Source organism: Pseudophryne corroboree, chromosome 5, assembly GCF_028390025.1.
Source record: "Pseudophryne corroboree isolate aPseCor3 chromosome 5, aPseCor3.hap2, whole genome shotgun sequence".
Lineage (NCBI taxonomy): Eukaryota > Metazoa > Chordata > Amphibia > Anura > Myobatrachidae > Pseudophryne > Pseudophryne corroboree.
The window spans coordinates 730657099-730729187 of NC_086448.1; the positions used below are offsets into that span (position 1 = coordinate 730657099).

General features: G+C 44.1%; 1 protein-coding gene and 1 pseudogene across 1 annotated transcript; one reads left to right on the forward strand and one right to left on the reverse strand.

The window, feature by feature from the left end:
- Positions 1-5438: 5438 nt before the first annotated feature.
- LOC134928376 (carbonic anhydrase 13-like) lies at positions 5439-58894 on the reverse strand. Its single transcript, XM_063924052.1, has 7 exons — positions 58547-58894; positions 44381-44578; positions 25309-25427; positions 21335-21430; positions 12218-12280; positions 8873-9028; positions 5439-5864 (listed from the first exon to the last, which is right to left on the reverse strand). Exons 1-7 carry the CDS (start codon positions 58575-58577, stop codon positions 5739-5741), a joined length of 789 nt encoding a protein of 262 aa, XP_063780122.1. The 5' UTR covers positions 58578-58894; the 3' UTR covers positions 5439-5738.
- Positions 40094-40212, forward strand: LOC134930392 (5S ribosomal RNA; annotated as a pseudogene).
- Positions 58895-72089: the final 13195 nt, after the last annotated feature.

Genomic DNA, 72089 nt, shown 5'->3' on the forward strand with positions numbered 1-72089 from the left:
CATAATACATCATTTGTTTCACAAAAAACAAAAACATCAAACATTGGACTACATAAAACTACATAAAAACAAACTCCCTTGGAAAATAATTTATTTATATAATATGTTAAAATATATATCCTTTATAAAAAATGAAATAAGTGTCCTTTACCCTAGGGACGCTGGTGATACCTAAGCTTGTATATCCTATTATTTTGTTTTATTTTGTCTTTCTTTATATAGCTATCATACTCATATAGATTTATATAACAGTCTGTAGAGGATATTAACACCACTTATGCAGGGAACTGCATATGAATTTTATTTGGGGTAATATATATTTATTTATTTATATAACCAATCCCCCATATTTATTGTTTATTTATTTCAAAAAGGGGAGGATCTCCAGATCTATGTTCAGACCTTTTGGGGTAAGCGTGCCCAGGTCATATATCATTTTTGTTTCTTCTCTGGCAAGAATATTTTCCAAATTCCCTCCTCTCCATGGTCGTATAACTTGTTTTAGTCCTATAAACTGCAGAAGACTAGGATCTGAATTGTGCATTTCTTTAAAATGTAATGGTATGCTGTGGTCATCTCGTCCGTTCTTAATATTACAGAGATGTTCCTGTATTCGAATATGTAGCTTCCTCTTTGTCTTTCCCACATATTGTAGGCCGCGGCGCATGGGCACCTGAGCATATATATTACTCCTGTTGTGTAACAACTGATTCTTCCCTTCACTCTGATTACTTTTTTATTTGAGAAGGAGGTCACTTCCTTTATGGACTTCACTGAATTTTGTCTCGTTTTCTTGCAAGCTGTACTGGAAGAAGCCTTCATTCTTCTGACGTTGTGGTTCTACTGGTTTCGTAAAGAAATGACTTTTTATGAGATGTTTTGATGGTGGGTGCCCTTCTGTAGACAATACGGGGATATGGTGATAATGTGTCCCGAAGTTCCTCATCTGCTTTGAGTACATGCCAATGCGCTTTGATGCTTTTCTCAAGTAACTTACTTTGTGTGGAGTAGTCTGATATAAAGAGGACATTCTTTTGTTCTTCTTCTTTCTTAATTTTGTCTCCCCGCAGAAGAAACAAGCAGCACTGGATACACTCCACTGCATCACTAACGGGCATTTCACTGCAGAAGCAGCGACTCTGAGGTAGGCGGGGATAATACCCCAGATCAGCATTTGTGGCTATATAGGAAAGTACTGCTGACAAAGGACAATTAATCAGCAGTCTTTCCAATAAATATTGGGACTATTGACCACACTAACCATATTAACCCTGACTCTCAGTGGCACACAGAGACTGTTTACTAATAGCCTGTACTAAGAATGCTCATTTTGACCATCAATTAAGGACAACAGCAAATCCTTGTCTTTTTTGGATAGAGACTGATAATAAAACACATACCAGTGGGGTAAAACGCTAAAAACAGTGTGCCCACGGGTAATCCAAATACATGTTTGTCTGTATGTTGTTTGTCAGTCATGTGTACCGGTACTAGGGGGTAAAAGAGTTTATTAGTAGTATAAGCTACATATAGTAACATTTACCTTTTTGATCTATAAGGCTTTTAGAATCCTATTATATATCTCTATTTATCTTTATTTATTTTCATTAATTTTTATCAAATATAAATAAATTGACATTTTATAATTCTGTCTCACTGTGGATATTCTTTGTAAACACAAGGTTGAATTCACACATTTATGCTAGGTGTGCGCTAAGACACTTATCTACTTTATCAATATCATATGCAGTGCTGTGCTGTGTAATGAGGGACAGAACGAGATGTTGTCCCGCTGGTCATTACTTCGTGCAGTGTGTACAGGCAATATGGCATGGTCCGGGGCGAAGGGAAATCATCCCAATTGTCTGTCATTCTAGTGTGTAACAGGCCTAAAAAAGACTAAAACTAATAAAAACTAATAAAAAATATTTTGAATTAAACATATATTACTGATGTTAGATTTAGAATTTTACTCACTGTAATGAGACGTCATATTGGTGCAAACAGTGGCTGACTACAGGTGAAAGTCCCTGGTCTATATTCTCCACAGGTACTGCGGATCAGATAATGGCTATATGGTCTCTATCCTTCTCATATTATGGTCGTGTTCCCTACTCTCAAATAATAGTGGGGAATCCAATTAGGAGGTAGCCTGTAAAAGCAAGTTTGTTTCATGAATTGTGCAGACTTTGCACAATGCACATACCCGAGAAAAACAAGATTCAATTAGAAATGGCTATTCGCAGTACTAGCAATGAGTGTGTGAATTCTCTACAATAAGCAATCTGGGAGAAGTGCATGAAAAACGGGGGAGATCATCCTGGACCCCAATTCAGTGACAACTTCGTTAGCAGAATCATTATTATTGTTATTACTACTACATGTGTTATATACAAGGGCGTAGCTACCATAGGCGCAGACCCAGACAGAGGGGCCCCGGGGTACAGTATCCCCTGCGCCCCACCTTAATCTTACTATGTTTCCAAATGCTTTACCGTTTGACTGGAGAGTTGCCAATCTTTCATGATGGGTTCATTTTCCTACAAGGTCCAGGGACACTGAGCATGGCTCCGCCCCCTGACTCCCATGAAGCCCCATGTTCTGATTGGCCCACAGGCCATTCATTGAAAGAACAGGGATGGCCATTGATGGTTAAACTATTGATGGTCATCCATTGCACAGTTTGCAATCATTGATGGTCACTTGCCATTTCGCCATAGATGATAACCATTGATGGTAAACACGCCAATGGTCACCCTAAGTGAAAGTACTACGTGTTTGGCGCCCCTACCCCCCCGCAAGTTATTTGCACCCTTCTCTAAAAAAAGAAAACAGGCCCCATCTTCTTGCTGAAAAGGAACCTCATTAAGAGGAAAAGGGAATCTTTATTCCCCCCTTTGCCACGGCTAGGTGGGGTGGTGAGGACCCTAAGGGAGAAGTGTGCCATATAGCAAGTTTATGCAGCTATATAGCACATGGCGGATGTTAAAATAAAACAAAGTTAAACACTAAGGGTAGTTTATATCATACACTATTAGTATATGATACTTTTTTTAATAATACAAAATATGTGATTACATTCTTATATGTCACATGCGGGATGTAGTTATGTGGCCGTCCATCACAATACCGGCACCTACATCCCTGACTCTCACTATCCCGGCATGCCGACCAACAGGGACTATTCCCACTCTTGAGTGTCCACGACACCAATAGAGTGGGAATAGAACCTGTGGCGAGTGCAACATGCCACCGAGCCCGCAAGGGACTTTTTTCACTTGCCCCCACCCGCTGGTCATCTTATCCTGGGATCCCGCCGTCGGTATTGTGACTGGCGGTCTCCCAACCGCCGGTCACACATACCCAGCCCAACCCACAAAAGGGGGCATGTGTACACTATCGACGGGGGCTTGCCACCATTTCCATGAAGATGGACTGGGGTCCGAAAACGGCCTTGGCATGTGCGCCCCTGCACCCGCTTCGCAAAAGGGGGCATGTGTGCACTACCGACGGGGGGGGGGGGGGGGGTGCCACGAGTCAGGGGGACGTGAACTCGCAGTCTGGGGCAGGGGAGCGGCTAGACCAGAGAACCCGAGGCTGCACTGCACGCGACCTTCCCGCTCTCTGTGTGACAAGACTGTGCCACCAGCCCATCGGCCCTTATGGTATTTACCAGAAGTGCCAGATGGGCAGTCCGGCCCTGTTGCGCAGTGTACGGAGCACTCCAGTTATCGCCATGTCGCTTCTCCACTCCTCCATATCAGCAGGCCTCCTGTACCAATCACTACTAAGACCATGCCTTCTAAGTGATTGCTCCTTTAAAAAAACATCCGGCATCTTGCACCTCAAGCAATCTCGGGCGTCATTATATCCGGCCCCAAATAGTGATTTGATTTAGATATCTCTTCTGTTCATTCACTTTGACTGGAAAATAATGTTATTGAGGTTAGTACAGGTTGAGTATCCAATTTCCAAATATTCCAAAGTATGGAATATTCCGAAATACAAAAATGTTTGCGTGAAAGTGAGATAGTGAAACCTTTGTTTTCTGTTGGCTCAATGTACACAAACTTTGTTTAATGCACAAATTTAAAATATTGTATAAAATGACCTTCAGGCTGTGTGTATAAGGTGTATATCTATGGGGTAACAGTATTGGAAAAAGATTTGGGGGTACTGATTGATAATAGGCTAAACAACCGTACACAATGTCAAAGTGCAGCAAAGAAGGCTAGTGTGCATAAAACGGGGAATTGAGACAAGGGGCGAGAGTGTAATCCTGCAGCTGTAAAAATCATTGGTACATCCGCACCTAGAATATTGTGTTCAATTTTGGGCACCACATTATAAAAAAGATATCTGTGAACTCGAAAGGATTCAAAGGCGAGCTACTAAATTGATTAAAGAGCTAGAGGGACTGGAGTATGAGGAAAGGCTCGCTAGGTTGAAACTGTATACACTAGAAAAGAGGCGTCTAAGAGGAGACATTATCAATATCTTCAAATATGTAAAGGGAAATTACAAAGAGTTATCAGAGGAATTGTTTATTAAACGAACTCTGAATAAGACTCGAGGTCACTCGCTGAGGCTTGAGGAGAGAAAATTCCATATGCTACGTAGGAAAGAGTTCTTCACTGTTAGGGCAATAAGGATCTGGAATTCCCTGCCAGTGAAGGTGGTAATGGCGGACACTATATATGCATTTAAAAATGGATTGGATAAATTCCTGACTGAAAAAGATATCCAAGGTTATAACATTTAAAATATTGACATTTTTAATCTGGGAGGAACATGATTTTCAGTTGTTAACTAAACATAAATCCTTATTTCAATAGGGACATTATAATGAACTCATCTTAAAACAGATTACAGGTTGAACCCGATGGGCATTTTGCCTCTTTTCAACATCATTAACTATGTAACTATGTAACTATATGAAGCATAAATGTATTCTGTGCTTAGACTTAGGTCCCATCATCATGATATCTCATTATGGTATGCAATTATTACAAAATACAGAAAAATACGATAATCAAAAAAATTCAAGCATTTTGGATAAGGGATACTCAACCTGTAATACTGTAGAAACAAAAATAGACCAAATTCTGTGATTTTTAGCTGTTTTTTTATACATTTAAAAAAAAAATACAGATCCAAAACCAAAACACGAAGTTAATACAGATCCAAAACCAAAACAAAGGGTTGGTGCACATCTCTAAAGATAGATTGTTAGATAGATAGATAGATAGATAGATAGATAGATAGATAGATAGATAGATAGATATAGACACTGCAAACTGTATTCTCTATACTTTATAAACAGGGAATATGTATACTGTATATACTGTATATATATATATATATATATTTTTTTTTTTATATATATATATATATATATATATATATATATAATGTAATAATAATAATAATAATAATAATAATAATAATTTTATTTATATAGCGCTCTTTCTCCAAGAGGACTCAAGGAGTTTTTGTATAAAAAAAATCACAACCCAACAATCTTTGAAATTTCACTTGATGCAAATTACAAGACATTCAGGGGAATGACAAATACATACTACGTGAACACATTCATACTGTAGCAAAAATATTATTTGAAACATTAGTACATGTCTGTATAATACAAAAATATTCTGTACATGACGTTGCCATGCTGACAGATGCACTATTGAAGAATGTTCCTGCATGTCTCCCCGCACTAAGGGCATGAGGGTTATCTACTGGAAAGATGCTCTGACTTTCCTCCCTTTGAGTGGCTGGACAGGACGGTGGTTGCTTTCCATGCAGCAGGATGCATCGCCATCTGTTTCCCTGGTGCTCAACAGGCTGCGGAATTTGGATAGCTGAAAAACAATGTTATTTCATTACTGCTAGATACAAAGGCGTGCGAGCGTTCCTAAGGTATTGCATACATGTACTGTATATTACATCAGTCCAAGGGGTCTATTCTTAGAGTTCCCTTGGGGAAAAGATTTTATATTGCTGCTCGTTGCAGTTTATTAAATTACAGTCACCAGGGCAGTGGCCGGTGCTTAGCCCACCAGCAACATTGACCAGCGGCAGTAAGAGTGGTTCTCCTGCTTTCCAGGCCAGTTAGGTGTCACGGAGCGCATGTGTGAACTGTCTCATTAGATCCCGCTATCAGACTGGAAGCACAGGCCTGATCTTCCAGTTTCAGATTCCATTAAAAAAGAGCTTTAAAAAAATTACTTTTGTTAAAACAAAAGTTAAAAGTAGAAAACTGGGACAAATGCTATGTTTTAATAATAAAGTTTTTTTCTATTTGCTGTGGGCGCACACACCATATTGATATGGTGTTTTCGGAGGACAGCCCTGGTACTTGATAGTCTTTTCATTGGTAGATATCGCAGATTGACCCTGGTGAGAGCATTCTCCAAGACGGAGGCTCTGATAAATAGTGGAGGGGGAAACAGCTTTCGGAGGGTTTAGGGCTTTATGTCTTTGACAAATCGACCCCTAAATACTGATGTCATAAAACATTTTAAACTGAAGTATTAGCATATACTAAGTAGAGCTGTCACTCACTTGGGTGCAAAGGGGGCATGGCTTCTTGGAATGGGTGTGGCTAATTGTCCCGACCCCCGTTTTCGTCACTCTGGGGTCCGGAAGATGCGGGCTGCCCCCGAAGGCTGGTGTGCCCACAGTGCTGGTTTCTACAGGGCGACAGGAGCCGGTTTGCTGCACGTAATGTTACAGCGCAGCACCCGGCTCCTGTCACTGAGCCGGAGCAGGCACCTTGGTGTCTCCACTAGGCGGGTGACACCCGGGTGCGGAACGCACCACCCGCACCCCCCTTGTGACGCCACTACTAAGTACTCTTTCCTTTAGGTACATTTGCAATGGCTGATGAGGCCACAACTGCAATACCCCACTGCTTGAATTGCATTTCTATGCATTTTGTAGTAGGAAAATGACAGGTTCCTACTGTACATGAAGGAGGGTATCCGGATGATAGGTCGACGGTCAATAGGTCGACAACTAATGGCCGACATGTGTTAGGTCAACATGGACAAAAGGTCAACATGGGCATTAGGTCGACATGTAAAAGGTTGACAGTGCTTATGGTCATCAGGTACAAAAGGTTGACAGGTACAAATTGTCGACACATATATGGTGGACACAGCTTTTTGTGGGGGGGGGGTTCCCATTTTTTTCATACTTTACCATCCTTGTGGACTACAATTTGGAAAAGTAACCTTGCTCAAAGCTCATGAGCCGTGCGAGGGAACACGCGGTACACTAATGTGCTCAGACGGTGATAACGACATCAATAAAATAAAAATGATGTGTCGACATTTTTGTTGTTGACAATTTGTCATGTCGACCTTTTCCAAAGTCGACCCTTTGTCCCTGTTGACCTTTTCGTGTTAACCTTTTGACCAGGTCGACATTTTCAGTGTGTCGACATTTGCTATGTCGACCAATAATGGTCGACCTAATGACTGTCGACCTAATTAGGGTCAACCTTGTGATCCACACCTATGAAGGAGAACGCTACTGACAATTGATTTGACTAGTTTACTGTGTAGATAATTATGCTGGACATGGTTAAATGGCAGCAACAGTGTGTTTCTGGGTTTGCAATTCCCACACTGTACATTTCAGGCAGAAGTTCAAATACCAGGAGTTTCTCAAGTGAGTCGTCATACAGTACCCATTATGATTTTAATGAAAGAGCTATGGACTATTACTGTGCTATGTAAATAAATGCTGCTATTATTATTATTATTATTATTATTATTATTATTCATAATAATACTATAATAATAATAAAAATAATAATAATAATAATAATAATAATACGGCAATATCTTTTAAACTAAGTTATTATAGCTTCCAACAGGGGTGTCAGAATGGGATGGGGGCAAGGGTGCAGCTCGCTCCCCCCAAACATGAGAGAGGCACCGATACTGGAGGAGCAGAGGAGCAGCGGCCGGTCAGTTGAAATGCCGCTGCTGCACTTTACACTTCCTCCTCCGCAGTAGGGATGGCCATCGACCACTGATAATTCAAAATCATTGATGGTCTATGACCGATGTTGAATATTTTTACCATCGATGGGGGAGTGCAAGATGGTTTCCTGTCATCAATGATTCAGTGCTCACAATTTTTTTTCTCTCAAAGTGTCAGGGCACTGAGCTTAGCCTCTCCCCCTGACACATGCAAAGCCACACCTCCAGGCTCTGAGTGGCCCTCATTTTATTGTACAGTAATGAGGGGGTGACCATCGATGGGTAAAACCATCGATGGATCCCTTCCAGATGGTTTTACACTATCATGTTTATCCATCAATGGTACCATTAAGCAAAGCAGCACCACAAGCTAGGGATGGCCATCGGTGTATTCGCCATCGATGGTTGCCATCGAAGTTCAAACTGTGAGTGGTCATTGATAGTCATCAAGTATGCTATGTGAGATCATCGATGGTTTCACCCACCGATGGTCATCCTTGTTATTTCAGTGAATGACACGCGGACGGGACTTCACGGGTGACGAGGGCGGAGCTATGCTCCGTGTCCCAGCACCTTGCAAACAAACCAAAAATATTTGTTAATGCTGTGCCATCGATGGAGGGAAAGCATCTGGTTCTCTCCCATGGATGGCAAAAGCATTCTACATCTGCCGTAAACCATTGATGACTAGGAATTATCGATGGTCGATTGCCATCCCTACAACAAGCTCATGGCCACCGTCTAAAGATTCTAGTTTGCCCTTTCCCCCCTACCAAGAAACGTTCCGATGCCCCTGGCTTCCAATATCTGTAGATTTCTCATGCAGAACAATACAGAAGTAAGTACCATAGCTATACACACATCATATATATGTTTACCTGTCTGGAGCTGACTGTTATTGGTTCCTTTAGAAAAATCCAAGTGACAGTCTCTAGTAGGGGAGGAACAGTAAGTGACCCAGGGTAGGTCCAGAAATCCAGGCGGTCAGGAAGCAGACTGGATGGAGTAAAGTTGGTGAAGGATGACTGCTTGTCCTGAAAATGGAATCATCTGATTAGATGTTTACACAGTTTTAGCCGATGGCAATCAGACAGTGATCCCCTCACAGACATAAGCTGTAACTTAGAAAATAAATGTTGACAAACACACTATTAAGGTACAAGGATCACTTATGGAGAGCTTGTTGTCTGGAGCATTACCCATGAGCAGCAGTCCCGTTTGTGTATATAATGTATCAGGTAAATCAGAAACAATACCCTAGTTTAAATCTCACTGGGGTTCTTAGAGCCTGATTCAGTCACCCCGATTCAGTCATTTTCAGGACTGCAACATGCGGCAGAGCCACAGTTTGCTTATGTCGCGATGGTGCTGTGGTCACAGTACATCTTGATTGCAGTAGCCTGATTTGGGTGCAGCACCGTACCAGGGCCCTCATTCCGAGTTGTTCGCGCGCTGCTACTTTTAGCAGAATTGCTAATAGGCTAAAATCCGGCAGTTCTGCGCATGCGTATGCACAGCAGGGCGCACGCGCTAAGTATTTTTACACAAAACTATGCTATTTTACTCACGGGCGAACAAAGCTTTTCAATCGCTCTGCGGATCGTAGTGTGATTGATAGAAAGTGGGTGTTTCTGGGTGGAAACTGATCGTTTTCAGGGAGTGCACTAAAAAACGCAGGCGTGCCAGGTAAAAACACAGGAGTGGCTGGAGAAACGGAGGAGTGGCTGGCCGGACGCTAGGTGTGTTTGTGACGTCAAACCAGGAACTAAACAGACTGAGCTGATCGCAATCTGTGAGTAGGTCTGGAGCTACTCAGAAACTGTAAGGAAATACTTAATAGCAGAATAGCTAATCTTTCGTTAGCAATTCTGCTATGCTAAGATACACTCCCAGAGGGCGGCGGCTTTGCGTTTGCATTTCTGCTAAAAGTAGCTAGCGAGCGAACAACTCGGAATGAGGGCCCAGGTGTTGGAGCTCAGCGACAGGGAGCATTGAAGAAAAGCAAGACATGTTATCTCCATTTTCAGGGCATGCCGAAGGCAGCGACTGCGTCTTTAGATGCAGCACGATTGAACACACCAGTGTAGCTGTGTCGGCCACTCTGAGCAAACCGGCGACCAATGGTAGCGATGTTGATCCGATGTTCGGTCACATTTAGACACACTGAGGCAAATGTATGAAAGTGTACCCTAATGTTACTTATGTGCACCTGGCACTTCACCACATTCTTGCGGTGTTGTGAACTTACTCTTCTCCCTAATGTACGAACACAGCTCCCGCCCCTTTAAGAAATTGTTATGTGTAGGGGTGGCGATGCAGTCACACCCGTCTCTTCCCCATTCGTTGTGTCCCTGCACATGCGCTTTTGTAACTGTTGCCCAGCGTCCTCCATGCGCCTGTGTTATGTGCACATGTGCACTGGATGGAGACGGACACCGGGCGCCCCAGGCAGCAGGGACACGGGTGTGGCAGGAACTGAGGCGGGTGCTTTATGCAAGCTGGCCCGCCGCTCTAGTATCCTGAGCCAGCTGCCGCTCGATGCGCCCGCCACATACAATTGTTTAAATGTAGAATGCTGCCTCCCCTACAAACGGATATAGAAAATCTGTTTACAATAAAACAGACACACATTTCATAAACTAAAAGCTAAAGATGAGACAACTGTCTATGACAGCCTCTCACCTCGTTCCTTGTCAATAGAAAACTTTATTGATATGGACATTGAAAAAAAAATAAACCATAGCGTACCAGCAGCAGAACGGCACCGACAGCCCCGACCTGCCGAAATGACAGAGGGGGCTTAACGAGCGGTGAGTCACTGCCCCAGCCTTAATACATCGGGAAGCCTTCACCTTCAGATAGGCACAGCGCCGCAGACGAAACTGCAGCGTGCGCTACCTGCGGGGCAGATGTATTAACCTGGAGAAGGCATAAGGAAGTGATAAACCAGTGATATGTGCAAGGTGATAAACATACCAGCCAATCAGCTCCCATATGTAAATTAACAGTTAGGAGCTGATTGGCTGGTACATTATCACCTTACACTTAACACTGCTTTATCACTGGTTTATCACTTCCTTATGCCTTCTACAGGTTAATACATCTACCCCTGCATTCCTTAAGGAGCCGCATCATATATCGTGGTGATGCGGTAACAGCGGCAGTTAGCGTGCGCTATGTGGAAAAAGCACATAGCGCACGTTCTTATATCTGCCCCACTGAGCATTGTTTTACATAAGATGCCTCCTGCGGCACTTGCATGTTTTTACACAGCCGTGATATTTGCGCCCACCTCTGTATCAGACCCTTAGGGGTCTATTCACGTACAAAACGAAATCAGAATTGCTACTTATCACTATACATCGCATCGCTTCGATGCGATGTATAGCCGTGATAAGTAGCAATTCATGTATACTTACCTTTCCGACGATGCGCTGCGGTGTCTGGGGCTCCCACGGTGACGTCTTCTCCGGCGGTCCCTCTCTGCGATGCGCGGGGTCCAGCGACGGGTCCCTTTGCGCATGCGCAGCTCGATGACCTCCCGGCAGGCCGCAGTGGTTGCTGGGAGGTCGGGGGGCGGAGCCAGCGCGAGGTGCAGAGCAGCGATCAGGGAAGCATTGAGCTTCCCTGACGTCTCCGCACCGCAGTTCAGGTTACGCCATCCAGAGATGGCGAACCTGAACTCCATGGAGAAGCGGAAAGCAGAGCTTTCCGCACCTTCATGAATCGCACTCACCATACAAAGGTATGGTGATGCGATTCAGGCACAGAGCGGGGGTACCACTGGAGAAGTCAGAGACTTCTCCACGGTAACCAGCTCTGTGAATTGCGGTAAGCAGAGAAAAGCCCTGTTTACCGCAAAACAGGGCTTTTCTCTGCTTCATGAATAGACCCCTTAGAGAGACCAGTTTATCTCCCTGTGACCTAGACCCCAAAAACTAGACTGGTGTCTCAGTTGCATGTGCTTAGTGGTGTATAAAGTGTACACACTACACAATAATACCTATGCAGTACAGAAATTGTAACCGAAACATTCATTCTTACATTGGGTCATTATTATTATTTTATTTTATTTTGGAATAGTGATAAATACACTATAAATGAATTCTGATTTATGGTTTAAAATAAAATAAAGAGGTTGAATCTGTTGGTGAGATTTATTTACTTTCCTATAGATCATGATTATCCTACAAATAAGTCATATTGAATTTCAATGCTTGTACCTTAGCGTTGATAGCATCAAGCACATCTGTTATTCTCTCTATGCTTTTGTTGTGGTCTCCAATCTGAAATTAAAATAAACATGGATTTCATAAATGTGGAATCCTGATAAATACACATTAAAAAGATCACATCAATGACATTTATATTCTTCTTTTATCTATATTCACAATGGTATTCTTAGTTACTTGTGTACTGAGTGCCTGGAGTAAACCTGTGCCAACACGGAGAGAACATACAAACTCCACACACATGTGACCTTGGTCAGATGATCTCAAGGACTATAAAGCATTAATGCTAACCACGATGCCAACCAGCATATCCCCCTGGTATACAGTAAATATCAGAAGTTGTCAAAGGGTCCACTCCATATGGAATTATTTTGGTTTTCATTGTACTTAGGTTACACATACTGTGATCACTAATTACTAATTAGGAGTCTGGGATTACTGTAGAATGTGTAACATATATGTATCTATTGCTGTGATGATCATTCAGTAGATTAGCTTTGATGTTAAAGTCAGATGTACGGCAGGAAGTAATGGCGTCCGAGATCGCCGGAGGTGCGGGATGCTGGACAATCTTTGACTTTTTTTTTTAAGGGTCAATCAATTACATGGCATGGTCCCTTTAAAAAAAGTGAGCTTTGTGGATTTGAAAGCTAGTTATTGGACAATGTATAATTTTTCTTATACTGTAAGTCAAATAGCTATATGCTTCCAGGCACCAACCAGAATATCATCTTTTGCATACAATAGCTACAGTATATTGCTTTGAAGACAATTCAATTGCTAAGCTCGCTATTTTTCGCTCATCGACTAAAAAGCAAGAATGTCAAAAGGTGATTAGTCTTAAACCGTTACTTTAAGGGCAAAGAACCATCACAATATTTCTCTAACGTCCTAGTGGATGCTGGGGACTCCGTCAGGACCATGGGGAATAGCGGCTCCGCAGGAGACAGGGCACAAAAGCAAGCTTTTAGGATCACATGGTGTGTACTGGCTCCTCCCCCTATGACCCTCCTCCAAGCCTCAGTTAGGTTTTTGTGCCCGGCCGAGAAGGGTGCAATCTAGGTGGCTCTCTTAAAGAGTTGCTTAGAAAAAGTTTTTAGGTTCTTTATTTTCAGTGAGTCCTGCTGGCAACAGGCTCACTGCATCGAGGGACTTAGGGGAGAGATTTTCAACTCACCTGCGTGCAGGATGGATTGGATTCTTAGGCTACTGGACATAGCTCCAGAGGGAGTCGGAACACAGGGCTCGCCCTGGGGTTCGTCCCGGAGCCGCGCCGCCGACCCCCCTTGCAGATGCTGAAGATGAAGAGGTCCGGAACCAGGCGGCAGAAGACTCTCAGTCTTCATCAGGTAGCGCACAGCACTGCAGCTGTGCGCCATTGTTGTCAGCACACTTCACACAGCGGTCACGGAGGGTGCAGGGCGCTGGGGGGGGGCGCCCTGGGCAGCAATGTATAATACCTGTATGGCGAAAAATACATCACATATAGCCCTTGAGGCTATATGGATGTATTTAACCCCTGCCAGATATCTAAAACTCCGGAGAAGAAGCCCGCCGAAAAGGGGGCGGGGCCTATTCTCCTCAGCACACAGCGCCATTTTCCCTCACAGAAAGGCTGGTGGGAAGGCTCCCATGATCTCCCCTGCACTGCACTACAGAAACAGGGTTAAAACAGAGAGGGGGGGCACTGATTTGGCGATATGTATATATATTAAAATGCTATAAAAGGAACACTTATATAAAGGTTGTCCCTGGATAATTATAGCGTTTTGGTGTGTGCTGGCAAACTCTCCCTCTGTCTCCCCAAAGGGCTAGTGGGTCCTGTCCTCTATCAGAGCATTCCCTATGTGTGTGCTGTATGTCGGTACGTGTGTGTCGACATGTATGAGGAAAATATTGGTGAGGAGGCGGAGCAAATTGCCTGTAATGGTGATGTCACTCTCTAGGGAGTCGACACCGGAATGGATGGCTTATTTATGGAAATTACGTGACAATGTCAACACGCTGCAAGCCGGTTGACGACATGAGAGGGCCGGCGAACAAATTAGTATCTGTCCAGGCGTCTCAAACACCGTCAGGGGCTGTAAAATGCCCATTTACCTCAGTCGGTCGACACAGACACGGACACTGATTTCAGTGTCGACGGTGAAGAAACAAACGTATTTTCTTTTAGGGCCACACGTTAAGGGCAATGAAGGAGGTGTTACATATTTCTGATACTCCAAGTACCACAAAAAAGGGTATTATGTGTGAGGTGGAAAAAACTACCTGTAGTTTTTCCTGAATCAGATAAATTAAATGAAGTGTGTGATGATGCGTGGGTTTCCCCCGATAGAAAATTATTGGCGGTATACCCTTTCCCGCCAGAAGTTAAGGCGCGGTGGGAAACACCCCTCAGGGTGGATAAGGCGCTCACACGCTTATCAGAACAAGTGGCGGTACCATCTACGGATAGGGCCGTACTTAAGGAGCCAGCTGATAGGAGGCTGAAAAATATCCTAAAAAGTATACACACACATGCTGGTGTTATACTGCGACCAGCGATCGCCTCAGCCTGGATGTGCAGAGCTGAGGTGGCTTGGTCGGATTCCCTGACTAAAAATATTGATACCTTTGACAGGGACAGTATTTTATTGACTATAGAGCATTTAAAGGATGCATTTCTATATATGCGAGATGCGCAGAGGGATATTTGCACTCTGGCATCAAGAGTAAATGCGATGTCCATATCTGCAAGAAGATGTTTATGGACACGACAGTGGTCAGGTGATGCAGATTCCAAACGGCACAAAGATGTATTGCCGTATAAAGGGGAGGAGTTATTTGGGGTCGGTCCATGGGACCTGGTGGCCAGGGCAACTGCTGGAAAATCCACCGTTTTTTACCCTAAGTCACATCTCTGCAGAAAAAGACACCGTCTTTTCAGCCTCAGTCCTTTCGTCCCTATAAGAGTCATATCTGCCCAGGGATAGAGGAAAGGGAAGAAGACTGTAGCAGGCAGCCCATTCCCAGGAACAGAAGCCCTCCACCGCTTCTACCAAGTTCTCAGCATGACGCTGGGACCGTACAGGACCCCTGGATCCTACAAGTAGTATCCAAGGGGTACAGATTGGAATGTCGAGAGGTTTCCCCCCTCGCAGGTTCCTGTAGTCTGCTGTACCAATGTCTCCCTCCGACAGGGAGGCAGTATTGAAAACAACTCACAAGCTGTATTCCCTGCAGGTGATAATAAAATTACCCCTCCGACAACAAGGAAAGGGGTATTACTCCACACTATATGGTGGTACTGAAGGCTAGGTGAGACCTATTCTAAATCTGAAAAATTTGAACACTTGCAAGGGTTCAAATCCAGATGGAGTCACTCAGAGCAGTGATAGCAAAGAACAAGGGGACTATATGGTGTCCCGGGACATCAGGGATGCTTACCTCCATGTCCCAAAATTTGCCTTTTCTCACCAAGGGTACCTCAGGTTCGTGGTACAGAACTGTCACTATCAGTTTCAAGACGATGCCGTTGGATTGTCCAAGGCACCCCGGGTCCTTACCAAGGTAATGACCGAAAGGAGGATTCGTCTTCAAAGAAAATGGACGACCTCCTGATAAGAACAAGGTCCAGAGAACAGTTGGAGGTCGGAGTAGCACTATCTCAAGTAGTTCTACGACAGCACGGGTGGATTCTAAATATTCCAAAACCGCAGTTGTTCCGACGACACGTCTGCTGGTCCTAGGGATGATTCTGGACACAGTCCAGGAAAAGGTGTTTCTCCCAGAGGAGAAAGCCAGGGAGTTATCCGAGCTAATCGGGATCCTCCTAAAACCAGGAAAAGTGTCAGTGCATCATTGCACAAGAGTCCTGGTAAAAATGGTGGCTTATTACGAAGCGCTTCCATTCGGCAGATTTCACGCAAGAACTCTTCAGTGGGATCTGCTGGACAAATGGTCCGGATCGCATCTTCAGATGCATCAGCGGATAACCCTATATCCAAGGACAAGGGTGTCTCTCCTGTGGTGATTACAGAGTGCTCATCTTCTAGAGGGCCGCAGATTCGGCATTCAGGATTGGATGCTGGTGACCACGGAGGCCAGCCTGAGAGGCTGGGGAGCAGTCACACAAGGAGTGTGATCAAGTCTGGAGAATTCTCTCCACATAAATATACTGGAGCTAAGAGCAAATTTATAATGCTCTAAGCTTAGCAAGACCTCTGCTTCAAGGTCAGCCGGTATTGATCCAGTGGGATAACATCACGGCAGTCGCCCACGTAAACAGAAAGGGCGGCACAAGAAGCAGGAGGGCAGTGGCAAAACTGCAAGGATTTTTCGCTAGGCGGAAAATCATGTGATAGCACTGTCAGCAGTGTTCATTCCGGGAGTGGACGACTGGGAAGCAGACTTCCTCAGCAGGCACGACCTCCACCCGGGAGAGTGGGAACTTCATCGGGAAGTTTTCCGCATGATTGTGAACCGTTGGGAAAGACCAAAGGTGGACATGATGGCGTCCCGCCCGAACAAAAAATGGGACAGGTATTGCGCCAGGTCACGAGACCTTCAGGCGATAGCTGTGGACGTCCTGGTAACACCGTGGGTGTAACAGTCGGTGTATGTGTTCCCTCCTCTGCTTCTCATAACCAAGGTATTGAGAATTATAAGACATAGAGGAGTAAGAACTATACTCGTGGCTCCGGATTGGCCAAGAGGGACTTGGTAACCTGAACTTCAAGAGATGCTCACAGAGGACTAATGGCCTCGGGAGCTAAGAAGGGATTTGCTTTCAGCAAGTACCATGTCTGTTCCAAGAGGAACCATGGCATCGGCCTTTAAGAAAGGACCTGCTCCAGCAGGGACCTTGTCTGTTCCAAGACTTACCGCGACTGCGTTTGACGGCATGGCGGTTTGAACGCCGGATCCTAAGGGAAAAGGCATTCCGGAAGAGGTCATACCTACCCTGGTCAAAGCCAGGAAGGAGGTGACCGCACAACGTTATCACCACATGTGGTAAAAATATGTTGCGTGGGTGAGGCCAGGAAGGCCCCACGAAAAAATTTCAACTAGGTCGATTTCTGCACTTCCTGCAAACGGGAGTGTCTATGAGCCTCAAATTGGGGTCCATTAAGGTTCAAGTTTCGGCCCTATAGATTTTCTTCCAGAAAGAATTGGCTTCAGTTCCTGAAGTCCAGACGTTTGTCAAGGGAGTATTGCATATACAGCCCTTGTGTGCCTCCAGTGGCACCGTGGGATCTCAACGTAGTGTTGGGATTCCTCAAATCATATTGGTTTGAACCACTCAAATCTGTGGATTTGAAATATCTCACATGGAAAGTGACCATGCTGTTGGCCCTGGCCTCGGCCAGGCGATTGTCAAAATTGGCGGCTTTGTCTTACAAAAGCCCATATTTGATTTTCCATTCGGACAGGGCAGAACTGCGGACTCGTCCCCAGTTTCTTCCTAAGGTGGTGTCAGCGTTTCACCTGAAACAACCTATTGTGGTGCCTGCGGCTACTAGGGACTTGGAGGACTCCAAGTTGCTAGACGTTGTCAGGGCCCTGAAAATATATATATATATATATATAATTCCAGGACGGCTGGAGTCAGAAAGTCTGACTTGCTGTTTATATTGTAGGCACCCAAAAAGCTGGGTGCTCCTGCTTCTAAGCAGACTATTGCTCGTTGGATTTGTAGTACAATTCAGCTTGCACATTCTGTGGCAGGCCTGCCACAGCCAAAATCTGTAAATGCCCATTCCACAAGGAAGGTGGGCTCATCTTGGGCGGCTGCCCGAGGGGTCTCGGCTTTACAACTTTGCCGAGCAGCTACTTGGTCAGGGGCAAACACGTTTGCAAAATTCTACAAATTTGATACCCTGGCTGAGGTGGACCTGGAGTTCTCTCATTCTGTGCTGCAGAGTCATCCGCACTCTCCCGCCCGTTTGGGAGCTTTGGTATAATCCCCATGGTCCTGACGGAGTCCCCAGCATCCACTAGGACGTTAGAGAAAATAAGATTTTACTTACCGATAAATCTATTTCTCATAGTCCGTAGTGGATGCTGGGCGCCCATCCCAAGTGCGGATTGTCTGCATTACTTGTACATAATTATTGTTACAAAAAATCGGGTTATTATTGTTGTGAGCCATCTTTTTTAGAGGCTACTTCATTGTTATCATACTGTTAACTGGGTTCAAATCACAAGTTGTACGGTGTGATTGGTGTGGCTGGTATGAGTCTTACCCGGGATTCAAGATCCTTCCTTATTGTGTACGCTCGTCCGGGCACAGTACCTAACTGAGGCTTGGAGGAGGGTCATAGGGGGAGGAGCCAGTACACACCATGTGATCCTAAAAGCTTGCTTTTGTGCCCTGTCTCCTGCGGAGCCGCTATTCCCCATGGTCCTGACGGAGTCCCCAGCATCCACTACGGACTATGAGAAATAGATTTATCGGTAAGTAAAATCTTATTTTAAAACTTCCACCATTTTGCCAACCACCTTCCCATCTACTGACATCTCTTTTCTGAACATCTGCAGAACTCAGGGAACAATATACCTGCAAATAATTTGCTCCTGGCCATTCATTCATTTGTTCCACCAGTGATTTTAAGTTCCTATTGCTGAAGGACAGGCACTCTGCATTGCCTCTTTCCTTGTACTGTACATGCTGGGCACTAGGACACAGTCTGCAGGGAGGGGTAACCTCCGACCTGAAATGCTACTGCACATGTGCAGATTGCAGCCATTTTTATTGTATAAGAGTATCACAGCAGTACTTAGCTCCTGAGGTAAGACACTCAGGTACCTGCTATCACCCTGTGTTTGATACCACTGCTGTTAACCCCTGCATTACCATTGTGTTGCTGCAATATCCTGTTACTGCTGTTTACCTATAAACTCAGCATCCTGGTTAACAATTCTTTGGGGTGTATTTACTAAAAGTCGATTTTAGTCGATATTTGGTTGATTTTGATCGGTTTTGTGTTTCAGGGTCTAAATCACACATTTACTAACAATTTTTGACATCCTTTTAAAAAAAATATGTAAAAAAAACATCTGTTAGTAAATGTGGGATTTAGGGGTATGTTAACTGAAAATCGATCTGGGTCTATTTTTGATCAATTTTTTTTTTGGGGCGATGTTTAGTCGATATTTGGTCGATTTTGTATTTCAAGGTCTAAATTCCACATTTACTAACAGATGTTTTTTAACATTTATTTTGTAAACAATTAGACCCTTAAACACAAATCGATCAAAAATTGGGCAAACATCGACCAAAATCGACTTTTAGTAAATATCAGTCCCTTTCCTATCTGTGATCTGTGACCACCATCCCAATATACAGTACTACATGTATCAACATCTATATTGGTCACTATATATATATATATATATATATACTGCTCAAAAAAATAAAGGGCACACTTAAACAACACATCCTAGATCTGAATGAATGAAATATTCTTATTAAATACTTTGTTCTTTACATAGTTGAATGTGCTGACAACAAATTCACACAAAAATTATCAATGGAAATCAAATTTATTAACCCATGGAGGTCTGGATTTGGAGTCACACTCAAAATTAAAGTGGAAAAACACACTACAGGCTGATCCAATTTTGATGTAATGTCCTTAAAACAAGTCAAAATGAGGCTCAGTAGTGTGTGTGGCCTCCACGTGCCTGTATGACCTCCCTACAACGCCTGGGCATGCTCCTGATGAGGTGGCGGATGGTCTCCTGAGGGATCTCCTCCCAGACCTGGACTAAAGCATCCACCAACTCCTGGACAGTCTGTGGTGCAATATGGCGTTGGTGGATGGAGCGAGACATGATGTCCCAGATGTGCTCAATTGGATTCAGGTCTGGGGAACGGGCGGACCAGTCCATAGCATCAATGCCTTCGTCTTGCAGTAACTGCTGACACACTCCAGCCACATGAGGTCTAGCATTGTCTTGCATTAGGAGGAACCCAGGGCCAACCGCACCAGCATATGGTCTCACAAGGGGTCTGAGGATCTCATCTCGGTACCTAATGGCAGTCAGGCTACCTCTGGCGAGCACATGGAGGGCTGTGCGGCCCCCCAAAGAAATGCCACCCCACACCATTACTGACCCACTGCCAAACCGGTCATGCTGGAGGATGTTGCAGGCAGCAGAACATTCTCCTTGGCGTCTCCAGACTCTGTCACGTCTGTCACATGTGCTCAGTGAGAACCTGCTTTCATTTGTGAAGAGTACAGGGCGCCAGTGGCGAATTTGCCAATCTTGGTGTTCTCTGGCAAATGCCAAACGTCCTGCACGGTGTTGGGCTGTAAGCACAACCCCCACCTGTGGACGTCGGGCCCTCATACCACCCTCATGGAGTCTGATCGTTTGAGTAGATACATGCACATTTGTGGCTTGCTGGAGGTCATTTTGCAGGGCTCTGGCAGTGCTCCTCCTGTTCCTCCTTGCATAAAGGCGGATGTAGCGGTCCTGCTGCTGGGTTGTTGCCCTCCTATGGCCTCCTCCACATCTCCTGATGTACTGGCCTGTCTCCTGGTAGCGCCCCCATGCTCTGGACACTACGCTGACAGACATAGCAAACCTTCTTGCCACAGCTCGCATTGATGTGCCATCCTGGATGAGCTGTACTACCTGAGCCACTTGTGTGGGTTGTAGACTCCGTCTCATGCTACCACTAGTGTGAAAGCACCGCCAGCTTTCAAAAGTGACCAAAACATCAGCCAGAAAGCATAGGAGCTGAGAAGTGGTCTGCGGTTACCACCTGCAGAACAACTCCTTTATTGGGGGTGTCTTGCTAATTGCCTATAATTTCCACCTGTTGTCTATTCCATTTGCACAACAGCATGTGAAATTGATTGTCAATCAGTGTTGCTTCCTAAGTGGACAGTTTGATTTCACAGAAGTGTGATTGACTTGGAGTTACATTGTGTTGTTTAGGTGTTCCCTTTATTTTTTTGAGCAGTGTATATATATATATATATATATATATATATATATGAGAGTCCATGGATTAAATTCAGGTATCCACAATACTGTACATTTCGTCACAGGAACATTAGGGTTTACAATAAATTTAGCATTTTAAAAGGCATTTTGACAGAAAAGATATGATCTTACCTTTAAATGTACCCCCAAAACACCCAGCCCGTCCGGCTGGAAAACAGCCTCCACAAAAGTTGAATACTTTTCTGAATTCCAGTGAACAATGTGCAGCTGTAACAGATTCATAGGACAACACTGTTGGTAACTTGCAATGATCTATCCTTTAGTTGTATTTCACACAAGTCAATAACAGTATCAGGTAACAATGCAAAATATTTATACACATAAAAAATAAATCACAAAAATATGTGGGAGAGTCACAAATCTTTGGAACCAAAAAGGTTTGACCATGTTTGAGACCGGCATCATTTTGGCAGGTTGGCACTATTTGGACAGATTGGTGAGGAGGTACTAAACAGTCCTGATGTTGCCATTGGAAATGTTGGCAAGTTTGAGCATATGACAGAGGTATAATTATTAGAATCCAATCTCTAGGTCTAGAAGACTTAAGTCGACAGTGTCTAGGTCAACCACTATTGGTCAACATGGTTTCTAGGTCGACAGAGACTCTGTCAAAATGTTCTAGGTCAAAATGACAAAAGATCGACATGAGGGTTTTTTTTTATAATTTTTTGAACTTTTTCATACTTTACGATCCACATGGACTACAATTGGGAACGAAGCTAGCCATGCGAGGGGACGCGGTACACTAATTGGGGTTCGCGGTCACTGTACGGAGAAAACGACACCAAGAAAAGTGAAAAAACTCATGTCGACCTTATGTCATGTCAACCTAGTACATGTCAACCTACAGTCCCTGCTGACCTAGAACCCATGTCGACCAATAGTGGTCGACCTAGACACTGTTGACCTAACTCTTGTCGACCCTCCATACCACACCCATAATTATTACGTTGATAAAAAGGCCTTTGTTCTAGGCTTTCGCTGTAGAAGGGGCTTTTTCCAATTTTTGTCAATTTAGCAATAAGATAACACCAGAGTGAGATACAGTATCAAAGTTCTCTCCTGTGCCACGTAGTTTTGCTCTGTCCGCATAGATGTCTATGGGGATGAAGGCATACCACTAATTAGCAGGCAGCATTACCTTATTTCTGTCTATGGAGGACATACAAAGCCCGAGATCCCCGGATCCTTGCTAAAGCTCAATGTGCATACTATACGAACTCCTTGACAATTGCATTGCACTTAATTGGCTCTTTTTTTTCCTTCATTTGAACACCAAACATATATTGGAGGTTTTATTTAAATGTTTAATTATTTATTTATTTAATTAATTATATGTTTGTAAAGGTTTTTTTAAATATTTTATTGGAAAAAAATGCCTAAGGTGTGTCTCCCACCTCCTAGCTGCGTGTGCTCATAGGCCTCCATTGTAACATTAACGTCCATCCCCTGGTGTCAGTAAATCCCCCAGCCGCAATAGATGCCCAGTGACATTACCCTCCATACCCCAGTGGTGATAGATCATCAGTGGCACCCCCCCCACACACCAGTGGCCATAGGCCCATCCTTGTAGTACCCCCTCTATATGTGTCACTGTATAATATGTATAATGCCCCCACCATACCCCACCCCCAGCAGGGTCATTTCAACTTCTTGCAGGCATCACCCATCCCATCACAAGAGATTCCGTCCACCCTCCCATTGGCTCTTACCCATCCCCCATTCCCATAATTAGATCATTGGCTGGTGAGTATATTAATCCTTGGGAGGTGGGGACTAAGTTTTCCCCCTTGTACTTTTAGTGCAGGAGCATGCACCCCAGAGTGTCATTCACACGGCATTCTTGAGAGCGATTTTGACAGTGATGTCAGTGGTAACAAAAAGACAATTTGGTGAGTGCGCTGTCAACGGCAGCCTGTATAGGGGTGGTTAATCCCTAAATGGTAAATGCAAGATAAGGAAAAATACTGGCGCCGGCTGAATCTCAAAAATGAAGAACGGAAACCAATTTATCAATTAAAAAATAGATAAAACATTTATTAAATGATTAAGAATAGTTAAAGGCTAGTTTAAAAGTGGATAAGTAACTTGTGTGATGTCAGGAGGATAATTTGATGATATACTTGAGAGTCACTCAAATTAAGACCACTTGTATTTCCATTAGGGCAATAAGCACCGGTATTCTGGCTAGAACACAGTCCTCCAAGGTATCCTCATATAATTTAAGACATAAATATTACCAGGTCTCAGATGAAAGTCCCCTTGGTTCTCAATAGCAGATCGAGGTCCAAAAGCAGCAGGGGAATGGGCAGAGACTTCCAATGGAAAATGCTGATAGGGATCCTGGAGGATATGGAGTCCAAAAATTGCCAGATGATTCTAGATGGTGATTGCAGTGCCCGTGGTCAAGAAGAATTGGTGCTCAACGCGTTTCGCTGGTCTAGGTCACCGCCAGCTTCCTCAGGAGCATACCTGAGGAAGCTGGCGGTGACCTAGACCAGCGAAACGCGTTGAGCACCAATTCTTCTTGACCACGGGCACTGCAATCACCATCTAGAATCATCTGGCAATTTTTGGACTCCATATCCTCCAGGATCCCTATCAGCATTTTCCATTGGAAGTCTCTGCCCATTCCCCTGCTGCTATTGGACCTCGATCTGCTATTGAGAACCAAGGGGACTTTCATCTGAGACCTGGTAATATTTATGTCTTAAATTATATGAGGATACCTTGGAGGACTGTGTTCTAGCCAGAATACCGGTGCTTATTGCCCTAATGGAAATACAAGTGGTCTTAATTTGAGTGACTCTCAAGTATATCATCAAATTATCCTCCTGACATCACACAAGTTACTTATCCACTTTTAAACTAGCCTTTAACTATTCTTAATCATTTAATAAATGTTTTATCTATTTTTTAATTGATAAATTGGTTTCCGTTCTTCATTTTTGAGATTCAGCCGGCGCCAGTATTTTTCCTTATCTTGCATGTCAGTGGTAACAGACTGCTACATCACTGTCTGAAGGCCTGGCGAGCAGGAGGAAATCCATATGACCATGTGCCGAACGGATTTCCTCATTGACAGCCGGGATACGGATGCAAATGGCACAGTCTTACAGGATTCGGCCATGTCAGCGGAAGCCCAGCTGACTGCAGCCGCATCTCATGTGACCGTGTCAGGTACAGTAAGTGGTTAATCTGCCAGTGAGTTGGAGAAAACCTGAACATAGTAACAGGGATTTTGCCGAGCTCCGTAGCAATGGATTGTTAAATATGGGGTCAATTTAAATCTGTATTGCTGCAGAAAGCAGCGATGCAGACTTACAGTTTGCATATGGTCGTCTGTCTTTAAATAGCTTATGGTCTAATAGGTCAACAATGAAAAGGTCAACAGTGTCTAGGTTGACCCCAAGTGGTCAACATGCACAAGGTCGACACAGGTAACAGGTCAACACAAGCAAAAGATCAACATGGAAATGATCGACACATAAAAAGGATGACACAAGTTTTTCATGTTTTTTGGGTGTCAATTTGTAGGTTTCAGCACATGAAATTAGTGCACCACTTGGTTTATTTTCTAAGGCTTATATTGCTGATTTATAATTCTGCAATGATTCCACTGAATCATGTGACTAAGGGGGATATTTAACAAAGCTTGGAGAGAGATAAAGTACCAACCAATCAGCTCCTAACTACCATGTTACAGACTGTTTGAAAAATGATGGTTAGGAGCTGACTGGTTGGTGCTTTATCTCTCTCCACTTTATCTCTCTCCAAGCTTTGATAAATATCCTTCTTAATTATACTTGCTATAATAAACAGAGTATTTGGAACAACCCTCTGATATTTGTCTGCACTATAAAATCCTTTCATTCTTTCTCCCAGATCTGCTACCCTCCAGAGAGGTTTTTAAAAGGAGATACTGTAATAATTTGTTAGAGGACAGTTAAAAAAAAGAAATTACAATGAGATGCTTAAAAGGAGCTTTAAGTGCATCAAATAAAATGTCATTTGCACTTTAAGCTCTGGATAGCTAGAACTAATATACAGATTAAGGTACATAAACTAGGAATCAATTGGCCTACCTCTGCTGGGTAGTCTTTACCATCCACCTTATGCTCAGCTCCACGGTCATCACTTGGCCCCCAGTGAAAATGAAACTGACGCAATCTGTAGCTTCCATGAAGCGGTCCTCCACTTAACACTATAAACAAAAAGTCGGAAGTTTCTTAAAACACAGAAATCAAAAGCAATTGTGTAAATTGTTACTGAGCTCATGAATTAGGTAAAAACAAATGTATGTATTGTTGGTAATTATTAACTTCTAGTCATATCATTCCCATCTTTACTTTGTGTGATCTTTGCTATAAAGTATCACATAATCGTTGCAGGTCAGAGGAAATAAAATGCCTCCAATCTGCCTCTAGACTGAAACAAACAGATACGTAATAAATAAATATATCAATAAATAAATAAATAAATAAATAAATGTACCCTGGTTTTGTTCCATCCACATAATTGGAGGACAATTATAAACAAATATTTTTTTTCAAAAAAGGCGTGAAACTAACATTTTATTGTGAGGAACAAATTGTGACAGGCAGGGCTGCAGTAAGGCAGCCCCCACCGCCCAATGCCCCCAGAACATAACCTCAAAAAGATGGGGCAGCCAGGCAGCAGGGACCTGAATGCCTCTACACCCCACTAGCTGGAGAACAGTGCCACTGAGGCAGCGCCGATGCCCCCTCCTTGGCCTTGTATAGCCAAGGTGGCGGCACCATTTGCGCTCACCTCCTTTTCTCATACGTTCTAGAGGATGCTGGGAACACCATATGAACCATGGGGTATAGACTGGATCCGCAGGAGACATGGGCACTTTAAGACTTTGAAAGGGGTGTGAACTGGCTACTCCCTCTATGCCCCTCCTCCAGACTCCACTTTAGAATCTGTGCCCAGGCAGACTGGATGCACACTGAGGAGCTCTACTGAGTTTCTCAGAAAAGACTTTATGTTAGGTTTTTTATTTTCAGGGAGCACTGCTGGCAACAGTCTCCCTGCATCATGGGACTTAGGGGAGAGAAGTCATACCTACTTCCAGTGAGTTTAAAGGCTCTGCTTCTTGGCTACAGGACACCATTAGCTCCTGAGGGTTTGAAACACTAGGTACGCCTAGGGGTTCATTCCCAGAGCCTGCCGTCACCGCCCTTGCAGAGCCAGAAGTCAGAAGACAGGTGAGTAGAAGAAGATAGAAGACTTCAGTGACGGCTTCTGAGGTACCGCACAGCGATTGTGCTGCGCGCCATGCTCCCACACACAGCGGCACTACAGGGTGCAGGGCACGAGGGGGGGGGGGGCGCCCTGGGCAGCATAAAACTCCTCATTTGAGACTGGCAAAGTGTGATTAAATCCTTACCCCCGCCAGTATAATTAGGGGCTGAAGCGCGCCATGAATAGGGCGGGGCTTAGCCCTCACAGCTCTCATCAGCGCCATTTTCTCTTCACAGAGCTGCAGGGACGCTGGTCCTTCCTCACCACTGCTGTACAAGTGACAGGTGCAAAACGGGGGGGGGGGGGGGGGGCACAGTTAATTTGGTGCTAAAATAATTTATTATAAAAGCGCTGCAGAGTCTGAGGCATTATATTAAAGTTTCAGAACCGGGATATGCGCTGGGTTGTGAGCTGCCAAGCTCCCTCTGTGTTTCTCTGACAGGCTTTACTGTGGGTCTGTCCCCTATTTGCCCAGTGTGTCTGTGGGTGTCGGTACACGTGTGTTGGCATGTCTGAGGCGAAGTGCTCTTCCCAGGAGGAGACTGTGTTAGGGGCAGAAACGGCTGTGGAAGTGACCCTGTCGGCACTGCCGACTCCTGATTGGGTAAATGTGTTGAATGCTTTGAATGCTAATGTGGCTCTTATTAATAAGAGATTAGATAAATCTGAGTCTCAGAACCAGGCATGGAAGAAATCTGTGGAGGATGTGTTATCAAAGGTCCAGACCCCCTCGGGGTCACATAGATGTTCGTTTGCTCAGTTGGCAGACACAGATACCGACACGGACACTAACTCCAGTGTCGACTATAGTGATACCAGATTAGACCCAAAATTGGCACAAAACATTCAGTACATGATTGTGGCAATAAAAGACGTGTTGCATATCACTGAGGACCCTGCTGTTCCTGATAATAGGGTCTGTATGTATAAGGGAAAGAAACCTGAGGTAACGTTTACTCCCTCTCATGAACTGAATACCATTTTTGAAAAAATGTGGGAAAATCCTGACAAAAAGTTTCTGATTCCCAAAAGGATTCAGATGGCGTATCCGTTCCCCTCTGGGGATAGAGAAAAGTGTGAGTCACCTCCCATTGTGGACAAGGCTCTATCACGGTTGTCTAAAAAGGTGGCTTTACCGTCTCCTGACACGGCAGCCCTTAAGGATCCTGCGAATCATAGACAGGAAAATACGTTAAAATCCATTTACGTCACCACAGGTACACTACTCAGACCAACTATTGCATCTGCGTGGGTAAGTAGTGCTATCGAAAAGTGGGCAGATAACTTGTCATCTGATATAGATACCCTAGATAAGGATAGCATCCTTTTAACGCTGGGTTATATCAGGGACGCTGCAGCCTACCTAAAGGAAGCAGCAAGAGATATTGGCCTTTTGGGATCAAAAGCCAATGCCATGGCGGTTTCAGCTCGGAGTGCATTGTGGATTCATCAATGGAATGCTGATGCCGACTCAAAGAAAAATATGGAATCTCTCCCATATAAAGGTGGTGTCTTGTTTGGTGAAGGTCTCGCTGATTTGGTATCTACGGCTAGCGCGGGTAAGTTGTCATTTTTGTAGCAAAGTATTTGTTGAATAGAAACAACAAAAGAAATAGATTGCTTTTTGGAGCACTCTTTTAAATAAAAAATGTAATAATGTATATGAATGTGATATGATTTTTTTAACAGTTGATACTAAATAAATGAAGGTAATTGCTCTTTAGCAATAGATTAGATATCTCAGATAACCAAGAATATAGGGTTAAAACTTAGTACCCTGATAATGATTGCCAGTATATAAACACAGAAGTTTCTGCGCTAAAAATTCATGGGATGGATCAGCTGCATAACAAGCAACAAATTTTGATTCTTTAACTCATGTAATCAAAGTCAAGGATTTACACATGTGTATATAATACTCAATAATATGTAATAGTTTGGGCGTCCGGGAAAGTTAGCTCTTCTAATCGATTTATTGCAGGTGATTCCCCCTGCGTTGATACAACGTGGCTTGAATGAGATTGGTCAGTTGAACCTTAAATAATGTGACTGTCTGTACCACGTCAGGCCGACTGGTGATCAAGCCGACGTGGTGAAACGTACGTCCAGTTCGGGAATCGTAGCCGATGACTCGCGGCACCTCACTGCAGGAGGAAGCCGCGTACCATACACGGAATGTACTGTTATTGACAGCCGAGCGGTTTGCGCTCCCAATATTCGTAGCAAACATCTACAGTCTGGTAACATGTGTTGTATCTCTGATATACTTGTCCGTGACATCCATATGCAGTGAATGAAGCATTATTATCTGTGGTTACAGGACATGTGTTTCTGATATGAGCAGCTTCAATCTGGACTTATCACACATGCTGTTTAATTTATTGTGCTGCACTACATGTATTTATTGGGCAGTTCTAATTTAGGCTCTTATATGCTGTCCTATTTATTGTGTTGCATTATCCACACCAGATAATTAGCAGCTCCAATTGGGGCTTTATTTACACACGCTGCCTTATTTACTCTTCTTTCCTAGCGTTCACCTGTCTCCTGCTGGCGCATTTGGATCCTGCAATGCCGTTGGTAACAGGATCCATCTAACACCAGACACAGGCTGATCAAGTGACGCTGAATCTTTCTTTCCATCAGCCCAGCAATCACCCTTACTCTCACCCTTCATCCGCTCATTGATGATGATCGGCAGCAGATGAGGGGCAGTGCAATACGGACTGTACTATTCTTCACGGACACATTGGTGCGACACAGACTCATGAGGTTGTCATATATGCACCCTGCATACGGTCCAGACTGCACAAATTAATTAATCATCTCGTGAAATGGCAGCCTACTACACAGTGACATAATCTATTTAGTTCACTGTGAGCCGTCTGCTATCACACTAACATACCTCCCAACATGACCCTCTCCAGGAGGGGTGGAATGCTCTGTTCCTGGACTTCCCTCTTAATTTATGATTGTCATCACCTGTGCTGAAATACCTTTCTTATCAATTAACCTGTTCAACACAGGTGCCGGCAATAATAAATTAAGAGAAAAGTCCAGAAGCAGAGCATTTTGTCCCTCCTGGAGAGGGTCATGTTGGGAGGTATGCACTAATAATAGGGGTACCCCGGAATTAAGAAGTAGTGTTGGTTCGAATGTTGATAAGAGTGCTCTGGGAAAACACTATGTTAATTTGTGATTGAACTACTGCTGTGCATAATTAAAGGTCCCTATGCGCACAAGGCAGGAGACCTGCTGTCAGAGTAATACAGCTAACCATATTTAACAATGCGAGTGTGACTAATCATGGATTTCAAAAACAATGTTTATATCCATTATTTATTTATTTGAGGATATTAAGAAATGTCATCTAATGATATCAAATTCATGAGTTTGGATGGGTTGCAAGACAAATGACAACCTACTTACATGTTTTGCAGAATTAACATATTGCAGCTAATGTGTGCGCTTTTGAGCTGTACTGTGTGGATATTAGTGATGTGCACCTGAAATTTTTCGGATTTTGTGTTTTGGTTTTGGGTTCGGTTCCGCGGCCGTGTTTTGGGTTCGAACGCGTTTTGGCAAAACCTCACCGAATTTTTTTTTGTCGGATTCGGTTGTGTTTTGGATTCGGTTTTTTTTTCTTCAAAAAACCCTAAAAAACAGCTTAAATCATAGAATTTGGGGGTCATTTTGATCCCATAGTATTATTAACCTCAATAACCATAATTTCCACTCATTTCAAGTCTATTCTGAACACCTCACACCTCACAATATTATTTTTAGTCCTAAAATTTGCACCGAGGTCGCTGGATGGCTAAGCTAAGCGACCCTAGTGGCCAACACAAACACCTGGCCCATCTAGGAGTGGCACTGCAGTGTCACGCAGGATGGCCCTTCAAAAAAGTACTCCCCAAACTGCACATGATGCAAAGAAAAAAAGAGGCGCAATGAGGTAGCTGTGTGACTAAGCTAAGCGACCCAAGTGGCCGACACAAACACCTGGCCCATCTAGGAGTGGCACTGCAGTGTCAGGCAGGATGGCCCTTCAAAAAAATACTCCCCAAACAGCACATGACGCAAAGAAAAAAAGAGGCGCAATGAGGTAGCTGTGTGACTAAGCTAAGCGACCCTAGTGGCCGACACAAACACCTGGCCCATCTAGGAGTGGCACTGCAGTGTCAGGCAGGATGGCCCTTCAAAAAAATACTCCCCAAACAGCACATGACGCAAAGAAAAAAAGAGGCGCAATGAGGTAGCTGTGTGACTAAGCTAAGCGACCCAAGTGGCCGACACAAACACCTGGCCCATCTAGGAGTGGCACTGCAGTGTCAGGCAGGATGGCCCTTCAAAAAAATACTCCCCAAACAGCACATGACGCAAAGAAAAAAAGAGGCGCAATGAGGTAGCTGTGTGACTAAGCTAAGCGACCCAAGTGGCCGACACAAACACCTGGCCCATCTAGGAGTGGCACTGCAGTGTCACGCAGGATGGCCCTTCAAAAAAATACTCCCCAAACAGCACATGACGCAAAGAAAAAAAGAGGCGCACTTGCAGGGGGCGTGCAAATGGTGGAAGGCGCAAGCTCTTCCCGTCCAGTGTTGGGAAGGTCAGGCATCGCAACCGACACAATTGGACTCTCCTTGGGGATTTGTGATTTCGAAGAACGCACAGTTCTTTGCTGTGCTTTTGCCAGCTTAAGTATTTTCTTTTTTCTAGCGAGAGGATGAGTGCTTCCATCCTCATGTGAAGCTGAACCACTAGCCATGAACATAGGCCAGGGCCTCAGCCGTTCCTTGCCACTCCGTGTCATAAATGGCATATTGGCAAGTTTACGCTTCTCCTCAGACGCTTTTAATTTTGATTTTTGGGTCATTTTACAGATCTTTTGTGTTTTGGATTTTACATGCTCTGTACTATGACATTGGGCATCGGCCTTGGCAGACGACGTTGATGGCATTTCATCGTCTCGGCCATGACTAGTGGCAGCAGCTTCAGCACGAGGTGGAAGTGGATCTTGATCTTTCCCTATTTTTTTAACCTCCACATTTTTGTTCTCCATATTTTAATGCGCACAACTAAAAGCCACCACAGGTATACAATGTAGATGGATGGATAGTATAGTATTATATTACTTATGGACGACGAGTACACTGACGACACAGAGGTAGGTACAGCCGTGGCCTACCGTACTGCTTATATATATAATATACTGTATAACGGACCTGGTGGACACTGTCAGCAGACTGCTAAACTAGTATGAAGGAAAAAAAAGCCACCACAGGTATACAATGTAGATGGATGGATAGTATAGTATTATATTACTTATGGACGACGAGTGCACTGACGACACAGAGGTAGGTACAGCCGTGGCCTACCGTACTGCTTATATATATATAATATACTGTATAATATAATAACGGACCTGGTGGACACTGTCAGCAGACTGCTAAACTAGTATGAAGAAAAAAAAAGCCACCACAGGTATACAATGTAGATGGATGGATAGTATAGTATTATATTACTTATGGACGACGAGTGCACTGACGACACAGAGGTAGGTACAGCCGTGGCCTACCGTACTACTAGATATATATAAAATAAATATAATATACTGTATAATAAATAATAACGGACCTGGTGGACACTGTCAGCAGACTGCTAAACTAGTATGAAGAAAAAAAAAGCCACCACAGACAGGAGTGTTTTTCAGGCAGACAAACGTATACTGGACTGGTGGTCACTGTCAGCAAAACTGTGCACTGTACTCCTGCTATAACTGCTCCCCAGTCCCCACAATTAGGCAGTGTGAGCAGTGCACTCTGCACAGATATATCATGCAGCAGTGCAGCACACTGAGTGAGCACAGATATGGTGGAGCGTTTTTTTCAGGCAGAGAAACAAACAAAGGATTAAACTCACTGGTGGTATAATCAAAACCCTGCACTGTACTCCCTAACAGCTGCTCCCCGTCCCCAATCCTCCCCACAATTATAAGTAAGTCACTCAGTCTTTATACTCAGTCTTTTTCTACTATAACGGAGAGGACGCCAGCTACGTCCTCTCCCTATCAATCTCAATGCACGTGTGAAAATGGCGGCGACGTGCGGCTCCTTATATAGAATCCGAATCTCGCGAGAATCCGACATCGGGATGATGACGTTCGGGCGCGCTCGGGTTAACCGAGCAAGGCGGGAGGATCCGAGTCGCTCAGACCCGTGAAAAAAAAGGTGAAGTTCGGGTGGGTTCGGATCCCGAGGATCCGAACTCGCTCATCACTAGTGGATATACAGCGTATTTAGCTAATAACAAGTTGTTGATATGTTCTAATCAATAATTAGACTGCTGCCAAGGTGTTAAGAGGTATAATGTCTGTGCAAGTCATCGCTTAAGGCAGTATGGTTGTGTCCTCTGTACAATGTCTTGCAGATATAGCGCTTACTAAAAATATCAAGAAGCAATCAGACTGCAGCCAAAGTGTCTAGTTATTTATTTTTATTTAATCTCTTGCGGAAGGCAAATGACTAAATACGACAGAGAATGTGAATTTTGGCATATATCGTGGGCACAAGTAGAGACTTTTAAATATCAGCCAATATAAAAGCTCACAAGAAAGTATCTATCAGTGATAATTGCCTGATTGGAATAGTGTGTTTTCATAAGTATTGTCCTATGTGGACACAGGGCAGTAAGATGAAACAAAATTGATACATGTGATTAGACATTAGAGCAGAGGTTCTCAAACTCGGTCCTCGGGGACACACACAGTACATGTTTTGCAGGTCTCCTCACAGAATCGCAAGTGAAATAATTAGCTCCACCTGTGGACCTTTTAAAATGTGTCAGTGAGTAATTAATACACCTGTGCACCTGCTGGGTTACCTGCAAAACATGCACTGTGTGTGCCCCCGAGGACCGAGTTTGAGAACCTCTGGATTAGCCTGCTGAGATTTAACACAAGAGAATCTTTTCATGTGGATACTAGTCAAAATATTGACACATTTTTTGATGCAGGCTTTGTCACAAATGTATTTAGTAGTAAGCTCAGCTCGAGTCTAATATGATGACTTAAGGCACATACTGAAGCGCTGATTCAAAATGCTTTATTAATTACTGTACTAATTACTCATCACCGGCTACGATTCATTAATACTAAAATTGATTAATATTTATATATATATATATATATATATATATTTACATCACTTTAATTAAGTTTACTAATATTTTAACCACCTACAATTTATTGTTCTATTTAAATGTATTGATATCTATAATTCATAGGGGGTGCAATAGAATATATGCACTTATTGAGTGGCATACACATATAGGTCTTGCCACTTAAATTCCCCCATTTATTTTAGGGATGAATATTAAAGGTTACGCTTTAAATTACCATAATCATACAATCACATTCATATACATTATTATATTTTTTGTTTAAAAGAGTGCTCCAAAAAGCAATCTATTTCTTTTGTTGTTTCTATTCAACAAATTCTTTGCTACATGGTTTGGTTTTTGATTGCAGGAGCACCTCCAGCTTCTTAAATTTAAAATCCAAGTGGATATATATAGCAATTAGCTGGTTCTATATCTGATGTGCCAATATTTCAATACAATATTACTGTATGTCCGGTGCGGGATATTAACACAGTACTGTAAGTAGTCATTTTTGCCTTATGTCCCTCCACAACAAAAGAAAGCACACCACTTGCAGATGCAGTCCTTTCGGCCAAATAAATACAAAAAAGTGAGAGGTTATTCCTTCCTTGCTAATAGAGGAAGAGGAAAAGGTAAAAGATCTCTGGCCGTGGCAGGTTCCCAGGAGCAGAAGTCCTCCCCGGCTTCTGACAAATCCACCGCATGACGCTGGGGCTCCTCTGCGGGAGTCTGCACCGGTGGGGGCACGTCTCAAGCTCTTCAGTCAATTCTGGGCTCGTTCGGCCCTGGACCAATGGATTTTAGAAATAGTGTCCCAGGGGTACAAACTGGAGTTTCAAGACTTTCCCCCTCGACGATTTTTCAAATCGGCCTTACCAGCTTTTCTTCCGAACAGGGAGGTAGTATGCGATGCAATACAAAAGTTGTGTCTGAATCAAGTCATTGTCATGGTTCCCCCGTCACAGCAGGGAGAAGGCTTTTATTCGAGCCTGTTTGTGGTCCCGAAACCGGACGGCTCGGTCAGACCAATTCTGAGCCTAAAGTCCCTCAATCTTTACCTAAGAAAATTCAAATTCAAGATGGAATCTCTTCGAGCAGTGATCTCCAGTCTGGAATAAGGGGATTTCATGGTGTCGGTCGACATAAAGGATGCCTGCTTACACGTCCCCATATATCCTCCGCATCAGACTTACCTGAGGTTTGCTATTCAGGATTGTCATTACCAATTTCAGATGTTGCCGTTTGGTCTGTTCACGGCTCCGAGGATTTTCACCAAGGTAATGGCAGAAATAATGGTTCTCCTTCGCAAGCAAGGAGTCACAATTATCCCTTACTTGGACGATCTCCTGATAAAAGCGAGATCCAAAGACAAGCTGGAGCAGGACATTGCGCTCTCCCTGACAGTTCTGCAACAACATGGTTGGCTCCTAAACTTGCCGAAGTCACAGTTGAATCCGACGAAACGGCTGTTGTTTTTGGGAATGATTCTGGACACTGAATTACAGAGAGTTTTTCTTCCAGAAGAGAAGGCTCTGGAAATTCAGAGTCTGGTCAAACAAATTCTGAAACCAGCGAGAGTATCAATCCATCAATGCACTCGATTGCTGGGGAAGATGGTGGCGGCCTACGAGGCCATTCAATTTGGCAGATTCCATGCCAGAGTGTTTCAGTGGGACCTATTGGACAAGTGGTCCAGATCCCATCTGCACATGCACCGGAAAATAATCCTGTCCTCCAAGACCAGAATCTCACTCCTGTGGTGGCTGCGCAGCTCTCACCTCCTAGAGGTACGCAGGTTCGGGATCCAGGACTTGATCCTAGTAACCACGGATGCGAGTCTCCGAGGCTGGGGAGCTGTCACACAGGGGGAAACCTTCCAGGGAAAATGGTGAAGCCAGGAAGTTTGTCTACACATAAACGTTCTAGAGTTAAGGGCCATTTACAACGGCCTTCTTCAAGCGGAACGTCTTCTTCGCAACCTGCCAATCCTAATACAGTCAGACAATATAACAGCAGTAGCGCACATAAACCGCCAGGGTGGAACAAAGAGCAGAGCGGCAATGGCAGAGACCACAATAGTTCTCAGCTGGGCGGAAAGACATACAAACGCTCTGTCAGAGATCTTCATTCAGGGATTGGACAACTGGGAAGCAGACTTCCTCAGCAGACACGATCTCCATCCAGGAGAGTGGGGTCTTCATCAAGAGGTCTTCACAGAAGTGACAAGTCTTTGGGGAATTCCTCAAATAGACATGATGGCATCTCGCCTCAACAAGAAACTTCAGAGAATTGTTCCAGGTCGAGGGACCCTCAAGCAATAGCAGTGGACGCGCTGGTGACACCATGGGTGTTTCAGTCGGTGTACGTGTTCCCTCCGCTTCCACTCATTCCAAAGGTGCTAAAGATCATAAGAAGAAAAAAGGTTCAGGCGATCCTCATTGTCCCGGACTGGCCAAGGAGGGCTTGGTATCCAGATCTTCAGGAATTACTTATAAGAGATCCCTGGCCTCTTCCTCTACGAGAGGATCTTTTACAGCAGGGGCCGAGCGTATATCACGACTTACCGTGGCTACGTTTGACAGCTTGGCGGTTGAACGCCGGATCCTAGCCCGAGAAGGTATTCCCAGTGAAGTCATTCCCTCACCTCTCCAGGCTAGAAAAGGAGTAACGTCTAAACATTATCACTGTATTTAGAGAAAATACGTGTCTTGGTGTGAATCCAAGAAGGCTCCTACAGAAGAATTTCAGCTATGGCGTTTTCTCCATTTCCTGCAAGCAGGTGTGGTTGCAGGCTTAAAGTTAGGCTCGATTAAAGTACAAATTTCGGCCTTATCGGTGTTCTTTCAAAAACAATTGGCCTCCCTTCCGGAAGTTCAGACTTTCGTGAAAGGCGTTTTGCACATCCAACCTCCATTTGTGCCCCCAGTAGCACCATGGGATCTTAACGTGGTGTTGCATTTCCTTCAATCACATTGGTTTGAACCTTTACAGAAGGTAGAGTTGAAATTTCTCACTTGGAAAGTGGTCATGCTTTGGCTTTAGCATCCGCAAGGCGGGTGTCTGAGTTAGCGGCTTTGTCTCACAAGAGTCCTTAGTTAATCTTCCATGAAGATAGAGCAGAGTTGAGGACTCATCAACAATTTCTGCCGAAGGTGGTTTCATTGTTCCACATGAACCAGCCTATTGTGGTACCAGTGGCTACTGACGCCTTCGCGGAGTCAAAATCTCTCGATGTTGTCAGAGCCTTAAAGATTTATGTCACCAGAATGGCTCAACTTAGGAAAACGGAAGCTCTGTATGCTGCCAACAAGATTGGGACGCCTGCTTACAAGCAGAATATTGCGCGCTGGATCTGTAATACGATTCAGCATGCTCATTCTACAGCTGAATTGCCGTTACCGAATCAGTGAAGGCCCACTCTACCAGAAAGGTGGGCTCATCCTGGGCAGCTGCCCGGGGGGTCTCGGCATTACAACTCTGCCGAGCAGCTACTTGGTCGGGTTCAAACACTTTTGCGAAATTTTACAAGTTTGATGCCCTGGCTGATGAGGACCTCATGTTTGGTCAATCGGTGCTGCAGAGTCATTCGCACTCTACCGCCCGTTCTGAAGCTTTGGTATAAACCCCATGGTTCTTATGGTGGCCCCAGCATCCTCTCGGACGTATGAGAAAATAGGATTTTAATACCTACCGGTAAATCCTTTTCTCTTAGTCTGTAGAGGATGCTGGGCGCCCGTCCCAGTGCGGACTCTATCTGCCGTTATTAGTTATGTTTACACACGGGTTGTGTTATGTTATAATTATCCTGTTGCTGACATTGTTCATGCCGTTGACTGGAGTTCTGTTAAATGCCATGTTGTACGACGTGTTTGAGGTGTGAGCTGGTATGTATCTCACCTTTAGTTTAACAATAAATCCTTTCCTCGAAATGTCCATCTCCCTGGGCACAGTTCCTATAACTGGAGTCTGGAGTAGGGGCATAGAGGGAGGAGCCAGTTCACACCCCTTTCAAAGTCTTAAAGTGCCCATGTGTCCTGCGGATCCCGTCTATACCGCATGGCTTTTATGGTGTCCCCAGCATCCTCTACGGACTAAGAGAAAAGGATTTACCGGTAGGTATTAAAATCCTATTATGACCCTAGTAACAGGATTGAAAAAAAAATTACCTAATATAACACAAAATAAACACAAATATTTCAAATGTTTTAGATATAGTTTCACTTTTAGAGCAAATCTAATTTTCTTTAATTAATTTTACAATTTTCCATACATTAAACTGTTTATTTTAGGATCAATATACCACACATCATGCAAAAATGCTCTGCAAACCAGTTAACCAGTTTTACAAGTTACAGTAGACAATTCTACACTGCTTTTACTATAAAGGGTGCCCAAATACTAGCGCTGTAATGAAGATATTTCCAGGCAGGAAGGCAGTATAAAATAAATATATTCAGGATCACTGTTACTCAAATATTTGAAGGTCTTAAAATGTTTCAAATGGCTGATTTTTGTACTTTAAAAAAAAATAATGAAAAACATGATAGAAAAAAGCTAATAAATAGTCTTGTTAATGGGGGGGGGGGGGCATACAAATGCATGTAAATAGTTTTTGTTGTTGTTATCTGAAGCTACTACTAAAAATGTGTTCAAAACCACCTGTAACTCCCATAATCATACAATACTGCCATATACAGTACCTGCCCCACATCTTTTAATTTAAACCATTATTCAGATCTTTGCAGAATATCTACCCAAAACTGTGACATGTAATTATTGGCCAAATGAATCTAATTAAAAAACATTAAGTGCCTAATTTATTCATTAGTGATGGGGGTTAGGAGGGCGATCTGAACCAAGTGTTAACATGTTTACCTTAAAATAGGGATTTTCAGAAACTTTACACTTCCTCAAGGGCTGCGAGAAAAAAAGTGCCCCAAATCCCATTGATAAATTTGTGCAGATAATTGAATAGGTAAAAACTTGAATTGAATTGCAGGTTAACGCAGCTAATTAAATATGCCCCTATGTGCCAATCACCTCCAAAGCTTCGGCAAACACCCACCCCTACAACTACAATTAAATTTGCCCCTATGTGCCAATCACCTCCAAAGCTTCGGCAAACACCCACCCCTACAACTACAGTACCTTAAAGATTGGATGTACTAAAGCTAAGTCTGCAGTAAAAAGATAGATAATCCAGTTTTCTGAGTTTTTACCGCATTCTCGTATGTGCCAATGGGCACAATGGGTAATACCATCCTTGGGTTATGACCAGTGGAGGATTTTACCTACTGTATGGGCTTCAGCCCGCCATGTAAAATCCACCACCTCAGTCAGCTAGATGCAGTCCGTGACTGCACTGGCTACACTGTGACTAGCAGTAACTTCCTATTGGATGTGCTACCTGCCAGTCACCCGCAGGACAGGCAATACCTTATGGGAGGTGTTTCTTCCCTCTGGGACTACCAGACCTGGCTGCGATTAGCAGAGAGTGTTGTTCCTGTGGGAATTCACTCCTTGTCTCATCGTCTGCCCTAGCCAGCTTCTATGGGCTGCTGCCAATGCAGTCCATAGAAGCCGGAGCCTTGTGCATGAGCGGTCCCCACCGTCTATTATGCGCATGCGGCGGTCCTAGCCCCTGGCAAATCTACTGCAGACTCCTCTCTGGGAATGAGCAGCAGCAGCGCCCCTCATACATGGTTATGACCATTGGTGTTCTCAGAAGCATGCAGTAGAGGTGTGATGAACAGTTACATGCAAGTCTGTTCTATTTTGTGGACAGCTGTTTTTGGACATATGGCCCATACACACGGTGAGATTCGGGCTATGCCCGATTCGCACTATGCGACAGGGGCTAGGTCGGCACATAGTCAGTATCGCAAGCACACTCAGTATGTGCTTGCGATACTGACTATGTGCGATGTGTGAACAAGCCACCATCCGGTGAAACGGCCGTCTGTGTCCTGTGGAGCTGAGCAGTGCACGGCTCAGCCCACTCATCCACTGGTATCGTATAATGTGAAATCTTTTTCAATTGACTGTGTAATCCTTGCGTAATCTGCTATTTGTCTATTCCATCTGAGTAATATTAATCACTCAGTGAAGAACCCTAAATTCCTTATCATTTACTGTCGTCAGGGCTTAAGATATCTGTGTAATTTCACTCCTATTTTTTCTGGGCACAGGAAACCCGTCTCTTTGATCCCTTCTCTACCATGTGAGATATGTGGTTGACAATAGAGAATAGAAGACGGGACCTGTACCTACAAGTTTCCTAGACTCTACTATTCTACAGTACTTTTCACAATTTGATGCCAGTTATCCTGTCCATTTGTTAATTCTAAGGCAACAATAGGACTGGGCACAATAGTGAACTATAGAAGTACTTCTTTGGTATACATCAATAACCATATACCATTGTATTCACAATCAAGGGGTTTTTACTACCATATTTCACTGGGTACGCCCAACCTCGCCTGATCTTGGAAGCTAAGCAGTGAATAGCCTGATTAGTACCTATTTGGGAGACTGCTAGGGAATATCAGGTGTAGTAACAAATATCTCTGTATTTGTGACAAACGGAGGTTTTGGAGTAACCTTTGATCATTACCAATCTTCACACCTTATATTTCTTCTCTCCTAGCCATTGAGCTTTGTTGATTTTTTGTCCATTTTTGTCTTAAGCACTAGCTTTCCCATCTCTGGTATTCCCTTGACACTAATTTCTAAGTAGCAGATTAAACCATTACCAGGTTGGATATATTTTTCTCACAGGTAACTATATAAGGATTATAAATCTCAACATGTTTGCAACATATGCAACATTTATGCATTTAATACCTAACAGATTATCCATCATCCTGTGACAATCAAACTTACTCTCTAATATTTTCACCTCAGGTGTCACTGTCATTTTTATTAGCTAATTTTTATATGTGTGTTTGTTTTGGTGTACCATATTATAATCTATTTTGTATTAAAAGTTAAGTTTTAGTCTTTCAAGCGTGCCCCAACAAAGAGTCTCTCTTTCTCTTCGCAACCTCACCATATACCATTGACTCTGGGTGCACCACCAACAATTACCTTATTTACCTATACAGGCAAGTTCAAAATATTTGCACTGTTGGTCTACAAGGGACAAATTATTTAAGAGCCCATTCCAAAGAATTTTATACCATCCTGTGCGGCACCAATCCCTTCTTTCTTATGTGCGATTTTGGCTAAGTGGCCATTTTGACTTTCTCTTCTATAGAGATAGTCAAAATTGACTTGCCTGCACAGTCAATCTATTCTTGCGATGCTGACCGCGATGGACCGCACATCGGCATCGAATCAGGATCATAAGGTGACTTTCACCTTGCGATCTGCACTAACTTTTCTTATGATTTTGACTATATAGTCAAAATCGTAAGAAAAAATCTCACCGTGTGTACACGCCATTACAGTAGCTTAGTGCACGCATCTGCGGGAAATTCGGTTGTATGCAACTCAGTCTCATCTCCATTTGTGGCTGAATGGGCGTAACTGGGCACGTAGTTCAGTGAGGGTGTGTAGCTGGAATTGCGGGCTATGCTGAGTTGTGGATACGCTGATTTATGCGTTGTGATTTCATGTAGATCTCTTGCTCCAATGATAGGTCTGGTGCAACTGTGTCCTGATAATGAGGAGAGCTATGAAACTATAGGGTAGATGTGTCAATCCTTCTAAAGAGTGGAGAAGCAGACAAGTGGAAACATTTCCTATAGCAACAAAACAGCTTCCACTTATTTTATAGACTGTATTTGATAAATGCTAGCTAAGAGCTTATTGGTTGCTATGAGCAACTTCACTTGTCCACTCTTTGGAAGTTTGATACATTTTCCCCCAATTACATGGATAGGACAGTCCGGTTGCACTGTATCCAGAGCAAACATGTCAGCCGAGCATAGCAGAGCAGTGGTGAGCAGTGCTTCTCCTGAGCGCCATGGCTCATTTAGTGAAGAAGGATGACACAGAGGCCAGTCCACCAGAATGGATGTAACGCAATAGTCTCACTCAGGAGTAGATGTATTAACCTGTAGAATGGCATGAGGAAGTGATAAACCAGTGATAAAGCAGTGTTAAGTGCAAGGTGATAATGCACCAACCAATCAGCTCCTAACTGGTAATTTACATATGGGAGCTGATTGGCTGGTGTGTTTATCACCTTGCATTTATCACTGGTTTATCACTTCCTTATGCCTTCTCCAGGTTAATACATCTGCCCCTCAGTTCTATACTTTCATGTAGTTCCTTCTGGGTTCATTGCCTGGAGCATTTCAGGCAAACTCGCTAACAGTATGTGTCCTCATTATCTCATTTCTTTATCAGACAGTTAGTTGACCTTTAATGGCATATAACATAGTAGCTAGATAAGTAACATAGTTATTGATTGATGCTGTTTTTATGATGTGATAAAACAAAACGAATTGGGCAAAAGTCAGGGACATTTAGTGCCAACACGGTCTGTTCTAGGAAACCATGGCACTAGCCCAGGCACGCTGGGTCTGATCTGTAGCGTTCGTTATGTTTTCAGATCGTTAGCAAAAGTAATAAACGAGGCAACAATGTTATCATTGAGTTGCCGATTAAAGCGGAAATAGAAGAGCAAACACTGTACCTGTGTGACATTTACTATAAGCCTTGGAAATTAATAAAGGGGGCGGCGATGAAGTACCAGCCAATCAGATCTACCATGCCACAGACTGTTTGAATAATCAGAGCTAGAAAAAGATCGGTTGTTACTTTACCTCTCTCCACTTTATCCCTGCCAAGGCTCAGTACATCTGCCCCAAAGTATGGTGATTATTAATAGGATCAGGCTCTAGGAATATTCTAGAATCAGAAATACTATTGTAATGAAGCTGTGAGGGGTGGGGGGATGTATTTAACCTTAGAGAGGGATAAAGCAGAGAATTGCATACAAATAAACCAAAGGACATTGATGACTGGTAACCCTCTATAGCTGCAGCTGTGTGAAATAGTTCCACTTGTGAGACAGGCAAACAAAGCAGGAGACAGCGCAGGTAGAGAGAGTGTCATATTTATAAAAAAAAACGAATTATGAATAAATTACTTGGGATGTATAAAAACCAGGATAACAATTGTGCAGTAAACTATAACAAAGCGCCAACAGAGGCATAGGTGTGCGCAGGGGGGGGGGGGGGGGGGGGTGCCTGGTGCGCACAGGCACCCCCTAATGTCTGGCACCCCGATCTCACATGCCTGATGTAGCGATCGCCGAGCAGGCTGATTACTGTCCCCTCTGCGTTGCACCCTGTCAGGACTGCATTACTGACCGGACGCATGGGTTAATCAAGGGTGCCACTGCCACCGGCTTTCAAACTCCTGGCTCCACCTCTATGTACAAAAACAGCGTGATGTGACGTAATGACATCATGCTGCTCGCACGCCCACCCGTCACACCAGCCACATATACACCTCTCTCCTTCTATGCTATGCCAGCGCCAGCCACTGATGAGGATCAGCATGCAGCCAGCGTTCCTCTTAGGAAGACAAATTCAATACTGGCAGGCGGCCGGCAGCAGCATTGACTCGTCACTCGTTTTTCCAGCAGCAGCAGTACTAGTCTGCGACTGTCAGTTTCAGTGAGTGACTGACTTGTAAGTAAGCTGCTGCAGCTTGCAGGGGAAAGAGAGGGGGAGCCAGACCAGGATGAGGAGGAGCAGTGTAATTGCAGTGAGTGCCATCAGGGGTGTTTGTTTGGTGCACAACACAACATCTGACAATGTATCTGCTTTATTAGGATTGGTACAAGGGTGGATAATTTATATGCGTTGACCATCAATAGATGATGCTAGACACGCCCAAAAGGCGGTGCTAGGTGCACCCCCTAATAAAATGTGCTGCGCACGCCAGTGCACAGAGGTGTAACTTGTTAACCTCAATATAGGACTGATTGAGGGGTGGGCACAGTGTGGATTGGCGCTGCATCTTCAGTCACAGCTGAGTGTATACGTGAATGTCATAGGTGGTATATTTGGTAAAAAGATGCCTATTCCCAGCACGAGGAGAGCCACATTCCAGCACAAGGAGATGATGTCATCTCCAAACGCTGACACCTGCACTCACCTGCAATGTGATCAGCAACAATCCAGGGATAACTCAGAACGGTGGCGCAGTAATTTACCATGGGCTAATTGATCCCTCAGGGCTATTCAGTTAGCCCTGAAGTAAGCCCTCTGGCAGCACTTATCTGTTTTTTTTAATTAATCTGAACATTTCACGGATTCTGTGTGTTTCTGGCCGTTAACATGTTAATGTCCGTTCTTATGTTAATGTACAGCATTAACAAAGGGCTCATATGAAAAAGGGGCTGGAATTGAATACCCCTTCCCAGGAGTTAAAGCTCGAGGCTACCACCCTTTTTCACGTGTCATAATTTACAGCAGGTAATTGAATTTTCTCACAGAATCCTGCATATTTCCCATACAGACAGAAGCAAGGGTAACCGTATATAAATAATATATAGAAAATGTCGACAACATCTGTACTTTTATCATTTAAAAAGTAACCAAAAACATCATGCCACGTTACAGATCTCAGATTGCATACACACTTACCTGTTTTCTATATGAATACAATGACCTGTATAGGGTAATATGTGACCATATTATGGGTAAACGTACAGTCTTCTCTGCAGAAATGCTATACTAGAATGCAGTGTGTGCTAAAATAAAATCCAACCTGATTTGTCTTCTGCGTCGTCAAATTCCACACTGAATGAATGACCACTGTTGATAATAACTTTCGCCGAGGATGCATCATAGTCGACGTGGAGAGGTTTCAAGCTGGGGTCGTATATAGCATCTTTAGTTATGATATTGATAGGTGACTGACGCTCTCCATTGGCAAGGGGAAATAATTCATGCCACACTGCAGGACCTGCATTTAAAGAAGAAAGGACGGTTCATTTGCGTATTGCGCTACTGTTAGAAATACTTATTTATAACTGCTACAGTCATTTTTATATTAAGGAAAACTCCATTCATCTGATAGTGTTGTTTGGAAAGAAACCTAAACCAGGGGTGTAGTGAGGGTGGCTCCGGTGGAGCACGAGCTCCGGGCGCTGGAAAAGATAAAGGGTGCGCTACCGTCTGACCAACCCCCTCTCTCCGTCTGCTATACCATGGGCCGTTGTACAGGCAGCCACAGAGCAGGAGGAGGAGAAGCAGAGGGGCGGACACTGATTCTGGCTCAGAGACTAGGTAGGGTACAATGCAGACCAGAGGCGATAGCAGGAGACACTGACAGCCAGCACATGCAGAGTTCTGCCGCTCTCATTATATGTCTCACTGTCTGCTTGTAGCTGTGTAGCAGGGTTATTTCTATCCCACCTGCTGCGGCACTTCTTTCTGCCCCAAATACTGCAGCACCTCTCTCTGCCTCGGCTGCTGCAGTACCCCACACTACCCACCTGCTACAGCACCTCTCTCTACATTGATGCTGCAGCACCTCTCTCTGCCCCAGCTGCTGCTGCTGCACTTCTCTCTCTTGGCATAATGTGTATTTGCATCTCTACTGTGGTGTAACGTGTATAAGTGGCTCTACTGTGGTGTTACGTGTATAAGTGGCTCTACAGTAGTGTAACATGTATAAGGGACTCTACTGTGTGTCGTAAAGTGTATAAGGGGTATTACTGTGCAGTGTAATGTAACGGACACTACTAAGTGGTGTAATGTAAATAACGGACTATACTGTGTGGTGTAATAGGTACTATTATGTGGCCAAGCCCCTTCCCCATGAAGCCACGCCCCCATATTTTGGTGCGCGACTTTGTTGCATACTGTCCCTACATTAAAGATAGGTGAACCCAAAGGAAACTTCCATCCTTACCTCCACAAGGTCAATTTAGGATTTTTAAATATTTTTTCTTTTCAAATGTAACATGCACCCACATGTTGGCCAGGCCCCCAATTCAGTACAGGGGAGGGGGCGCCAAAACATACCCTTGCTCCGTGCACCACGGCACCTAGTAACACCTCTGGCCTGAACATCTAACAGACCACAGGAGTCATTGGATGGGGGTGTGGGGGAGATAAAGTGGAGAGAAATAACAGCCAGTTTACATGATGTATTTTAAAAATGACAGATAGGAGCTGATTGGTTGGCACTTATCTCTCTCCAAGCTTTGATACATCTCCCCCTCAATCAGATGCATTGCAAAGCAGTGGTAAGTTGTGCCAACAGCTCTAAGGTATCTATGTATCATTAATGTGGCGGACATACTAAGCCTTGGAGAGTGATAAAGTGAAGAGAGATAAACTACCAACCAATCAGCTCGTAACTGTCACTTTTCAAACACAGCCTGAGACATGGCTGTTAGTAGCTGATGGGTTGTTACTTTATCTCTCTCCACTTTATCACTCTCCAAGTTGTAGTACATCTCCCCCAAGTTTCTGTTCCAGCAATTTTCCATTAACATTTTGTCAGGGTCAGTAGAACAAAAAAAAAACACAATAAAATTGTAAAAATATAAAAAAATAATAATAATTTAATTTCACTTTCAAAATGTGATGCTTTTAAAGTAGGCTTCCCCACAGGATGGGATTGGTAAGTAGGGAGTAGTTCTATCTCCTCTGAAAACACGTTTGCAGCAGCTTTACATATTGCTTTTCTCCCTATGATGAATACTGTACATGTACAGTAGGTGCCTAATCATTTTCTAAACTGAAGGGTTCCTATGTATGGAAAGGAGATTATTTCCTTGTGTCCTTTATCTTAGAAAAATTGTATTTCAGGAACAAGATTTGGGGCATACTTGCCTACTCTCCCAGAAGCTGCGGGAGGCTCCTGTTTTTTGGGGTAGCCTCCCCGCACCTCCGGAAGAGTAGTCAGGTCTCCCACATCCTGCTCACATCCTAGTGATGCGGGCAGGATGGAGAGATACTCTCCCATGTTCGCGGGTCCGTGGAGTGGGGAAGGGGTTAAAATGATGCGAATCGCGTCATTTTAGCCCCGCACCCTTCCGCAGACCCGCGAACCGCTGTGTTTTCCGGGTGCGGGGGCGGGCTTGCTGATGTCGCAACCCAGCTCTGCACCCTGAAGTTTCCTGCAGCGTCTCCTCTCCGGGAGAAATTCAATGTAAGCAAGTATGATTTGGGGTGGGATGTAATTATGTTTTTTTTAAAGGAGTAATCACTTACGCAGCATGGTTTTGCCATTTAAGTGATTGCCCCTTTAAATAAACATCCGAGTACAGGCTCCTTTCTATTGAAGATGAAATGTGTCTTTTATCAACACAAATGTCTAAAGCTGCATACACACAGGTCGATTACAACCACGATGTGGGCGTTCCCAATCAAACGGAACGACACATCGTGCACATTGGTTCGTTTGTATGACCGATGGCGATGCGCACACCCGCAGGTCGCTAGCGACAGACCCTGATCTTTTGAACATGCAAGAAGAACTGGGGCTGTCGTTAGCGATGCCATGCAGCCGAATTCCCCCCAATGTGATTGCGCCGTGTGTAACCAGCTTTAGAGTTTCACTTTGGTCTTACTGACAAATATGTTTAGAAGCAGATCCACCAAATGTGCCTATTATTCTGATGTTAATATCCTCAACTCATATCCATAAATGTAGTGACTATACGCTTAGGACCTGATTCAGTAAGGATTGCAAATTCTGCTGAGTAGCAGAATTTTCAATCTTTGTGATCGCATGGTGGGGGCCGCCCATCGCAGGGCTGACCAACCCCACCCCCCTTCCCAAGCAGAAATTGCGGTCGCACCGCACTTTCTGCTTGATCACAAAATATGGGGTAGCCTCCCCCTGCTGAGAATGCATGCATTGAGAGACTATTGGAAGGATATGCTGCAAACCATTCTGCATGCGCAAAGACCAAAGTGCGAACACTCTACAATCGCAGACCCAATGAAATGCAATGCGAACTTATTGATAGGAACTGACTGTTTGTGGGAAGCATCATGGCGTTTGTGGGGAGTGGTTGTGAAACGCAATCGTGTCATGCCCGTTTTCAAGGCCTGCATCTGACGTCAGCTGCGATCGCTGTGATGAAAAACAAGGCACCCGGTGCCACTGCGATTGCATTATTCTGTGTAGGCATGGGTCAACCGCAACTGACAATGGTGCTCGATTTCTGTGTATGCATCGGTGGGCGTCTTATTCCTTCCTGGGCAGCTCTTCACATGCAATTTTTAGCAGTAGCTGTTTTGAGAAAATCAACCTCAAACTTAGAAAGCGCTAAGCTCTTGTGTGTGTCAGCTGTGCAGCTCCTTAAAAATACACCTCCTCTCAATTGTGCACTGCTGCTTTCAATAGTGGGTTTGTTGAGTCCCAATAATTTAAATATAAATCAAGGAAAAAAGTTGAAAGCGCTGTCCACAATAAAAGAGTTTTTTATTTGATTAAAAATTATAAAATCACTATTCACATATATCCTTATCAATACTGATCTAAAGGTTTAGACATTGAAACATATTACAAACCATAGCTGTTTTCCAGTGGTACCTATTAGTGAAACAGTTTAAACACAGTGGGTAACTTGCATTAAATTGACACACTCTGCATCTAATTAAACAATTGTGTTAGATGTCATATACTAATCCCCTCAGTGTTTATTCCTTTTTGATGGTTCACTCCTTTGGGCAGCCTCCTATAAACGTGATTGGAAGGGTTAAATGCTGACAGTCCCAGACATATCCGGAGAGATATGTTCACCACAAATCTGAATTATATATATCCTACCGCTGGGACAATAATACATCCAAAGCCACAGATTGAGAGCACGCAATGTCAAATTTAAGGAGATAAAGTAGATACTTTTCTTGGTACAATCCCTTAATTGGCAGCTATTGATACTGAATAAATTGCCGTTCTGACGGGCGTCCCCGTCTGGTGATAAAGTTATTTATATACAGTAGGACTCCTATTCAATAAGCATGCTCCACAGTTCATTCGTGAGTTCTTATTCAATAAATGGAGGCCGCATGCACGGCTGATCTCACCCCTGTTCTTATCGGCTACTGCTCCCGCCGGGCGTCCGTGGGTGTCTTAGGCAGCATCCGGCTGCTTCTCCTGCACCGAGACTCTCGCGGACCGCCTCTCCCAAAACAGTACCACAGAAAACTTGCGGTGTTGTGGTCTGTCGGGCTGGTTCGCTCCGGCGGTATATGTCAGCGGCTGCGCGCTGCCTGCACAGCTCCCGAGATTTTGCCAGGTGTCTTGCCGACAGGGGGGAGATCAAGACTGTTTTCACAATAAGGTCCACATACACAAGGGACACTCTTGACGCGTTTCTCAGCCGTATGTCTATGGCTGTTTCCTCTGAGGAAACAGCCATAGACATACGGCTGAGAAACGCGTCAAGAGTGTCCCTTGTGTATGTGGACCTTATTGTGAAAACAGTCTTGATCTCCCCCCTGTCGGCAAGACACCTGGCAAAATCTCGGGAGCTGTGCAGGCAGCGCGCAGCCGCTGACATATACCGCCGGAGCGAACCAGCCCGACAGACCACACCACCGCAAGTTTTCTGTGGTACTGTTTTGGGAGAGGCGGTCCGCGAGAGTCTCGGCGCAGGAGAAGCAGCCGGATGCTGCCTAAGACACCCACGGACGCCCGGCGGGAGCAGTAGCCGATAAGAACAGGGGTGAGATCAGCCGTGCATGCGGCCTCCATTTATTGAATAAGAACTCACGAATGAACTGTGGAGCATGCTTATTGAATAGGAGTCCTACTGTATATAAGTAACTTTATCACCAGACGGGGACGCCCGTCAGAACGGCAATTTATTCAGTATCAATAGCTGCCAATTAAGGGATTGTACCAAGAAAAGTAGCTACTTTATCTCCTTAAATTTGACATTGCGTGCTCTCAATCTGTGGCTTTGGATGTATTATTGTCCCAGCGGGAGGATATATATAATTCAGATTTGTGGTGAACATATCTCTCCGGATATGTCTGGGACTGTCAGCATTTAACCCTTCCAATCACGTTTATAGGAGGCTGCCCAAAGGAGTGAACCATCAAAAAGGAATAAACACTGAGGGGATTAGTATATGACATCTAACACAATTGTTTAATTAGATGCAGAGTGTGTCAATTTAATGCAAGTTACCCACTGTGTTTAAACTGTTTCACTAATAGGTACCACTGGAAAACAGCTATGGTTTGTAATATGTTTCAATGTCTAAACCTTTAGATCAGTATTGATAAGGATATATGTGAATAGTGATTTTATAATTTTTAATCAAATAAAAAACTCTTTTATTGTGGACAGCGCTTTCAACTTTTTTCCTTGTTTTGAGAAAATGGCTATTTCAGCCTCAATAGTGATCTTTTCTTGAATTAGGCCCTTAATACGTACTGTACATATGAATGTGCTATTATGACCCTACGTTCAGTACATGTAAAACATCTCTATTCAGTACATGTAAAACATCTCCATTGTTATGTCACAGTGTGAGAAATGCTGTTAGTCACATGCAGTCTTAACTCTTATCATTCCATAAATTCCATTTTAAAAGTGTGCTCTGGAGATTAGAATGGAGTCAGACAGGTTTATTTTATTGATTTTTTAGTTTGACTGGAAAGTGTTATAGCATATACTGTGCGGTCATACAGATACCTCAGCAGCAACACCATTGATTGCCAGCTGTAGAGAACATGGACCTCTAACCTTTCACCATATGATCCCAGCAGCGCTACCAGTGCACCCGTGTCCGCCATCATTTGACTCCCAAACTATCAGCAACAGCCTGTTGTTTCTAGGGTGAGGGATCTTCCTAATTGGCTCCGGAGATATACGGTACTGAAATCTGGGGGGGGCAATTTACAGGGGATACTGTCGTTAGGTCGAGACAGTCTGATGGTCGACATGCAATAGGTCGACATTGTCATTAGGTCGATAAGTACTAGGTCAACAGGTCAATAGGTCCACATTAGTTTTTTTTTTTAAAAATGCAATTTTTGGATTTTTCCATATCTGACGATCCACGTGGACTACGATTGGAACGGTAACCTTGCCCGAAGCATGGCGAGCTATGCGAGGGGATACGGTGCACTAATTAGGGTTCTCCGTCACTTTACGAAGAAAACGACACCAAAAAAGTCCAAAGACTCATGTCGACCTTTTCACCTGTCGACCTAGTACATGTCGACCTTCAGTAGTCAACCTAATGACTGTCGACCTAAGTTGAGTCGACCCAACGACCCATACCCATTTACAGTTGCACATACAGTATGTTTGTAAACGTTCAGCCAGGCATATATCCACAGGTGCATTAAATACAGTATGTCTGCTCTAGACCTAAATATGCAGGCAGCTAAGCAGGGTTACTGTAGGGGAAACTTTCTTCTCCATATCTTTACTGCTCTGACTGCACTTACACATGGAGCATCTCACTGCACAAGAGACCAGTTCTGAAAACCAGTAAGAGCATTGCACATGCACAGTGTGCCGAATTGCAACACACAAATGCATGGGTGTCCATCTCTACAGATGAGTCCTCACTAACATATCCACAAATCACGCCAAATAGCCCATGAAAAATACACAGTATTTTTGACTGAATTTGCATTTTTTTTGCAGCTTTTGCTATAAAAGCAGTGTTGTCACTACAGGGGTGTGCAGTGGCGCACCCAGGGGGGGTTTCTGAGCACCCAGAAACCCCCCTCCACTAAAAAAAAATATATATATATATATTTTTTTTATAGCTGCATGAGTATTATTAATGGCTGCCTAGCGTCCTCTGCAGCCTGCTGTCTTCCTGGTGGCACTTGTAAGTGCAATAAAAGTTTACTTTATTTTAATTATAGTACATATATATCCATGTGCATACATATATACATATGTATATACATACATATAAACACACACACATGATATATATATATATATATACATGTGTATATATATGTGTACTGTACATATATATATATATATGTATGCATGTTTAATATGCTATGTATATGTGTATATGTATGTGTGTGTGTGTGTATGTATATATATATATATACATGTATATATATATGTGTAGATATATGTACAGTATATATATATATATATATATATATATACATACACACACACACACACACACACACTAGTTTTACGGACCCAGCATATACTGGGTCACCTCAGTCCCCACCCCCGTGATTGGCTCCACCCAGTTCTGGAAACCCCACCATGCAAATCCTGCGTTTGCCACTGGTGCGGGCCACACCCGCATGTCATCCACCGAGTGGTGACATCAAAATGCCAGCTCTTTGTCAGTGACTAGAGTCGAATGCTGCACTGTAACATTATGTGCAGCACTAGGCTTCTGTCACAGTGTAGGAGTTGGCACTGCAGCCCCTGCAGTCTCTATGGGCAGTCCAACATCACTGGGACCCTGGAGAGCGCCACTGAATTCATGTAGCACAAAGATGAAGAATGTCTCTGTATGTGGCCTCCTCCTTTTACACTGTGCTGGCTGTTGCTGCAGGTCTAGTCAGGTGCAGCCGCTGTTATCAGGCTGCACAACGTGTAACAACTGACACATGTAACATCAAATCACGTGAAGGCACATAGGAGGAGGATGTAACTACAGTATGACCATTGGCGTTTCTATAATGGTTGCAATGTGTGCGGTGCACACAGGCCCCTGGGTCCAGGAGGGGCCCACGAAGGGCCCACATCACACACATTGCACCCATTTAAATACTTACCTTACCGGAGTCCAGCGGTATGCGCGGTAGCCAAATTGGTCTCCGGATCATGGCAGGCGCCATGTTTCCGGAGACCTGCGCATGCGCAGTAGACTCTGGCACATTGCCGGAGTCTACAGCGCCGTTCAGAGGAGGGGGCCCACTCGGAGGTGCACACGGGCCCCCTCCTCTGTAGAAACGCCCCTGAGTATGACTCCCGAGGGGCGCCCCCACAGCTGCTCCCCATAGCCCTGATGCACCTCCTCCAGGCCCCTGGATCCCATCTCTCCAGCAAATAGAAAGCTATGTTTCTGCATTTCAAACAAAAACGGAAAATCACAGCAATTATCTACAATATCCGCTACAGTCCCATATACTGTACACGGGCCCTTCAACAGGGGGTACAAGGGGACAATTGTAAGGTTGTAAGCTTGCGAGCAGGGCCTTCCTACCTCTATGACTGTTATCACCCAGTTTGTTATTGTTATTTCAAATTGTAAAGCGCAACGGAATTTGCTGCGCTATATAAGAAACTGTTAATAAATAATAATAAATTGTGTAGGCCCGAGGTGCAGGGGGTCTCAAGGATCAGAGACATAAAAAAACGGGGCTGCAGCGCCAATATTGCTTTTAAAGTGTATACTGCAGTTGCTCAATTTAGGTAGGAAAACAATTAACAGGCCCCCTAAACCCTCCCCCCTCCTTTTACCCCATCACTTTGTCCAGTTCCTGTGGCCCATGCTGTATTGCCATCATTACGCATGTTGCTTCGCTGTCGCTTTTCTGTCTGTTTCTGCCACCGCCACCGGAGAGCCGGTTAGCCCGGCAGGAAAACCACCTGCCGGGCTCACTGACAGTCTGAGTCAAAGACTCCACACAGAAACCCCCCCGTAGCCCCACCACTGTCCAATGCCACTCCCTACAGACAAGAGGGAGATGAGCACCTTTTTATACAGTGTGTGTGTGTGTGTGTGTGTGTGTGTGTGTGTGTGTGTGTGTGTGTGTGTGTGTGTGTAGGTATATATATATATATATATATATATTTGAATGGGGATCAGTATGGCATCCCGCCGCACGGGCTGCTGATGGTCAGAATACCGACGTCGGCATCCCCAGCGGCAGAATGGTTGCGGAGGCCCCAGATATATCAGTGTGCCGGGCCCCGAATTTCTGTTGCTGGATCTGACCCTAAGCCCGACCCAGGAGTGGTGTTAGGCGCTGGCAAGCCGGGCGGGTGCCAGTCACCCCACAGGTGCCCGGCCCACCTGCACCCTCGGCTGCAGCAGACGCTGTGGGCTGTGTGGGCACCCGCTGCAGCCGGCACCAATCAGACGCTAGAGGTCCTAATTGACCTGTGTCTGTGTGGTGCTATGGCAGAGATGTCATGACGTATCTCCCATAGATCCGAGGAGCGGGCGGCCAGAAATGGAGCAGCAGCGGCAGCAGTGGTCGGAAAGCAGGAGTGGGGTTGGTGAGTATTGTGTGTTGTTGTTTGTTTTTTTTGTGTGTAAGCGGCATTACTATCTACTGGGGGCAAATATACAGGGTGCACATCTACTGGGGGCAAATCTACTGGGGGCACAACTACTGGGGGCACATCTACTGGGGGCACATCTACTGGGAGGGAGGGATTCACGGGATTACATTGCGCATGTGCGGGAAGGTGGGTGTAAGTAATACTACTTACTATTAGGCGGGTGTCAGCCATGGAAAACACGCTGAACACGGTGGCACTTCAAATGTAGCGCCGGCCGCCAGCCAATCAGAGCTGGCGGACCGGCAGCCAATCAGGGAAGCTGCCGCAACAGCGGCAGCCAATCAGGAGCGACTGCTGCGGACGCTTCCCTGATTGGCTGCCGGTCCGCCAGCTCTGGTTGGCTGGCGGCCGGCGCTTCATTTGAAATGCTGCCGCGTTCAGTGTGTCCATGGCTGCCGCCCACCTAATAGTAAGTAGTATTACTTACACCCACCCTCCCTCCGTGCAGTGCTCTCCAACAGCCTCCCTTCCGCGCCGCTACCTACACCAACCCTCCCTCCCGCACCGCTACCTACACCCTCCCTCCCGCACCGCTACCTACACCCTCCCTCCCGCACCGCTACATACACTCTCCCTCCCGCACCGCTACCTACACCCTCCCTCCCGCACCGCTACCTACACTCTCCCTCCAGCACCACTACCTACACCCTCCCTCCCACACCGCTACTTACACCAACACTCCCGCGCCGCTACCTACACCCTCCCTTCAGCACTGCTCCCGACACCCTTCTCCACTGATCCCTACTGCAATCCCAGGATCACGGGAATCCCGGGATTGAGCGTTTTTCAATCCCGAATCCCGGGATTGAAAAACGGCCCCAGATTGGCCTCCCTAGTGCAGTATATACTTGCACTTACTCACAGGATGAGAACTTCTCCCCTAATTGAATTCAGCCCTATGAATAGTTTGTGTGATCCCTGTGCAGCAGTCTCAGAAAGAGTTAATCTTTGCAGTTTTGTCACTCAAATTACATTTGTTACATTTTCTTTGCAGAAGATGAGCTGGGAGCTGTAACCCACAGACCAACTGCAATAATTAAGCTGGGTACACAGTAGACAATAGTGTGTAAACAGCGATATTGTGTGCAGTGGATCCCGGTGGGCTGGCGGCATCTGCAAGTGCATACACACTTGCCAATGCCGCGAACAACGGTGGAGGGGGGGGGGGAGCGGAGGCCATGTTGCATTCGGCAGCATGGTATCGTCAACAATATCCCCAGATTGACCTACATGTATGGACGACAGGGAATGTTGTTGACGACCCGCGGGAGCCCGCATCGTTCATGACATAGTGTTACAAATAATATTGCTCAAAAGGTTGAAAATGAGCAATATCGTTTAAAATATTGCGTAGTGTTTACCCAGCATTACTCTTACACATAACATAGCCAACACTTCCATATTCCTGTATAGTGGATGTAATTCTCAGTAAGTGTCCCACAGAGCTGTGCCACACCAATTATGTAATATTGTATACTGGATTTAATTTAATGTGTGTGTAATTTCTATCTATATCCATATCTATCTATCTATCTATCTATCTATCTATCTATCCATAATATTTATTTAAAGACACTCGCCAAGTCAAGGGGGAGTTTACTGGGCCCAAGATTTCTGTTGACTGTACATACATTCAGGGCAGTGGTGTATCTATATAGGCAGTAGCGGCTCTTGCCACGGGCAAGCAGGCTTTTTGCCCGGGGCGCCGATACCCTGAGGGCGCCGCCGTGGCAAGAGCCGCTACTAATCCACCCTCCCTCCCTCCTTGCTCCCCACTCCCCGGCCCCCGGATGCAGCGAGCGCCGTGTGCGCCCGCTGCAGCCGGCGTCGCTGACTGAAGCTAGAGGTCAAAATTGACCCCTAGTGTCAGTGCGGTGCTGCTATGGGAGAGACGTCATGACGTCTCTCCCACGGAGGGGAGCCGGCGCACCGGAGACAGCAGCGGCAGCAGCGGTCCGGAAGCAAGAGCGAGGCTGGTAAGTATTGCGGGGTTTTTTTTAGGGTTTCAAAGCGGAGCTACTACAGGGGGCACATACTGGGGGCACTACCACAGGGGCACAGCTACTGGGGGCATATCTACAGTGGGCACTGCTACAAGGGGCATTACTACAGGAGGCACTGCTACAGGGGGCACAGCTACAAGGGGCACAGCTACAAGGGGCACAACTACAGGGGGTAAAGCTACAGGGGTCACTGCTACAGGGGGCACAGCTGCTGGGGGCACAACTACTGGGGGCACAGCCACAGGGGGCACAGCTACAGGGGAGCACAAGTACAGGGGGCACAACTACTGGGGGCAAATCTACAGGGGGGCACAACTACAGGGGGCACATACTAGGGGCACTGCTACAGGGTGCAAATCAACTGGGGGCACAGCTACAAGCGGCACAGCTACTGGGGGCACTACTATAGGGGGCACTGCTACTGGGGGCACAACTACAGGGGGCACTACTAAAGGGGGCACTACTACAGGGGGAACAGCTACTGGGGGAAAATTAACTGGGGGCACAGCTGTTGGGGGTACAGCTACTGGAGGCACAACTACTGGGGGCACAGCTACAGCAGGGCACAAGTGCAGGGGGATAACTGTGGGCACGCCCCTTCCCTATGAAGAAGCCATGCCCCTTCCCTATTAAGAAGCCACACCCCTATTTTGGGGGCACACGCCCTCAGCGTGCACCAACTGTATTTTACCTGGGGGGGTGCCACAGGAAACTTTTGCCCTGGGCGCCACAAGGTCTAGAACCGGCCCTGTATATAGGGTGCAATTTGTGTGGTGCATGAAGACCCCCCAGCTCTGCACCCATATCTTCAATACTTACCTCTCTGGAGTCCCCAATCCACAGCGGCAGTGCTACGAAACCATTGCAGAAATGGCGCTGTGGCCATTTTACTGCATTTTGCTCATGCGCAGTTGGGAAATCGCTTGGAAAATGGCCCCTGTGCTATTTTCCAAGAGACCTGCACATGCGCAGCAGACAAGTAGAGTTTACTAGCATTACACAGACTACACTGCTGGCTAGAGAGGAGGGGGCCTGTGTGCAGTTTCCATCCGGGCCCCCTCCTCTCTTAATATAACCCTGATACAGGGGATCCTTAGTATTTGATAATTTGTTATTTTTTTAGAAATACATCCCATAGTGCCTTAGTGCTGAGCATCTTATACCTGTATAGTGTGACAAATGTTTTACCAGTCAGCAATAAACTCACTACACGTTTAACTAATATGGAGTTAAGATACCATAAGTTTATAAACTTTTCTCATCAAAACTCCATAAAGCCATCTTTCTTCATAACTTTTATCGGTTGAGTTGAGAAAGTAAATATGGCAAGTTGATTACACAATCTTGAAGCTCCCTTTAGTGTATACAAGCTGCACTTTCGATCGATGCACTTATCTATCTGAAGCAGAAAGTCTTGTGACGTCTTGTGATAGTGGCATATGTATAGTTCAAGGATCAAAGGAATGAATAAGTTACAAATTAATTAGCTGTTATTGTGTCACAACCACATGTGTTCACACAGTAACGCACATTATATCAACCGTTGATGCCGGAACAACGCTTTCTGCAGAACTGCCAATTGCACTACGAACCACAACAGCAGTAGTTATTGTAGGGTAACTAGTTATTGTTCTCCTGTGTTCCACATGGGCTCTAAAACATAAAGGGTTAAGGGCAATAAAATACAAGTTTCACTCTACAGTGGTTCTTTGGTGATGTGCTGTTCAGTGCAACCCTACATAATACCTCTTTTTACAACAAGTCTAGTTTTTGCCTCTTCCATTAAAACAGATGCTGTAATTCACTGTTATCTGGAATTCAAGCTATGATGTGAATACACCTAAACATGCTTTTATCAATGCATGACACAGAAAACCCCAAAGTGTTGTATCCATTGTAAGATGACATTATTTTTTATTGGTCGAACTTGTACTGCATTGATAAAATAATAGCTAACTGGTTGCTAAAGCTGGACACACACTAAGCAATATATCAAATGATATATCGTTCCAACGCGGATCAGAGCGATATATCGCATGCATCGCATAGTGTGCGCCCGCAGTTGCACATTCACGACGGTTGTTCATCGCATCTTTCTGTCTGATGTGCTGTACGTCAGATAGGATGAAGCAGGGAATGATGACATACAGTTATATGCGTACTGTAACAACACATCGCGCCTTTGTACACCAGATCGTGCATACGGTGTCGCAATGTATCATTATATCGCATTGCACAGTGTCTGGCAGTGGCAAAGGCAGGATTTCTAGAGGGGGGTTTCCAAACGCAGTCCACAATCTCCCACACACACAGCAAACTTCGTAGAAGAAGCTGCTACCACTGGGTATGTGCAGCAACTCGCTCTGTCCCTTACACTGCATGATGCAGCGGCAGATCTAGTAATCATATTATATACAATTGCCATCATTTGAGTCACTTGCCAAGAGGAGGGGGGTTTCCAGGCAACTGGAACCCCCCCTTCGCGTTTGCTTATGTCTGGGACACACATGATTCCAGTGTGTAGTATTACCCAACTTTACAGTGAGATCACTTTTGATGACTCATGAATGAATGTTTGTACACTTGCATTGCTGTTACTGAATATCACATGTAGTCATTTCATAATAATACTATATAAACTGTACTTTATGAAGAGCTTACCATTGTGCTCCGCATATCCCCATTTGTCCATGCTTCTGCAGGCGCCTTGTCAGGAACTTCAAGTTTGTGTTGAGGGCAAGAGGAAAATCTGGCCGAGTTTTCAATCACTTGATCCTATTTGTTTAGTTAAATTCCTACCAGGGATGTCTGTGACACTTGTTCCTTTTGCAGTCTGGACCTCTTCACAGCACGCTGGTTAGTGGGAGTGACTTTGCTAAGCTCTTACTGATTGTCTATGCTTCTATCTGGGGTAGGTCCTACCCTTTTATAGTATGTCAGTGCTGAGACATCGTGAGGAAATATGTATTGTAAACCAATCATCGTCAGTACAAAAATCAACAATAAGGAAATGACAGCATTACAGGGGTTATTCAGAGTCCGTAGCAGCTTTTGCTAAAATAGCAATAACTGCAACAGATAAAATTGCATGCACAGGGCAAGGCTGACCAGCATGTGTAGCGCCGCCCAGTGATGTGATCGCAATTCAATTGCGTTTGCATCGTACAAACATCGAAATAGAGGAAGACACCTGTATATGCAGACAGGCTGCGTATACAGATGCACCACTGCCGTGTTTTAATCACAGGAAACGCAGGCGACGTCATTCGGCCGCCCCGATAACGGCCATGACACGCATGCATTTCCTGCACCACTGCAATGCTGCTCCGACTGCCCGCCGCCTGTCAATCACTATGCGATCGCAACCTACTGGGAAAACAGCACATCTAAATAGCCCCCTGTGTTCAATAAATAGCTCCAACTTCTATTTGAGATTTAAAATTTACATTTATTCATGAATATCAATTTGCACATGCAAATACATTTTATTTTAAAGTAAAGAAGTGTGCAAGTTTTTAGACTTTTTCATAGATCTCATGACGTACTGGCCACAAACCTACACCGTAAAACTGTACTGCAAAGCAATGAGGGTTCTTCATGTGGGCTTATGGTCATTAGGTCGACAAGACTTAGGTCGACAGTCATTAGGTCGACCACTATTGGTCGACATGAGTTTTTCACCTTTTTTTTCTTAATTTTTTGCACTTTTTCATACTTTACGATCCACGTGGACTACAACTGGGGACGGTAACCTGTTCCGAGCGCAGCGCAGCGAGGCACCTTGCCCGAAGCATGGCGAGCTAAGCAAGCCATGCAAAGGGACACGGTGCACTAATTGGGGTTCCCCGTCACTTTACGAAGAAAACGACACCAAAAACACACACAAAAAAAATCATGTCGACCTAATGACCATTTCAACCTAGTGCATGTTGACCAATAGTGGTCGACCTAATGACTGTCGATCTAAATATTGTCGACCTAATGACAAATACCCTTCATGCGTCACCTAAGATTCTAAAGGGTATATTTACCAAATGCCAATTTCCTTTGATACTTATTAATTTCAAACTAATGAAAATCAATCTGCTTCAATGTTGTGTTTAATAAACAATTTTTTATATTAACTTTGAAATGGAAATCAACCTTTAGTAAATATACCCCTAGGTCCTCTACTTAAAAAAAATTTGTAAAGGAATTTTACCCAACTGCGCCTGTGTGTATATAAATTAATAAATGGGTGATTTGAATAAAGGGAAAAAACACAGTACTGTTTGGATAAAAATTAAATTGACATTTATTCTTTTGAAAAAAGAAAAGTATATATAAATGAAAAATGAAGGAAAATACAAAAACAAAAACAAAAAAACACCTTTTATTTCAGGTAACTATATGTCCAAAATGATAACAGGTCAGGAAAAATCTTCCTGCATCTGTACAGTGTTGAAAAAAACTTTGGGAAGAACGTGAATAAAAAGATTTGAAAAGTATATATTGAAAAATTTCAAATGTCTGGTGTGAAATAGAGTGTGGCGTCCCACCTCTTTTCCACCTTGTTGTGACTGGTTATTAGGTAAACTACAGATAAGGTAGATTATCCGGAAAACAAGGCAATGTTCAATTTCCAAATTTAGCCCAGTGCTAATAATAATGTGTATCCCAGTGGAGGCAAGATCTTAATTTTGATGCTGCGATGCTGCGGGGTACCCCAACGTTGGTATCAGTGGGATAAGGTGTTCAGGGATAAGGTATAAAGAAACCCCGGACTCCCCGCTAGTTCTCCCCGTTATAGTCGGCCGGAGGCGCCTGCACTCACAGGCGTCTACCGACTGCTACTGACGGGGGGACGCGGTCATGCCACTGGGGGGAAGGTGCACTAACTTCGGGACCCACAAGGGGACTGTCCGTCGTGAACCTTCCCTCCTGCGGGGTCAGATACCTTATTCTCCTGTGCTTGATCCCGTTCTTTTCTTTCTTCCTCCGGTCTTCTCTCTCGGCGCTCTGCTTGTAGGTCTGTTCCCTTTCAGCCGCGCGGCTTCGTTTTCTCTTCACGGGATCACCGATCTGTGCAGTGATGTTCCGTCCGGATAGTCTTCTCGGTCTTGTAGCTTTTTGTAGGTGTGATGGTGTGATGATATGCTTTTTTCTCTCCAACGCGTATCGACCCGTCTGGGTCTTCCTCAGGGAGTCCGTGTCTACCATCTTGATTGAGGGCTTTTTATGCCCATAGTTCGTGACATCATAATGGGAGTGTCCATTTTTTTCTCCTTTCTCTGTGTTGCTGGATACAATTGTGTCTATAGAGTTGTTACATAACCCAATTGATTCTATTCTAAGTGATTATAGATACTAAATGGCTATATGTAAATTATATTGTGATTGGAAAATGTGTATAGCAGGGAAACCACCTTTTTGCTCCTATATTCTAGTATTGGATATGGATGATGAATATAATATAAATTAATTCTACTAATTGGATAGGGTAAAAGTGGGAGGAGCTAGATGAATTGAAGATGAAAAGAACACAGCTTTGAATTATTTTGTCTGATAATAATGAATTAGTAATATATGATGGTATTTTGTATATCAATGGCAAGACAGTTGCTGTATTTTAGTTTCTGTTGCGGGTTATGAAAATAATTTAGATTCTGTTGCGGGTTATGAAAATAATTTAGATTATTTGGGAAGAGTAGTAAACGAACAATGAAAAATAAATAAAATAAAATTAAATATAAAAACAAAAATAAAAATATAAAAAAATATAATGTGATAATAATAATATTGAGAATAAAATTAATAGTAAAGTTGAAAAATAAAGTATTTTATTTTTCAACTTTACTATTAATTTTATTCTCAATATTATTATTATCACATTATATTTTTTTATATTTTTATTTTTGTTTTTATATTTAATTTTATTTTATTTATATTATTATCACATTATATTTTTTTATATTTTTATTTTTGTTTTTATATTTAATTTTATTTTATTTATTTTTCATTGTTCGTTTACTACTCTTCCCAAATAATCTAAATTATTTTCATAACCCGCAACAGAATCTAAATTATTTTCATAACCCGCAACAGAAACTAAAATACAGCAACTGTCTTGCCATTGATATACAAAATACCATCATATATTACTAATTCATTATTATCAGACAAAATAATTCAAAGCTGTGTTCTTTTCATCTTCAATTCATCTAGCTCCTCCCACTTTTACCCTATCCAATTAGTAGAATTAATTTATATTATATTCATCATCCATATCCAATACTAGAATATAGGAGCAAAAAGGTGGTTTCCCTGCTATACACATTTTCCAATCACAATATAATTTACATATAGCCATTTAGTATCTATAATCACTTAGAATAGAATCAATTGGGTTATGTAACAACTCTATAGACACAATTGTATCCAGCAACACAGAGAAAGGAGAAAAAAATGGACACTCCCATTATGATGTCACGAACTATGGGCATAAAAAGCCCTCAATCAAGATGGTAGACACGGACTCCCTGAGGAAGACCCAGACGGGTCGATACGCGTTGGAGAGAAAAAAGCATATCATCACACCATCACACCTACAAAAAGCTACAAGACCGAGAAGACTATCCGGACGGAACATCACTGCACAGATCGGTGATCCCGTGAAGAGAAAACGAAGCCGCGCGGCTGAAAGGGAACAGACCTACAAGCAGAGCGCCGAGAGAGAAGACCGGAGGAAGAAAGAAAAGAACGGGATCAAGCACAGGAGAATAAGGTATCTGACCCCGCAGGAGGGAAGGTTCACGACGGACAGTCCCCTTGTGGGTCCCGAAGTTAGTGCACCTTCCCCCCAGTGGCATGACCGCGTCCCCCCGTCAGTAGCAGTCGGTAGACGCCTGTGAGTGCAGGCGCCTCCGGCCGACTATAACGGGGAGAACTAGCGGGGAGTCCGGGGTTTCTTTATACCTTATCCCTGAACACCTTATCCCACTGATACCAACGTTGGGGTACCCCGCAGCATCGCAGCATCAAAATTAAGATCTTGCCTCCACTGGGATACACATTATTATTAGCACTGGGCTAAATTTGGAAATTGAACATTGCCTTGTTTTCCGGATAATCTACCTTATCTGTAGTTTACCTAATAACCAGTCACAACAAGGTGGAAAAGAGGTGGGACGCCACACTCTATTTCACACCAGACATTTGAAATTTTTCAATATATACTTTTCAAATCTTTTTATTCACGTTCTTCCCAAAGTTTTTTTCAACACTGTACAGATGCAGGAAGATTTTTCCTGACCTGTTATCATTTTGGACATATAGTTACCTGAAATAAAAGGTGTTTTTTTGTTTTTGTTTTTGTATTTTCCTTCATTTTTCATTTATATATACTTTTCTTTTTTCAAAAGAATAAATGTCAATTTAATTTTTATCCAAACAGTACTGTGTTTTTTCCCTTTATTCAAATCACCCATTTATTAATTTATATACACACAGGCGCAGTTGGGTAAAATTCCTTTACATATGTTAATCCTTGGAGGCATTTGGGTTTAGCCTCTCACTCATACTGCTGCCACCTCCGTATTACCCATACAAGTGGAGCGTTGATCACATTTGCGTTAAAAAAAATTTGGGTGGGATGCAGCAAGCATTGCATTTTGCTTGTCATTTTGCATTTTGCTTGTCACTTTTCGCTAGCATAATGGCGTATGCATGAAGAAAATCACAAAGGACAGCTCTTGTGGTAAGAGCCTTTTTTTGCAATGATTAGATTTTCTGGGTTTGTGACCTGGGAGCCGTGGGGATTCTGGGAGGGATCTGATTGGATCCCTCTCAGGGGGATGCACAGAAAGAGGCCCATAGGCTTCTATTGGCGTAGCACTCTGCATCCAAGGCCCAGAATCTATTGCATTCCAGGGCTTGGTGCATATGCGGTAAGTGGACAAACATTTAAAAAAAAATGCATTTTTGGAGGTTTGGCTGTATGTTAAACATTGGTGCATCCCGGCCCTTGGTAAGGTAATTCTGTTTTATAAAGGTGGCAGCCTTGCTCATTCTCTCTCACCTCAGCTGTTTTGTTTAGCTTCTAAGGGGGGAATTCAATTTCTGGCGAAGTTTGCAAATTGCCATTGCTTCTTTTTCTAAATGCCAGCAACGGCACCCCACCTTGCGCCCTTCGTCAGACCAGCCAAATTCCAGATTTTGCACAAAAATGCGTGCTGCCCTATGGGGCTGCAAGCACTTTTGGCTCTCCCCCCCCCCCCAATACATAATACCTGATACGCTCCTGCTCCCATAAGGGGCATTGTGGTGACAATGGCATTGGGGTGGGGTGGGGTGGGGGGTTTCTTTCAAGATCTTGCTATATAGCCCACAAAGTTCTAGTTACGCCCCTAGTTAGATGGTAAGGGGTTTAGGGGTAGCATGCTTTCTGACCCCTGTCAGGATACTACACAGCGGAGTGCTACGGTCGGTATTCTGAATGCTGACCACCAGCATTTCAGCCCCAACCCGCAGCAATCACATAGAGGTGGATTTTAGGTCTTTTGCCCATCCTCAACTATACCTTAATCATGGGCACAAGGTGGTGTTGCCTATAGAAGCCTATGGGCTTCTCACCGCTGAATTTCCCTGAGAGGAATCAGAATGATCCCTTTCTGACCCCTCCAGTTGTGCATGCATAATAAGACTCCTGGTTCATAAACCCGGTAGTCCTCACAACGCAAATCACAGCTCTTATCTGAACAGCTGTCCTTTGCATTTATGTTCGCATTTATTCATGTATATGGCATCTCACCCAAAGTGGTATTACACAAAATAATAATAATAATAATAATAATAATAATAATCTATACATATAATACAACTGTATAGGTTGTGTCAGTACATAAATTTTTTTTTGAGAAGTATACTGTACTTCTAGGGACTGTTTATGAACTATGGAGACAAAAGAAAAGTGTATAGCACTACTTTCTTTGTAAAATTTGTTCCACTGAGCAACAACAGACACCCATGTAAGCGAAGCCGCGAGCAAACGCTAGTAATTAATTAAGTATGGACTTCACAACAAAAAATCGGAGCAGTGAGACAAACAAATCCTAAATAAAAAGTATACAGTGAAACATAAAGTATGGCAGACTCTTTGACATTTTCTCATTTGTGATTGTTTATGTAGCGATGTATATGATGTATACTTGACTACTTGTATTATCTCCTCCCAGACAGGAGATAAAAGATGTAGGTTATAGGGGATGGGAGAAAAAGCCACTCTTCTGAGGGTGCCGGGGACTAAACAAAAAATCGTGAGTCTCCAGTAGGTTACGGGAGAGCAGGAAAGTATGTAATAATGTCTTTTCAAGTTCAAGGTGAGAAGAAAACTGCCTGTACAATGGGACACTTTGGTTGCTCAGACATCACTAGGTTTATGCAGGTTCAGTCCATGGGTTTCATTTTGACCAGGGCCCCGGAATGTGTATGTTTGCCTCATGTTTGAGCAAGGTTCCTCTGGGTGCTTTGGTTTGTCTGTGTGTTCCGTATGTACATACAGTATGCATGTACCTGTATGTGCGCCTCTGTCTTTGATTGTGTCCATTTTATAAGGAAATTTGATTGTAAGTGCCACTCGTGCAGCTACTGAATATGTTAGCGCTACATAAATGTTACTAAATAATAAGTACATAAGTTAGGGATGAGGGAGTTCAGTTCCCTGAGAACAGAACCCCCCCGAACATCATGTCCCGAGCCCAGAACCGAGCCTGGCTTGGGACTTCCCGCCAGACTCGGAAACCAGAATGAGGCAAAACGTCATCATCCCGCTGTCGGATTCTCGCTGGTATTGGATTCCATATAAGGAGCTGCGCGTCGCCGCCATTTTCACTCCAGTCCTGGAGATTGTAATGAGAGGATGTGTCTCTTCAGTGTCTGTGCGGGAAAGTGGTGTGGCGCTTGGGGTGGTGACCTGCTCTTTTGTGTCATTCCAGTGCTGTCTTGTGCTGCATCAGTCAAGTGGTGATGTCTTGTACTGCATCAGTCCAGTCACAGTGGTGGTGTTGCCATAAGTCCAGTGCTGCTGTATAAGTCTAGTCCAGTGGTGCTGTGTTGTGCTGCATCAGTCCAGTGGTGGTGTCCTGTAATGCCATAAGTCCAGTGGTGGTGTCCTGTGCTGCCATATAAGTCTAGGAGTACTGCCATATACAGTAAGTCTAGGGGTACTGCCGTATAAGTCCAGTACAGTGGTGCAGCTGTATAAGTTATGGGGTACTGCCGTATAAGTCCAGGTGTACTGCCGTATAAGTCCAGTCCAGTGGTGCATCCGTATAAGTTCAGGGGTACTGCCGTTTAATTCCAGGGGTACTGCCGTATAAGTCCACCAATATTGTGCGTGCATTACATCTGGTAAAATTCCAGCATGTCCCATACTAACATATATAGATTTAGTATCAATGCATTAAATACAGTATCATTTTTCTCATATTTTTTTACATGATTCTTTAGCAGTTTTCACTCCCTAGTTAGCGTTACATAGAACATAATTATTAATCACATTTTGCTTTAGTTCATACAGTGCATCTTTGTGAATATGATGCCACAAGCTTGGCACACCTGTATATATACCACTAGAGGTCCTAATGACCAACTGGGATTGAATAGTTTTAGTTAAATTTTATCATCTCTTAAATTATGTTATGCTGCAGCTGTAGTTGATTTGAAGAATTTACACTTTATTAATCCATATGGGTTACCGTATCTGTTTTATTGATTGAAATTTTGATCTTTGTAGTTATGGTTTTTAAGATTCCTACTAGGATTTATTGTCTATCAGGGTCCTCTTAACAGCATTGTAGCCACTGGGAAAAGCAATGTACTGGGGTCCCTACACATCCATTCACAGGAGACAAAGGGCCTAATTCAGACCTGATCGCTAGGCTGCGTTTTCATACAGCCTGCGATCAGGTTTGAACTGAGCATGCGTATGTACCGCAATGCGCAGGCGTGTCGGTCCGCAGCGACGGGCAGCCACAGGACCGTGCGAGAAAAGCGATCGCATGGATGATCGCAAGGTGATTGACAGAAAGAGGCCGTCTGTGGGTGGCAACTGGCCGTTTTTAAGGAGTGTCCAGAGAAACACAGGAGGATCCAGGCGTTTGGAGGGAGGGTTTCTGACGTCAGCTCCGGCCCCGATCATCGCACTGGAAGAGTATGTCCTGGGCTGTGCAGAGACTGCACAAACTGCTGTCTATGCAGCTCTCCAGCACATGCAATTGCACCCCTGCACAGCGATTTCCCCTTCCTCCTGTAGGCGGCAACTACCTGATCACAGGGATGAAAAAAACACGCACCCTGGCGATCAGGTCTGAATTAGGCCCAATTAAAAAAATCATAACATGCCCCTCTCCTGCTGTCCCGCACAATATCTACACATTCTTCCATACCGTGAATGGATATCAGCGTTCTGATTGGTGGATAGCTCCAGTCATCCACCAATCAGCATGCTGACAGTTATTCACTGTCTGGCTGCAGGCTGGAAGACAGGAAGAGAATGCTGCCTGGCTGCTCTGATTGTGTGACCACCACCCGCCCCTGCTCAAATACCCCAGGAATATTGGAGCCCTGGGTAGCTGCCCAGTTTGCCTACACGTTAAGCTGGCCCTGTTGTATATACCACTATGTTGCAAGCAGTAGTTGTTCCTTTAATCATAGAGATATATTTACATGATTACATGTTTCATCTTTCTGTCACTTTACTGTAGTTTTTGCTGTGCTATTTATATGCATTGATAATAATTTTATTAAGATATATTGTGCCCTTCTTGGGACATACATTTGTGACATACATCATGTGACATCCGCACTTATCTTTGTGATAATGTATACACTATTCAGTTTTAGTATTATATGTTTTCTTGGTGATGGGTCACCTGACGGTATTCTCTGACAGTGCATGGAGCATCTGCAGTGAAGACATAAGCTAATTCCAGCGGCGACCAGAAGTTCAGTCCCACGTCTGACAAATGGCATTCACGTGGGATATATTCATATTCCAAGTGAGATTGGCACGCTCAGTAATATTTAATGATTGGGATTTCCTGAGGGGTGTCACATTTATAAGCCAAAGTAATGCCCTTATCTATCAATGAGTGATACATTTCACTGTATGTGATAAATTGCACCAGCCAATCAGCTCCTAACTGTCATTTATCAAACACAGCCTTTGACATGGAAGTTAGGAGCTGATTGGCTGGTGCAATTTATCACTCACAGTGAAATGTATTACTCATTGATAAATAAGGGCTATGGGGGTCATTCCGACCCGTTCGCACGCAGCGGTTTGTCGCTGCGGTGCGAACGGGTCCAGAATGCGCATGCGCGGCAGCCGCAGTGGGCGTGCATAACGTTGCCCGGTGACAGGGTTCGGCGGGTTACGTCGCATCCTACGAGCCGACCGCAAAGAAGATTGACAGAAAGAAGGCGTACCTGGGCGGATCCGGATCATTGGAGACCGTTTTCGGGGCGTGGAGAAGAAAATGCAGGCGTGTCCAGCAGAACGGAGGACGGATGTCTGACGTCAACGCCGGCCCCAGCATCGCTGAGATCGTCGCACAGGGTAAGTATGTCCAGTCCTAGTCTACTTTTGCTTTAAAAATTTTTAACTTAGAAGGGCTGCACAAGCGATCGCAGCCCTGCTAAGCTAAAATACACTCCCCCATAGGCGTGTACTAGTTGATCGCAGCAGCAGCAAAAAGTTGCTGGCTGCGATCAACTCGGAATGACCGCCTAAGTAAGGTACACTCACCAGTCAATATTTTGGTCTGTATCAGAATCAGACGTTTCTCAGCACTTGCCTACACCAAAGAGGAAAATCACAAACACACTGTACACCCCCTAGTGCAGCTCATCTCTTTTATATCAGTCCATATGAATCGGTTACAAAAAGTCATGTGATACGCCACCGGAAGTTACGTCCTCGCTCATGTCCAAGCAATAGACAAAGTACCTGTTGTAATCAACCACTTAAACATAATAAGCCATGGTTCCACTACGTGTTGAGTAGACTGTATATCCAGTAACAGTACGAGGAACCCTTATCTCACAGCAGTAATGTAAGAACACCGCATCTGCCGGAGAGGTAGTCTACTTCTGGTTTTCATTCTACTGTGGAACACAAAAAAGGAAGTGCCCATTTCCATACACAGGTGCTGAGGTAGTAAATCGTCTAACTAGATAGTTTATAGAGCGAACGCCAAAGGCACATAAAGAGATTACTCTCACTAACCAGGTATATGTTAGTATGGACTCGGAGTCATTCACAGAAAACACCTGGACATAAATAATCTGAACTTCCTGTTTGCGTCTTTTATTGCTTTGGTTTTATAGGGGATAATTATTTAGAGTATTATTTATAATTTTTATATTTATTTAATGTAACAAATGGCGTAAATTGTAATGATGTCATAAATCACCAAATAGTTCCATGGGGATACGGTCATTAGGTCGAGACCACTTAGGTCGACAGTCATTAGGTCGACCACTATTGGTTGACATGCATTAGGTCGACAGGGTCATTAGGTCGACATGCACTAGGTTGACAGTTCAAAAGGTCGACATGAGTTTTTCACATTTTTTATTTTATTTTTGGACTTTTACATACTTTACGATCCACGTGGACTACAATTGGGAACAGTAACCTTGCCCAAAGCATGGCGAACAAAGCGAGCTCTGCGAGGGGACACGGTGCACTAATTGGGGTTCCCAGTCACTTTACGAAACGACACAAAAAAGTTAAAAAAAACATGTCGACCCAGTACATGTCGACCTTTTGACCATGTCAACCTAATGCATGTCGACCAATAGTGGTCGACCTAATAACTGTCGACCCAACGACCCATACCCATTCCAAGATCATATAAATGCATAACAAAATCATGTGTGGAAATTTTTTGCATCAACCATTTCAATGCATACCTCCCAACATGACCCTCTCCAGGAGGGACAGAATGCTCTGCTCCTGGACTTTCCTCTTAATGTATGATTGCCATCACCTGTGGTGAAACACCTTTCTTATCCACTAACCTATTCAACACAGGTGCCGGCAATCATAAATTAAGAGAAAAGTCCAGAGGCAGAGCATTGTGTCCCTCCTGGAGAGGGTCATGTTGGGAGGTACATCAATGTCACCATTTAGAACCTGTTGGCCTTTTAATCCTGTCGGCCTAAGTCAGCGTCAACTTATTACCTGTCGACCTATTCACTGTCGACCATCTGGTGTCGACCTAATGACTGTTGACCACTCTATTAATCCACACCCCACTTTTCTTTATAATGCACAAGTCTTCCTTAAGAACACTTGAGCGATGACATCAGAACCTCAATGATTATAAAGATACTGTATTGCTTATGGATATATTACCATCGGGATCCGGTCTGAAGAGCGACAGTATCTAGGTCGACAATGTTTAGGTCGACCACTATAGGTCGACAGTCACTAGGTCGACATGGATGGAAGGTCGACAGGGTTTCTAGGTCGACATGTGCTAGGTCGACAGGTCTAAAGGTTGACATGAGTTTTTCACATTTTTTTCTTTTTTTTAATTTTTTCATATTTAACGATCCACGTGGACTACGATTGGAACGGTAATCTGTGCCGAGCGAAGCAAAGGCACCATGCGAGGGGACGCGGTGCACTAATTTGGGATCCCGGTCACTCTACGAAGAAAACGACACTCAAAAAAAAAAATCCTCATGTCGACCTTTAGACCTGTCGACCTAGCACATGTCGACCTAGAAACCCTGTCGACCTTCCATCCATGTCGACCTAGTGACTGTCGACCTATAGTGGTCGACCTAAACATTGTCGACCTAGATACTGTCGATTTGATGAACCACACCCATTACCATATGTATTATCTCTCTCCCTGTGTACACACACATTTGCATACACACACACACATGAAAATACAATATGTGGTCTTGCTTTGTACACATGCCACGATCTGTTCAGATTGCGTCCAGAAGAAAGTCACGTGAATGCTGGATAGCTTTAAGTCCTGCTAGGAAAGGTTAGGGATTTATCCAAAAGAGTCACACAACGAGAGCTTTCCCGACATGTGACTTCCCATATGCGTCTCAGGAGTTCACATTAAGCACATTCACTTGTCTTAATGCCTTTGTTACCAATAAAAAAAAGTGGAATATTTAGAAAGCTTCACGCGATTATAACCTGCCATGCATTGGAAGCAGACCACTTCTTTATCACCATTCAGATGTGCCTTTTATAATGTATTCTCTCTCATTATTTGAACCCATTGTTAAGGAAAATTAATAAATAAAGTAATAAAACAGTGGATGTAACATCTGCAATGTGTAAATGAAAAAAGTAAAATTGAATAGTATCCTGGGCACTGAGTGTGGCAGATGGCGAGTGGTGTGTGATAAAACTAGGTATACATGAAAAATTATACGTTTATTACACAGAAAAATATAAAAATAATAAAAGGACAATAACAAAATTTTTGGAAAATGGGTGCAAAATACAATTGCTACTATCTTTTTATATTTTGCACACCTTTTCCATCATTTTTGTTATTGTCCTTCTTTTCATATTTCTCTGTAATTAAACGTGTATTTCTCTGACGTCCTAGTGGATGCTGGGAACTCCGTAAGGACCATGGGGAATAGACGGGCTCCGCAGGAGACTGGGCACTCTAAGAAAAGAATTAGGACTACTGGTGTGCACTGGCTCCTCCCTCTATGCCCCTCCTCCAGACCTCAGTTAGAATCTGTGCCCGGCTCGAGCTGGTTGCACACTAGGGGCTCTCCTAAGCTCCTAGTAAAGAAAGTATTTATTAGGTTTTTTATTTTCAGTGAGATCTGCTGGCAACAGACTCACTGCTACGAGGGACTTAAGGGAGAAAAGCGAACCTACCTGCTTGCAGCTAGCTTGGGCTTCTAGGCTACTGGACACCATTAGCTCCAGAGGGATCGAACACAGGCCCAGCCTCGGTCGTCCGGTCCCGGAGCCGCGCCGCCGTCCCCCTTGCAGAGCCAGAAGACGGAAGATCCGAGGAGAAAATCGGCGGCTGAAGACTCCGGTCTTCATTAAGGTAGCGCACAGCACTGCAGCTGTGCGCCATTGCTCCCCATGCACACCACATACTCCGGTCACTGATGGGTGCAGGGCGCTGGGGGGGGGGGCGCCCTGGGCTGCAATTAGATT

What these genes read in the sequence shown, in the direction of transcription:
- LOC134928376 (XM_063924052.1), bottom strand. Translation starts at nt 58,577, where the DNA reads ATGGACAAATGGGGATATGCGGAGCACAATG. An exon ending in CGACGCAGAAGACAAATCAG is followed by an intron (nt 25,428 to 44,380) that starts GTTGGATTTTAT and finishes TTTTGTTTATAG; the next exon opens with TGTTAAGTGGAGGACCGCTT. An exon ending in TTTTGGGGGTACATTTAAAG is followed by an intron (nt 12,281 to 21,334) that starts GTAAGATCATAT and finishes TTTTAATTTCAG; the next exon opens with ATTGGAGACCACAACAAAAG.